We start from the raw sequence: 72,089 nt of genomic DNA, 5'->3' as shown, positions 1-72,089 counted from the left end.
ATAGATTGAGGACCTCAAGAAGAAGGCCTGAATCCTCTGACATAAAGAAAGGGAGTGACTATGGCATGTGCAGCCCTGGGAGGAGGTGCACCAAGGTAAGTTCCTTACATAGCCATCAGGAAGATGTCTACAGATATTTGCAAAGTCATGCTTACATCACTGGTCCCACTATTGCTCTGCCACTCTACAAGGCCCTGTCTCTGCCTAATGCTACAAGTGATCCTCTTGCACACTAACTTCAAGTTTGCCAATTCTCTGTGTAATAGGGAACACTCTCATGAAGCAGCATTTGCAGGGCTGGTGCAACCCAGTGTGCAAGCCGTGCACTTGCACAGGGTGGCACCTGGAGGGGGAGATGGCCTGAGAGCCACCACTGAGTTGAATGAGCTGCTGGTGCTATCACAAGGAGGAGGATCCACAAGGCCCACACAATGAAGAGGAAGGAATTGCAGGGCCAGGCAGTGGTTCCCAAACCACCACGTGATGAAGATGAAGATCTGCAGGGCCATGGCAAAGAAAAGGAGGAGCCTAAATGCCATGTGGTGGTTCACAACCTGCTGCACAGCAAAGAGGAGAGAGTTGCAGGGCCATGCAGCAATTTCCAACCTGCTGTGCAGCGAAGAACAGGAGGGGCCAACCCGTAGGTCCACGTGGCGGTTCACAACCCGCTGCATGGCAAAGATAAGTGAGTTGCAGTGTGCCAGCTATGCGGTTGTTCCCAACGTGCCGTGCAGCAAAGATGAGGAGAAGCTGCAGGGCCACGTGGCCAGATGAGCTGGAGAGCCACGCGACCAAGATGAGGAGCTACAGCCTGCAGGACCACATGGTTCCCAGGTGACCAGAAGGAAAAAAAAAAGACACGAGGCAATTCCCAACCTGCCTCACAGCAGAAGTGGAGGGCCTACTGGGTGAGGCCTTGGTGCAAGCATGTGTGTGTCTGGGCAAGTAAGTATGTGCGTATGTGTCTGAGCAGAAGCAGAGTGTGTGCGGGTATCTGAGCATGTATGCATGTCTGAGCATGTGTGAGTGTGAGGGAGCACTGAGACAGATGCAAGCTCTAGGAATGATGGTTCTAGACAACCAGAAGGGAAAAAAAGCTGCAAGGCAGCTCCCAACCTGCCCCATAACCGAAGTGGAGGGCCAAACCTGCTGGGAGAGGCCTTCGTGTAAGCATGTGTGTATCTGAGCATGTGTGTGTGTATATGTGTATCTGTATGTGTGTGGGAGGTGGTGTCTGAGCATTTGTTTGTGTGGGTGTCTGAGCAGAAGCAGTGTGTAGGTGTCTGTGCATGTGTGTCTGAGAGGAGGCATCTGTGTGTCTGAGCATATGTGTGAAAGAGGAAGCATGTGTGTGTGTGTGAGGGAGCAGAGGGACAGATGCAAACTCTAGGGGTGAGAGAATAAGAGTCTAAATAGTAGTAAGTTTTTTTGAGAAGCAAATTCTTCAGTTTATGTTAAGAAAGGTTGAGGTATTAAAACATAGGGTGTTCTCTTCGTGTGTGTGTGTGTGTGTCTGAACATGTGTGTGTGTTTGTGAGTGTGTGTGTGTCTAAGCATGTATATGTGAGAAAGAGGGGGATTTTGTGTGTGTGTGTGTATGTGTATGATAGAGGAAACGTGTGTGAACATGTATATGTAGAAGGGAGCATATGTGAGTATGTGAGTGAGAGCGAGGGAGCATATGCATGTGAGCATGTGTATGTAAGAGGGAGCATGTGCGCATATAAGGAAGAGAGCATATGTATTGCCCTCTGCTTTTATTGCAGGGGGAAAAGGGGAAAGGGGGAATTAGATTCAGACAGCAACCAATAAGGACATAGGATTTTACAGTCTGGGAAAATAAGCTTGGGGGTAACTTGCTGCTGTGGCGGTTTCTACCCTTAAATAACATACCTGATACTTTGGATGCAACTCCAACATTGTTCTCTGCTTCAACAGCAAGAGGTAACAGGGAATTGGACTCAGACAGCAAACAACAAGGGCCTTGACTTTGACGATTTGGGAAACTAAGTAAGGGGGTGACTTGTATGGCACAGCAGATGCTACCATAAGCTTGCTGGACAGACTGGATGGACCATTTGGTCCTTTTCTGCCAACATTTTCTATGCTTCTGTATTTCTGTGTATGTATGTGTTTGTATAGATAAATATATATGAGAAAGAGAGGAGAACGTTTATGCATCCCTCTCTCACTAATCCACAACACTCTCAGAGTGACTGGAAATCAAAAGCTTCCAGGTATGGAGCGTGTGAATTATTTTATATTTATTAGTTTTAATTTTTGGATGTTGTTTGATGTGTCTGCTGTTTTGAAGTATTTTATTGGTGTTTAAGAAATGCACCTATTTTGCATAGGCCGCTGAACGACCTCCTGCAGTCGATCTCCTGCCGGCGCCATTTTCCATACAGAAAACGATTCGCAGCAGGAAATCGCTCCTTGACCCCCGCTGGACCCCCAGGAACTTTTAGCCAGCTTGGGGGGGCCTCCTGACCCCCACAAGACTTGCCAAAAGTCCAGCGGGGGTCCGGAACGACCTCCTGTGTCGAATCATTTTGGTCTATGGCCGCCGCCATTTTGAGGTGGCCATTTTGCAAAATGGCGCCGGCTGAAGACTACACGGTTTAGTGTGCCGGTTTTCCTGCTCTCCCCCTTCCCCCGATTTAGCTACGGACCGCCGCTACGGAAGTAATTTAAGCTATGGACCGCCGCTACGGACCCCCAGGTAATTTAAGGCATTTGGGGGGGGGGATTTAATTTAAAGGGTCGGGGTGGGTTTTAGGGGGTTTTAGTGTGCCGTGTTTTAGTGTGCCACTGGACCCCCAGGTAAGTTAAGGCATTTGGGGGGGGGGGGGGTTCGGGAGGGTGGGGGATTTAATTTAAAGGGTCGGGGGTGGGTTTTAGGGTGTTTTAGTGTGCCGATTTTCCTGCCCTCCCCCTTCCCCCGATTTACGATTTTTTGACGATAAATCGGGGGAATTGGTATTGTATCGTGGCCCTAACGATTTTTGACGATTTAAAATATATCGGACGATATTTTAAATCGTCAAAAAACGATTCACATCCCTAGTAAATAACCAATTCACATCTACTCATTCAAGACCTCTCATGATCTTTAAGACCTCTATCATATCCCCCCTCAGCCGTCTCTTCTCCAAGCTGAACAGCCCTAACCTCTTCAGGCTTTCCTCATAGGGGAGCTGTTCCATCCTCTTTATCATTTTGGTTGCCCTTCTCTGTACCTTCTCCATCGCAATTATATCTTTTTTGAGATGTGGCGACCAAAATTGTACAGTTTTCAAGGTGCGGTCTCACCATGGAGCAATATAGAGGCATTATGACATTTTCCATTTTATTAACCATTCCTTTCCTAATAATTCCTAATATTCTGTTTGCTTTTTTGACTGCTGCAGCACACTGAGCCGGCGATTTTAAAGTATTATCCACTATGATGACTAGATCTTTTTCCTGGGTGGTAGCTCCTAATATGGAACCTAACATCGTGTAACTACAGCAAGGGTTATTTTTCCCTATATGCAACACCTTGCACTTGTCCACATTAAATTTCATCTGCCATTTGGATGCCCAATCTTCCAGTCTTGCAAGGTCCTCCTGTAATGTATCACAGGCAGACTGTGATACATTACAGGAGGACCTTGCAAGACTGGAAGATTGGGCATCCAAATGGCAGATGAAATTTAATGTGGACAAGTCGTATTCCTTTCCAGATCATTTATATATATATTGAAAAGCACCGGTCAAGTACAGATCCCTGAGGCACTCCACTGTTTACCCTTTTCCACTGAGAAAATTGACCATTTAATCCTACTCTCTGTTTCCTTTCTTTTAACCAGTTTGTAATCCTTGAAAGGACATCGCCTCCTATCCCATTACTTTTTACTTTTCCTAGAAGCTTCTCATGAGGAACTTTGTCAAACACCTTCTGAAAATCCAAATACACTACATCTACTGGTTCACTTTTATCCACATGTTTATTAACCCCTTCAAAAAAAGAAGCAGATTTGTTAGGCAAGACTTTCCTTGTGTAAATCCATGTTGACTGTGTTCCATTAAACCATGCCTTTCTATATGCTCTAAGATTTTGATCTTGAGAATAGTTTCCACTATTTTTCCCGGCACTGAAGTCAGGTTCACTGTCTATAGTTACCTGGATCACCCCTGGAGCCTTTTTAAATATTGGGGTTACATTGGCCACCCTCCAATCTTCAGGTACAATGGATGAATTTAATGATAGGTTACACATTTTAACTAATATATCAGAAATTTAATTTTTTAGTTCCTTCAGTACCCTAGGATGCATACCATCCGGTCCAGTTGATTTTCTACTCTTTAGTTTGTCAATCTGGCCTAATATATCTTCCAGGTTCACAGTGATTTCGTTCAGCTTATCTGACTCATTACCCCTGAAAACCATCTCCGGAACTGGTATCTCCCCAACATTGTCATTAATAAACACGGAAGCAAAGAATTAATTTAGTCTTTTTGCAATGGCCTTATCTTTCCTAAGAGCCCCTTTAACCCCTCGGTGATCTAATGGTCCAACTGATTCCCTCACAGGTTTCTTGCTTCGGATATATTTTAAAAAGTTTTTATTATGTGTTTTTGCCTCTATGGCCAACTTCATTTCAAATTCTCTCTTCACCTGTCTTATCCATGTTTTATACTTAACTTGACAATGCTTATGTTTTATACTATTTTCTTCAGATGGATCCTTCTTCCAATTTTTGAAGGATTTTTTTTTGGCTAAAATATCCTCTTTCACCTCACCTATTAACCATGACAGTAACCATTTTGCCTTCCTTCCACCTTTATGCCCTGGCATCGCACACTGGTGTAGGACGAGGCCCCTTCTTTGAGCATTGGCCTATTCCCTAGACAAGGTCCCAGCCTCAGGCCTGGGCCTAGGACCAATGGATAACTTTTTTTTTTTTCAAAATGAAAGTTGAAAACTAACAAAGCCTCAGAAATACTTGGAGATGCCCCAGGAGCCATGGGAAACAGTATAATAGACCCACGTGTTCAGGGAGGCCATTCCTTTTTTTTTTTCTTATATAAACCCAAAGTTCACAAATATTTGGGGAAGTATTTTTGATGAAGGCTATTTTCAATTTGGTTGTGCAATTCATTTTGAACAAATGCACATCCCTATTGAATACTTTTCATTAGAAGGAGAAAACACACAGACTTCTCCTATCTGCTTTGTCTCTTCCCTACCTGGCTCCACTCTGTCTGGCTTGAACAGTGAAAAGGATGCAGTTATACTTGCCCCGTACATTTTAAAGGATCCGAAAAACAGATGGAAATGTCCATTTTCACTCATTTTGGTGCCCTCTCCATTCATTTAATTTGGAATGAAACAAACTATAAATGTTCTTTATCACTTCTGATTACCCATTCATTCCAAGCAAATGCACATGTATCTGAAAACCCAGTTTGGGGGACAGAATATCTATGGAAATGAATCACAAAGGAACAGCCCTACTCGGAGTAGCTTTCATGGAATCCTGGAACCACAAGCTTAAATGCATGTTATCAGGATCAGACATGCTACACTTAAAATTAGCTAAAAGTTTACTTTGTGCTGGATTAAAGCGTATATTTCACTAATAGATTTTTTTTTAATATATAGGCTAGGCAGACAAATCTTATATTAAAATGATAAGAATTTGTCATTTGTAAGAAGCAAACACACGTAGCAATGCTGAAAGCACCGGCTGGGATTACTTATTGTGTTCCATGATTCCAGCAGGAGACAGAGACTGTCCAAGGTATTAAGAGCATGGGAGAGTTAGATTTGGGATGGGAGGGTGGTGCAAGGGAAGGAGGAAGGCAGAAGAAGGGCCATTCTTGGAAAATTATGTGGAACTAGGGAGTAGGCAGGGCAGGATGAGCTCAGCCCACGACTACTAGAACTATTATTTATTAAAAGCTATTACAGGGGCCTTGGGGGGGGGGGGGGGGAGATGGCCCAGCAGGGCTTTACAGCTTGGGAGAGGGGCTATCAACCAGACAAGTAAGCCAATGCATCACCACTTAACCAGTTATTTTCCTTATGAGGCCAGCTTTAAATCTAACCGGCGATAGGTGGATAACTTTAATTAGGGATAATCAGTGGGATGTTTTTCCCACTGAATATCCAGGGTAAACCAGATAATTTATCCTGATAAGTCCTGAATATCCGGGCTTTTAGCTGGTTGCATTATCCATTCTACATTATTTTGAATATTGGCTTCTTATTAGTTCTATGCATTTTGGGGTAGATTTAAAAAAAAAATATCTGTGCACCTCCATATGCGCATGCACTACCTGGAGCTCGCACATGGATGTGGAATTTTATAACATGCGTGCGCCAGTGCATGCGGGGGGGGGGGGGGAGGGTAGATTTGGCCAATGTACGCCTGGCGACGAGATTGGGTCTCTTCCAGTTCCCTCCCAGTCCACTCCAATTAAAGAGCAGACTGAGAGGGAACTTTCCTACCCCCCTACCTACCCTCCCTCCCTCTTCCCCGACCCCTTTTCATGGCTACCTTTTTTTTTTTCAGAACTTACGCCAGCCCCTGAGCTAGCGTAAGTTGCGCATGCCGGCAGGCTGCCAGAGCGCAATCCCCTGGCACAGCGGCAAATGGCTGCTGTGCTGGCCATCTCCAGCTCCGCCCCTCCCCACCCCTTTTCTGGGTCCCGGCACTTCTGTGCATGAAGGGAGTTACGGGCATGGCCGGGCCCCTTTGAAGATGTGCGTGGCGCGCTCAAGGCCCAGCCGCACGCATAACCCTCGTTTTCCCCGCACGCAGGGGAAATACAATTTAGCCGTTTATATTTAAGCCTTTGAAATAAACCAAATAAACAGCACGTTATATATTTTCATGGAACCTGAAAGCTTGTTAAAATGAATGTTTGTTAATATACCTACCTGTACATGAATCCTTTGAACTTCATCTGTCAGTAGAGAAGAACTGAGCCAGGAAAATTCAATTCTAATTTTAAAAATTTTACATGGATGAATTCTTGTGTATTTAAAACAAATGGGGATGGAATTTTAGGCCAATAATTCTATACTTGAAACATCTGACTAAAACTGATTTTTTGTTTTGTTTTAAAATAATTCTTGCTCTCTTCTCAAAACTGCTAATTTCATTGTCAGCATGCTAGCATCAGTTTTGTGCCCCAAACTTCTAGAAGGATGTGAAAAAAATCTGACAAAGTCCAGAGGAGAACCACTGAAATAATTAGTAACATAACAACCTTTGAAAGAATTTAGCCTGGAAAAGAGAAACCTGAAAGGTGATTTGATCACAGTCTTCAAATATATAAAGTGAGATGTGGGTAAAATGAAGACGACAGGTGTTTGGTTCTCCATATCTAAGGAGGAAAGGATGAGAGGTAACTGACTTAATTCACAGCAGGGGATGATGATTAGGTGAAACATTAGAAAAATCATTTTCTAGCTGCAAGATTAGGCAAGCCCAGGAAAAAGTCGCCCTGCGAGGAGATTCTAAATTTCATTGTAGAATTTTAAGAGCAGTTTATTCATACACACATACATTTGTCCGGGATGATTATAGATAAGGAGGATCCCACCTGAAGTAAGTTATGGGTCATGATCATGAGTTAAAGGTCCTTTTTTTTTTTTTTCTATTTTTCTGTGCTTCTATGAATCCTGAGAATAGCTCCTGCCCTGTGAAGACTCTTATAATTTGGGGTAAGCAAGGGAGGGAGGGAGACATCTGAAGGAGACTGGGGATGGGGAAAAAGGCCCAGTAAGACAGTTTTATTGCCTAGAACCACAATTTTTGCATCAGAAAAAAAGGGAGGGGGGGGGGGGGCATAGGGCTGGCTGCTACAGCCTTTAAAATAAAACAAGAAAATAAATATCATTTCGGTTTTGTTTTGGGTTTTGTTTTTTTTCCGTTTTGTTTTCAAACTGAAATAAAATGGGAAATTTCATTTACATTTCCTGTTTCATTTCAAACAAAAACACATACTTTTTAAAAATAAACTTCCATCACTGTCAGACCATGTTCTGTATGCTTCATCTGCTCAATTTCACATCATGGCAATGTCATGAGAGTGATTTTTCCTATCTAAAATGCTACAGTGCTGGTCACTGAATGAGAACTAGCCAAGTGGTTAGAATAGCTGGCTGAGCACAAGAAAAAGCGACTTGAATTCCTGCTTCTCCCACTGACATTTTTGTGATCTTGGTCAAGTCTTTTCACCCTCCATTGCCCCAAGTAAAAAGAGGGATGGTAACTTTCAAAAGGGTGTGTGGGTGTACCTGTACATACGTATATCGGCACACGGCCAGATATGCAGCAATTTTAGGGGTGTGCATTCGTTTCCTACGTATTGGTAATCCGCAACATATAGGGCCATATTCATTGTATTCGTAGGGAAGCGAAAAGTATCGCGATTCCCCACGAATACAATGATTCTTCGTCGAATTATTTGGCTGTCTAAAGGAGCGAATTTAAACAAACCACCACCCCCCCAAAGACTTACCAAAACTCCCTGGTGGTCCAGCAGGGGGTCTGGGAACCATTTCCTGCACTCACACCCTCGGCTGCCAGTAATCAAAATGGGCATCCATTGCTCCTATCATGTGACAGGGGCTGACTAATGGCACCGGTAGCCCCTGTGACATAGTAAGGTCAAAGGCTATTGGTGCCATTTTGAATACTGGCAGCCGAGGGTATGAGTGCAGGAGATGGCTCCCGGACCCCCTGCTGGACCACCAGGGAGTTTTGGTAAGTCTTGGGGGGGGGTCAGGAGGGTGGGGGGTTGTAGTTAATTCAATTTTAGCCAGGAAACAAATAAGAATTAATGCATGAATGTATCGGGGGCCCCCTTGCTGAATGCAACGTATCTGCCCCCCAACGAATACGAATCCCGAATGCAATGAATGGCGTCCCTCTGCACATCCCTGGCAATTTTATATTCTGTGCACACATCCACACACATGTTATAAAATAGCTCTGGTGCACGAATTTGTGTTCCTAATTTTACAAGTGTGCACGCAAAGCCGCGTAATGTCGGCTTTGAGCCGCGCAAGTGAGGGAATTTTATAACAGGTGCACGTCCATGCAGTAACCAGTTTCACCAGTTCATTCACCAGTTTTGCTCAGGCTGCAGCTGGGTCCTCCAAACCCTCTCTGGTTCTTTAGCCTGCACTCCGCCCAGTTTATCCAGACCTCTCAAACACTTCAGAGATGCCTGGAAATAATTTTATAAAGACTTATTCCTCCTCCATAGCAGAAGTACATTTGTACTCAACTGTACCTGGGAGCAAGCACATTTCTTAGCCCCTTCCTGGAACACCCATGCCCACATTCTGCTCCTTGTCCCCCAGTGTGAGATATTCGTGCATCAGGACTTGTTGCGCAAATCACTTTAAAATTAGGTGATCATGCGCATGTGCTAGATGCATGCCCATCTCCTGTATTGGCGCACACCCAGCTTTTAAAATGAACCTTTTAAAGGATAACTTTCAAACAAATATGAGATGTGTGGTATTATAGCTGTGAGCAGATCTATGTCATTATTTTATAACCCGTGTATATGATATACGTGCATTTTATAAAATACACATATCATTACCCCACAACATATGTTTGTATATAGGTTTATGCATGACTTCATGCACTGCATTGAAAGCATATATATCAATACATTGAATGGGCAAACTTTTCCTACATATTTAAAAATATAAACCTGTCCATTGTACACCTGAAAGTAAATGAGGACATGCATATGTCCTGATTTCCGCGTATAAAGTTGGCCAATTTTAAAACATGTTTGTGTAAGTGAAATTAACCAGTTTACAAATTAATTTACCAGTTCATGCAGACCTTCTTCAGGTCATCAAGACTCTCCTGGTTCTTTAGCCTGCACTCCCCACGGTTCACCCATAACTCCTACCCAGTCGGTGCTACACAATAAACATATTTAATATCACATATCCCAGACAATTAACAGTGAATAGCAGCTTATGCGCCTATGTGATGGCCCTGACCCAGAATGTCCTAGACCCATCATTTATATGTGTGTATATGTGCATGTGAAACTTAAAAAACGTGCATAAAGGTGAATTTTAAAAGCCTGGCATGCACCAAAACCGGGAGATATGCCCCGAAGTTGGATTGGATTTAAAAAGCCATCTGAATACGTGTGTACTTGACACTATCGGGTAAATGTGAAATCGCCAGGGTGCACAAATCCCGGCAGATGCGTGCATGGCTGGGCCTTGTGCGTGCCGAGCGCATTTTAGAAACACACCGGCCACACGCATAGCTTCCGCTAAGCGCGGAAGTGGCAGCAGAGCCAAAGGGGGTGGGCCAGGGGCAGGGTCTGAGTGGGCAGGGGGCAGGGTGGGGGGCCGGCTGGGACAGCACCATTATTCACTGTCCCAGAGCGCAGAACTTACTTCTTCACCGAAGAGGAAGTAAATACTGCAACAAAAAAAAACAGATAGGTAGGGTAGGTTTAGGAGTCGGGGAGGAGAGGGTAAAAGGGAGGCAGAGTAGGTAGGCTGATAGGGAATTTCCTTCCCAGGCTGCTCCTTAATTGGAGCAGCCTGGGAGGGGACTAAGAACTGTCCAATCGCGTTGCCATGTGTATTTTTTTTAAATCACCCCCCTGCACGCGTGAGTCGCGACCCACACACACATGCACGCGCCGATACAAAATCGGGCGTGCATGTGCATGCAGGTATCGTATTTTATTGCATGCATGTGATGACATGCGTATGTTATAAAATCGGCACATCCATGTGCGCACACCGGGAACCGTGTGCATATGGACGCGTGTGCACCTTTTAAAATCTAGCTTTATGTGCACAAATGAAAAGTTCCTAAAAAGGTGCAGGGCATGGTTGTGGTCTGGGTGGGGCATGGGCGATCCTGGATTTCACATTGAAATCTGTGTGTAAATTCTTACACACAAAGGCACATGCCAGGGTCCCATGCAATGGAACTTTACGTCTGCTATGGATGATGTGCAAGTTATAAAATAAAGAGAAATGGTCAGATCAGTGGGGTTTTAAGGGTATGGGCTAACACAGGGGAAGGGAGGCTATTACACTAGGGAGGTAGGGAAGTCCTATTCCTTACCTGGGTGAACTGGGAATGAACTGGAAAATTGGCAATGGCGTCGACATGTGTTTTAAAATTAATCCCCCCACTTACGTGATAAAAGCGGCATTTGCACGTGTCCACGTAAAATTGCATGCACATCTGCATGCACACAGGCTATTTTATAACATGCACGTACATACATATGTTATAAAATGGCCATGTCTGTGGGCATGGTCTGATGAACATGTGCACATATGTGCCCGCATGCCTCTTTAAAAGTTACCATCATATTATTTAGTTTTATAAAATATAAAATAGAAACATAGAATCATTTAACCAAAGTAGATGCCACTTATGTGTGTATAAGCTAATTTTTAAGCATGTAACATATACAAAATTCACCCCTTAGAGAATAACTTTCAAAGAACTCTGTGCGGTGGCATCAACATGCATATATGGCTTAATGGATATCTCTGATAGTATTTATAACTCGTGCATATCAATTACATGCATATTATGCATATTTCCTTCCTGCAAAAGATGTGCGCATATATGTATACTTATGTGCGAATACATGCAATGCATTTTAAGTGTGTACTTTTCCTATCAATTGAAAAATATAATTGCATATATTTTACGCACAAAAAATAAAGTAGGACATGCATGCCTAAAACCCGATTTACGTGTGGAAGCTGATACATTATAAAGCATGCATGCATAATTTAAATGAATCAGCTTACCAATTCCTCCACCAGTTCGCCCAATCCTTCTCCAAGTCATTTAGACTCTCCTGGTTGGTTCTTCAGCCTGAACTCTTCCACAGTTCACCCAGGCTTCCCAACTAGCCAATAATACACAGAAAACAAATTGATAACAGTTACATAAAATACTTAGCCGGTGTAAAATTATATAAGTTGCCAAATGCATGGGTACATTTCTTTTAAAATAGCAACTTAAGCGCATAACTGTTCTCCCTGCCCTGGAATTCCCCAGATCACCCTCGTTTTATGAACATATATATGCGTGTGAAATGTAAAATGCACGCATATTTTCAATGCTTTTAAAATGCTGATTTTACAAGTACAAGATACTTAGAAGCATATATGCTAATTTTTACTTGTGGATCTCTTGCAAAATCTACCCCTTAAGTTGCAAGTCATCTGGGGTGAGGAACTACCCACTATACCTGATTGTAACTCTGCTTCAGTTTGGAAAGGCAAGCAGCTAATTATATCCAAATCATATCAGACTGACAACATTTTATGCAATTCCAAACAAGGTTTGATATAAAAACCTGCAGAAATGGAGTTTTTGTGAGTCTTTTTCTTGAAATAGGGAGGGCCTGTTAGTCACCTTTTTGCAGTTAGGATGCGACTGTTTCATGTGCAAAACTCAGTAAATATTTTCCTGCTAGGAAATTTCTAAGTCCTAAATTTGGGGACTCTTGCCTTAGAAATGTATTTGCAGCCTCTGGGTATCTATTCTGCTTTCCTGAAGGATATTTAGCCCTTTGCCTGAAAAATCCACTCCTAGTCATAGGCTTTAAATTTTGCAAAATAATGATTTATGAATATTAATACTAAGGAAAAGCATAAGGAGATAACACGATATAACTCAGTTACTTGTCCTTTGGAGGCGGGGAATGGGGAGACAAGAGTTTTGATGGATGTGCTTGGACATCATAAGAAAGAATAATATTTGACATCATCATGTTTAGTCATCGTTGGACCTGTACAGTAGGAGGATTCTATTGTACGTCCCTTTAATTTTGAGTGATCTCTTTAGAAGCTGAATCGTTTGCTTTCTTATTATGAAACGGGGACTTCACAGTGTCATTTGTATTCACCTCGGGCAGACACCGAGCCTCTGCTCATTTCATCAAAGAACTATTTATGAGGCTGTAAAAAAGATGAGTTTCTCTGAATAGTCTCCAAATTAAACTTTTTAAAGTTTAATGCTGGCACACAAGAATAATTACAGTTATAAACCATTAAACATTTAGAGGAAATTTATAGGATTGGAGGGGAAAAAAAATTTACAGCTGGGGCCTAATACAATAAATTTCTCTCAGTTGCACGGAAACATTTCTATCTGGGATTTTAAAAAGAAAGTGCTTCATTAGCATCGCCAAAATGCTCAGGCAATACCAGTGGATGATATTTACATAGAAAGAATGATACCTTTGTAAAATTCTGTTAATTTGTCAAGGAAAAAAGTTGGGATTGTTTAGTTTTCTTTCATGTTAGTTTAGAGGTCAATTGTCATAAAGCCATTCACTTGTGTAAATGGCTATTTACCTGAAAATTACTCATGCACTATGTGGGTAAAAGTACTCCTGGGGTGGTAAAAAATGCACATAACTTTTACCTATCAGAAAAAGTAGATGGGATCGGAGCTAAGGCCAGGCAGGGGGAGACAACAGCATGCCAGGTTTTGGATTTTCAAAACTAGGCGCGTTGTTTCTCATGGAAAATTATCCACTGAAAAAGCAGGTGCAGATCTTTGTGAGCGCTTTATTTTTTTTCCCCTAGGCAATTTGAATGGGAAAGTGTGTGCACCCTTTCTCTGAAAATCGATGCAAAATCTGCATGGGGAAAATTCTCGCTGACTTTGCAACAATCCATGTAATTCTCCAAACTGTCCCCAGGGACAGTAACTTTTAAACAGATGCGCAGATGCACGTGCACATGCATAGGTTGGCTCGCGCCGAAGAGCGCAGACATTTTAGAACACATGCGCGTATATGGATGCATGGTAAACAATAGGTTGAACACGCATACATGTGCGCACAATTTTATATGGACGCATGCATGTGTGCGCAAATGCTGCCTCTGCCGGGTAAGTGGAGGAAATTCATAAGCGATGTACACCGAGGCAATTACCAGTTTCCCTATTTGTTCCCAGTTTGCTCAGGTAAAGGATAGAACTCCCTAATAGGGATGTGCATTCGTCAAGACAAATTAGGCAATTTCAACAAAATTGCCTAATTCGTCCTGGTTTGGGGAGCCTGAATCCCGAACGAGTTTTTCCTGAAATTTCAGGAAAAACTCATTCTCGGGTTTAGTGCGTATTAACTTCCCGGTAGTGTGTGCTAACCGAAAGTCGGGTCCCCCTGAATTTAAAAGGCCCAAACCGCAGTAAATACAAAATTTCCTGCAGTGGGCACATGTCTACTCTCTAACTCCTTAGTTAATTACTCCATTTTACCCTGTTAGCACCAACATTTAAAACCCCACTGACCAGCCTATTTTTTTTTTTTTTGTTTCTTAAACACCATCCATAGCAGTAGTAAAGTTACACGGCAGGGGACTGTGGCAAGCGTTTGTGAACTTAAATACTTCCATGCATATTTCATGTTAAAGTCCCAGAACACCCATGTCCTGCCAATGCCAACACAGGCCATGCACATGCCCTGCAAGTTTATGGTTTTAATGCAATATGTTATACTGAGCTTGTTATAATTTTGTAAGAATGTGAACCCTGGGCCGAGGTGAGAGATGTCTCCGCCTACAGGGAGGAGCCCTGTGAGCCTCACAGTCAGTAGGTGTGGTCTCAGTGGTATCAGACACAGCTGTGGAACAGAGTCTTTATTAATAAAGGAGAAAACCACAGCCCACAGAGCAAGAGGTGCAGAAGTACAGTTCAGAATAGAGGGGAATACCCCCATGATGATACCTCCGATAAGAAGATCCGGTAGTGGCCCGCAGAGCGGTGTAAGCCAAGAAGTCTCTCTGTAATGAAACTGTAGCTCAGACGAGTAGCTTCGGTAGTGGCCCACAGAGCAGTCTACGCTGAAGAGATGTCTATGTTGCAGTGAACAGATGGTAGTCTGAGGTGCAGGGATCCCGAGGGAATCCTGTAATGATGGTATAGTAAGGACCTGCAGCGCAGGGTATTCTGGAGTGATTCCTACTGGGGATGAAGCGGTAGTGGCCCGAGGCACGGGGTACACTGAAGAAGATCCCACGAGGAGGTTGGGTATAGATGAAGTTTGTAGCAGAATGGTACTCACAGTAGACAGTTCCAGGAGAGATCCCAGGGAGCAGGATCGAAGACGTCTAAGGCAGCAGGCCCTTCAAGGAGCGTATAGCCAGAGACAAGAAAGGGCCCCCGAGGAGCAGGTACCCTAAGCGTCTCATGCTAATTGTAGAGTCTGCAACCGGAAGTCCAAGAATGGAGCAGAATTCAGCAATGAGGGAACTCCTTGCTAACTCATAGAAGCGTAGGGCCAGTCAGCTTAAGTACGGCAGGTAGATGATGTCATCCAGAGGGGGCAATCCCGAGGTTTCCACCATGACGTGTACAATGGTGGCCGATGCACATGCGCGACTAGGTAACTCCTGATCCAAGATAGCGGTCGGCAGCGCCCACGCTGACCCAGGAACGCCAAGGTGGTCGGCGGTGGTTGGCAGAGGCTGCCAATCTTCCAGGAAATGAGAAGGCAGAGAAGAGAGAGGTGAGCCTTAGTGGTCGCAGCCATCTGCGACCGACGGGTGTAACAGTGCTGTTGTACCATTTGTGGTTTTTCTTTGGTCTTTTCAACCCCTCCCCATGTCATCTAGCAGGGAGATGAAAAAAACAATGCCAATGGAGAGGAAATTATTATCTATCATCTATGTATGAAATCCTGCTGACTTTTCTTGATTCTCCGAGTGGCAGTTCATCTCATGGAGCTAATGCAGCTGCTGCCTTTCCACCTGCATATCTTTGGCTTGCTTGTTGGGACTCCAGCTGACAGTGCCCTACCTTGCAGTGACATCATCCAGTGGGTGTTGAAAAGATTGAAGTCAACATTGGAGGCAATATGCACTGGAGAATGTGTGCACTCCACTGTGTGCATGAAGGAGGGTGACAAAGGGCCTGCTCCTTTGGGCACTACTTTCTGTGCACTGAGTGCCATAGAGAAGAACTGAAGCAGATTGTGTGCAGTTGATGCTCTCCAAGAATTGATGAGGTTTTAAGTGACAGCTCGGACCTGGTGAGTAACAAATTCACAGATGGGTGCAACTCATGCTAATTGGCACATACCATTCATGACAAGTCAAGGCAGACATGGCAAATTAAACCTGCACTGCTTAGGCATGAAATACCAGATTCAGTTATATTTGATTCAGGTGCCAAGAGTACAGACTGGTTTCACGACTGAAGTTAATTAAACCTGGTCAGGAGGACAGGTCCCGAGGCCAGGGCCTTGGCCTAGATTGAAGCCTGGGCCTACGACCAATACAGTGACCTGGTCTGGAGACTGGGTCCCGATGCTGGAGCCTTGGCTCGGACCCAGACTCGACACTGGGATCCAATCTGGAAGCCAGATCCCAATGCCAGGACCTCAGCTTAGGCCAGGGCCCAGGCCCAAGCCAGATACCACATCCCAGTCTGGGCCATGACCCAGCATCTGGGTCATGACACCGGGGCCTCAATCCAGACCCAGGCCCAATGCCATAACCCAACCTATAAGCTGGGCCTTGACATCTGGGCCATGCATTAGGGTCAGGCCCAGGCCTTAGAGCCCAGGCTTGGGAGCTCCTCTTCTTCCTCTTATTTATTTGTCGCTTGAAAACCAAATTATGCCATCTGCTGGGGTCATGCCGGAGTTAATTAACTCTGGCGCATTCACTTCAACAGAAGGTAACATTTTGATGTTCAGCATGCATCAGGACTCAGCCTCTGAGTCAGGTCCCAGAATCGGACCTTGACCTTGGCTGAGGCCCCAGTGTTGGTACCTGGTCTCTGGACAAGGTCACAGCATTGGGCCTGGGTTCAGGCCCTTGTCTAGGCCAAGGCCCTGGTATCAAACCTGAGTCTTGACCACAATGCTGAATCCCTGGAGCAAGTAAGTTTTTTATATTTTTGGGGTCTCGGTGAAGGCCCCATCATTAGGCCAGGGCCTTGGCCAAGATCCCAGCATCATGTTTGAGCCTAGGCCGTGGTTTGTGCATCAGGCCACAGCCTATACCTAGGCAAGTCCCTGGCCTATCACCTAGACCCAGGCCCCAGTGTTGTGCTCTGGCCTATGCTGAGGTCCTTGCTTTGGGTCTTGGACTATTCCATAGACAAGGACCTAGCTTCAGGTCTGTTCCTAGGCCCGACAGACAAATTTTGTTTTCAAAACAAAACATGAAAACCAACAAAATTTCCTCAGATTTTCAATCCTGAACCAAGCTTTGATAATGAAATAAAACAAAATAGGAAATTTCACCTAATTTCCTATTTTGTTTCTCCTGAATTCCCAACCATAGAGCCTTACTCCTCACAAATTCTCCTAGGGTAGTGAGTTTGTTGACTGTTCTACCTGCTTGAGTCTATACTTTCTCTTTTAGAGTTTTCATATTAGGTCACATTTCCTTGGATCAAATTTAATTGGATTGCAGATCAAAAACCATACATCATGAATCTAATCATTGGTAAGAAAAATCAATTTTTCTGGTGATCAAATCTACAATGAAGTGAAAAATATTAGGAGTGCTGAATGGTCTAAACAATAGACTCAATCTTTCTTTCTTCCCTAAATTAGATGGTCAGTTTACGAGTGTGGTATGGGTTCACATCAAACTTCTAACATATTCCTCGCCACTTTCACATCAGCATCTTTTACCTTGAACATCCACTTACATGCCACTGCCTTGCACCATGATGGCAAGCGTGTAAACATTCAGGTAATGTTCATGAGAAATAAATCTCTCTCTGCTTGCACAGCTTCTTCTCACTTTGCAGATTCATGTCTGGACAGGATCTCAATATTCTCCCATGTTTAGTTTTAGGTTCTCTTGAAATTTGGACACTTTTTGAGTGTCTGTGAGCTAGTATGCCCTATTTGTTATCCTATTAGACTGTTGAACATAAGAACATGCCATCCTGGGTCAGACTCAGGGTCCATCAAGCCCAGCATCCTGTCTCCAACAGTGGTCAATCCAGGCCATAAAAACCTGGCAAGTTCCCAAAAACTAAGTCTATCCCATGTTACTGTTGCTAGTAATAGCAGTGGCTATTTTCTCCTCTAATAACTTATCCAATCCTTTTTTAAACCCAGCTACACTAACTGCACTAACCACCTCCCCTGGCAACAAATTCCAGAGTTTAATTGTGCACTGAGTGAAAAAGAACTTTCTCCAATCAGTTTCAAATGTGCCCCATGCTAACTTCATGGAGTGCCTCCTAGTCCTTCTATTATCCAAAAGAGTAAATAACTGATTCACATTTATCCATTTTAGACCTCTCATGATTTTAAATACCTCTATCATATCTCCCCTCAGCCATCTCTTCTCCAAGCTGAAAAGTCCTAACCTCTTTAGTCTTTCCGCATAGGGTAGCTGTTCCATCCCCTTTATCATTTTGGTCGCCCTTCTCTGTACTGTCTCCATGGCAACTATATATTTTTTTAGATGCAGCGACCAGAATTGTTCACAGTATTCTAGGTGCGATCTCACCATGGGGCAAGACAGAGGCATTATGACATTTTCCATTTTATTCACCATTGCCTTTCTAATAATTCCCAACATTCTGTTTGCTTTTTTGACTGCCGCAGCACACTTAGCCGATGATTTAAATGTGTTATCCGTATCCACTATGATGCCTAGATCTCTTTCTTGGGTGGTAGCTCGTAATATGAGATCTTTTAGACTTCACCCCCACAGTGTATTCAAGATTTCCTCTGCCTTTACTTCAGCCGGTTGCTACTTAATGTCATCTGGATACATGTTGACATCAGTATTTATTGAGAACCATCTATTACAGGGCTTGTAAGAGACATGATTTTTGATGATGATGCCTAATCAAAGTGCACAATATGATTTGTTGTGGGAATAGCATCCTATATCTCTGGATGTGTATTCTGTGTCTGAGAAGAATGCACTCTGTGCCATATCTGTTATCTTTGAGCTCTCCTGATTCGGAATATAAGTGTAGGCCTTTAGGTGACTAAGAGGAGATTTTCTGCTGTCTCCTTTCATGTGACATCACCTCATATGTCCTTATTGGCAGCAAGTTCTTCAGATAATGTGGAGTTATCAGTGCCAGGAAGGTTGGTATCCTGTTATAGACTCCTCATAATTCCTCACCAGTGTGTGATCCTTCCTTTTGTCTCTCCATTCTGTACAGTACTCCTGTTGATTGAGTTGTGCTGACTCACTCTATCTGTGTATTCTTCCACTGTTCTTACAGATGGTTGCATTGCTTCTCTTTGTGTTTCAGGAGATAGGTCATTGGGTACCTAATGTAATCTCCAATGAAATTCAGGAACAATATATTTCTGGAAGGTTATTGTCTACACTAGACCATGCAGATAGGATGGTGCCTGTAATAATGAAGGCCCACAGAAATCCTGAATTGCTGTTTGGTTTAATAATTGCTTGAAGGTTGCAAAGTGACAGCTACAACTTACTAAGCATCAATGGTAAAAGACTAAGGATCCATATTCAGCAGCATTTTGCCAGATAATTCACAAGTTATCCAGCTAAATGCCAACTTTTCAATATTCTACCCCCACTTATCTGGCTAAAATTTAGCAAGATAGCTCATTACCCAGCCAAAACGTAACCAAATAAAATAGGGACATTCTGGGATGGAGTTAATTTAGCCAATTAACTTATCTAGCTAACTCTAGTCATGCCATAGAGTAGCCTTAAAAACAGCCACATAAACTTATCTGGCTATTTTTAAGATAACTAGCTACATTCAGTAGAGCTACTGCACCGTTGAATATCCCTCCAAAGTTAGCTGAATAAGTTTAGCTAGCTAACTTTTCAATTCATCCAGTGATGACTGAATACTACCCCATACGTCTTCTATTGATAAAGCTATATATATATATATATATATATATACACACACACACACATCACAGTTAGATGATTATTGACAACTGATGGATGATATGAAGAGTTTTTCTCCACCATGAATCAGGGCCCTGGAAATTCTCCCAGAGATCTGTTCCAAATTGTAAAACAACTGACATGTGTTTTTGCGAGTATGAGTAGAAATGAGGATAGTCAGCTGTCTGACCTATGTGAACAATTTGTGAGATATAGTGCTAAAATAAAAGTTACCAAGATGCGAGCTCACCTTTTGACTGATTGCAATACTTTATGAGATGCCTCCCCCTCTGGTAGTGAGAGATGGAAATGTTTCACTGAGGCATTTTGTGCTGCAGTAATCAAACTAATGTCCTCTGTGAATAGTTCATCCTTTCCACTGAACCTTTGTTTGACTGATGAATTGAAAGTGATCCGCAAGGAAATTGGGGAAGCAGTAACTAGACTGATCAATTTGTGTTTGACTGAACATTGTTTACCAGAGCATTTGAAACATGAACGTATAAAGCCTTTATTGAAAAAAAAAACAAAAAACCTTACATTCATCTACTACTACCCCATATTATATTGTTTTAGCTAAATTGTTTCAGGGGACTGTTTTGAAGCAATTAAATGAGTTTTTGAAAGTTCATGAGCGATTGGAGCAGTCCCAGTTCAGTTTCTGTGTTAGACACAATACAGAAAAATTGCTAATATCTAGCCTTAAAAAGTTCCATAGAGGCTTTGACAATGGACTGAAATTTCTGCTAGTTCTTTTAGAAATTTTGGTGGCGTTCCATAACAAAATTTGTATTGAATGTCACCATGATATACTTTTAGGTGAATTAGGAATTCATGACATTGTAGTAGAATAGTTTAGGTCTTATCTCAAAGGGCACACTCAATGAGTAATGATGGCCAGGTCCTCTTCATAATTTCCTTTTGAGACTGGAGTCCCACGGGGATCTGCTTTGCAAGCTATGTATTTCAACATCTATCCAAAGCCAATCTGTAGATTATTAGCTGGTTTGGGTCTTGAGTACAAACTCTATGCAAATGCTATAAAGTTTTCATTGCTAGTGTTCTCCACAATTGATGCCCCCTTGAAACAAGTTGCAGATGTCAATAAGGTCAGTGGCTGCATATGAATAAATTGGCATTGAACATTAATAAAACAGAAATTATGATACACTCAGGGTTTCATGTGTGGATTTTTTTTTCTTCTTCCAGATGGAAGAGTAGAAGATTATTATTTCTACCCATCTTAGAAATTTGGATGTCATTATTAACAGTATATTATCATTGTGTTCCCAGGTTAACAATAGCATTCAAAATTAATCTATAAATTATGATTATTATGTAAATTAAGAACATTTCTACAAACAAGGAATTTTGATCTGTGATACAGCCACATGTGGACTCTGGCCTTGATTACTGAGTCTCTGTATACATTGGGCTTCCTACCTCATCAGTAAAACTTTTACAATTGGTCCAAAATGTAGCAGCATGAATATTAGTCAGTGCTCCATATCATGAACATATTACTCTCATTTATGCAGCCTTGCATTGGTTCCTGATAATATGGCATGTTAAATTTAAGATCTTATTGTTAATCTTTAAGGTGTTGCTTAATGAAGTTCCATTATGCATTAGTGCTGCATTGAAGATTTACTTACCATTTCGCCTGTTAAGATCTCAAGGGAGAAACTTGCTCGAAATGTCACCAATCCGTCAAATGCGAGTATGTGAAACGTGAGAGAAAATGTTTGCAGTTGCCGGTCCAGTAATTTGGAATTCATTACCTGATGAGCTATGGTCTGAAACATGTATTAAAACATTTAGAAAGAAAGTTAAATGATTTCTGTTTACACAAGCATTTGAGGTTAAGAGGAATTTTGTCTTCTTGACAACTGCTTATTTATTAGCCCTGGAATGATGAGGCCTGATGAATGCTTTAATCTTTGTTTTAATGTGATTTTGTATATTCATTTGTAACCCACCTAGGATTAAAGATACTGCAGGTGAGAAATATTTCAAATAAATACATGCAGAGAGCCTGCCTAAAGGTTCTTTACCAGAGAGTATATTGTGTCAAATAAACAGGGGGAAAACAGAGTTAGGAAAGAAGAGAGGGCTTAGCTCCCCCTTAAAGAGGCCTGACGATAGTGTGCGCCCATCCTATATAAACCATAGCCACCATTTTGTGTTGTAGAAATCTGAGTTGACACTACTAGGGGTAGCATATATCTAGCTGCTCTCTGTATTGTGTATTTTGTTGAGAAAGGGGTCTCTGTGGGTGAGAACTGCGCAAGAAATGGAGACAGACTTCCTTTACTCATTTAAGTGCCATGTTTTTGCACCCTTCCCACCTCAATTCATTGGGTTCCTTCACTGAGTATGGAGTGTCCCTTAGGATTTTGCCGAGTACCCAAGATCCAGGGGTTCAAAGATATTTTCCCATTTTTGGTTTGCATCAAGAGGAAGGGCACCTTTCACTGAGAAAAGACCATAGGGTTATCCGTATCCTCCAGGAGAGATGACACAAGAGTCATCCAAGGAGAGAAGGAGTAAAATGAGAGAGAAGGAGACTCTGTGGACCCATTCTGCAGTTCACTCACATCTCAAAGAGATAATGAGAGATGAGGGGTAAACCGGTAATCTTCAGATACCACCAGCAGAATGGATGAGAGGAGTGAAGAACTACAGAAGAGGTAGGAGAAGTGAGACTTTTCCCATGAAAGACAGCTAAATTGACTAAAGATATTCCCTAACAAATGGTAGGAAGTTGCTCTTACCATCTGATTAGACAGAAAAATACCTATATGTAATAATTGACATCTAATGCACATCTGAAGAAATGGAAGTAAACATAAGGGTCACAAATTTATTTCAAGAGCATATTGGATCTTATTCTGAGAACCATAAAAGCTTTAAAGAACTTTTCCATCAACTACATAATTCAACTGTTACGGTGGAAACCATAACAGTCTCCATTATTATTATTGCTGCTGTCTACAATTTAGTGATCATCAGTGCAGTATACAAATAACTTTTACATGGGATTTGACATAAAGCAATGCATAGGATTTTGAAGAATGATCTTCCTTCCACCCAGGGAATCTTGGAGACTTGAATAGTGATAACATTATGGGAAGACTAGGACATTTTAAATTGTGTTTGAGGTGTGCTTGCTGGGACCCTATCCAGGACTTGTCAGCCCAGGGCTTACTTAAGCACAAGTATTATATTTTACAATTATGTAATTTATTGTACACCACATTGATTGTATATTGAAAGGTGGTATTTCAAATTAACTAATTAACTAACATGCTGTCATATACTCAATAGTCTGTCTTAATGTTCCACTCTATCTAAATAACCAACTGATGTCCTATGTTCCATAAGGACAGGTATTGATAAGCAATTAAAGACCATTTTACATTTTACATATTCATATCCTATCAATCAGAGTGATTTTAACACTCTAAAATAATTTATTGCAAAACCAGAAAAGTACATGTGCATAGGGAGGGTAATTTCAAAGGGATTTCTGTGGGAAAAGTTATAGCCATCCTTTAGAAAGTTGCATGTTTGCTATATAAAATTACATGCATACACATCATATGCATGTATTGTAACATGCATAAGGAACAGTTTGATCTTGTGTGTATACTTTTTTACTTTAAAAAGTACATACATTCTATTATCAAAACAAGGTTTTATGATTGTAAATCACTTTGAAATTCAAGCCCAAATGTTTAGGTGATTTGGTGTCAAAGGACTGGCACTTCAGTGGTTGCTGTCCTTTTTGTCTGAAAGAAATAAGAAAGTTAAGGTCAAAGGGTCCCTTTTTAATACATAACCTTAGGTGGTGGCATTCCACAGAGGTCCTCACTCTCACCTTTCCATTTCAATGTTTACATGTAGCCAAATGGTCAGATTATAAGACAATTTGGACTTAATTATATGTTCGATGTAGATGACTTGCAAATTCTAGACCCACTGGGATTGGATCACAGCACCTCTATTACCATTCAGGTGAATTTTCAAAAGGATTTGCACGTGTAAATGGACCTACTCTCGTAGCAATCTTCAAAAACCATTTATTCATGTAAAATGCATTTTCGCAAGAAAATCCTATGGACAAGTCAGTGGCATATACTGTAGCAATTTTCAAAAGCCCAGATACTCGAGTAAAGTGCATTTACTTGAGTAAAACCCAGTTTTATGCATGTAAATGATTTTTAAAATCAGGCCCTTACTGAATTCTTGTTTATTGGCATTTTCCACCTGGACATTGTCTATTTAATTGAACCTGAATCCTGATAAAACAGAAGCCCTCTCCATTAATGTCAAAGATTGAACTCCCCGACTAAGTGGGACCAATTGTACAGAGCGATTGATAAATATAAGTCAACAGTTACTTTTCTACAAGAGACTCAGATTTTAAAATCAAGGGAATTTATTTAATCTGGAATCCAAATTCATGGAAAATTTGTTTTCCTTTGGCAACAGTAAGAAATGTGGAGTTGGAATGTTATTGTCTGAAGGTTTCACCATCACAGTCTCCAGAGTCCACAGGGATGAGGTATGGAGATTTAAAGTGTTAAACTGGAAGTGATTTGGTCAATTCTGCGCATTTGGTCAATTACTGCACATTGTAAATAAGTTACCTCTGTAAATTTTTTACGCTACTATCCTTATCTCCTTCCTCCCCCAGTTCTACAACCTTGTTTTATTGTAACTTTTGCTTCCTTCGCACTTGTTAAAAGAACAGTTTTTGCACCCCCTGTTATATGTAAACCGGCATGATATGATCTTATCATGAATGCCGGTATAGAAAAACCTTAAATAAATAAATAAATAAATAAATAAATAAATAAAAATTCACTGCCCTGGCTTTGATTTATGTTCTAAATGTTAATCAATTGACTTTTCTCTCCAGTTTCTAATTGCTGTCTTCTTTCTCAGAAGGTTAAATTCTCATAGGAGGGAATTTCAATTTGACTCTAGCGCCTGAAGTAGATAGATCTGAAAGGGGAGGCGTGGCCAACAGAGAAGATTCGGAAAACCTATAGGATTTTACTATAACAAATGGAATCTGCTTCTAATTGATCTATGGGGATCTGTTCACCCACTTGATAGAGCTTTAACTTTTGTCTCCATTCCACATCACATTCTAGAATAGACTCTATGGGGTGAATTGCTCGTGTTAAAAGACCCACAGACACAAGTATCTGGGCCAGGCGTAAGCAAAGCATATTATAAAAGATGCAAATTAGATGCATATATATGCTTACATGAGTAAAAGAAAAAAGAGATGGAATTGGGATTGTTGGGGGTGCTCTGGGGCTGGCCCAAAAGTTACACGTGTAAATCCATACTTTAAATCAGTGGCTGCAGCATGCAGCAGCTTGTTAGCCATATATTTACTGCTGATCCTAATGAGGTGTAAGTCTGCAGTAATCTTCTTTTAGGACTAAATGACAGGGCGAGGGGTCTGGGTCAGCTGGGTGGAGGGGGGGGGGGTGTGCAGGCTGAGGAGAGGGGTCTGCATGACCTTGAAATGGAGTGGGAAAACTGGAGGACTATTTGCTAAAACTGTGAATGTCCTTCACGTAAGCATGTTTTAAAATCCAATTACCTGCATGTCTTGAAGTCGACAGCGCCCTAAAGAAGATGCACAACTACTTTTGCTCAAGTAACTGCTTAAAATTAGGAGCACACATATGCGCAGTAGCCGTATTTTAAATCACGTGCGCGCATTGCACGCACCATTTAAAATTCCAGCGTTTCTGCAGTCGCACGCCCCTATGAGCACGCATGGGCACCTAAGAGCTCATTTTAAAGTTACCGTCTATATAGGGAAGTAGGAGCTTGCTTTACCACTTAGTGAAGACAGAGATCAGAGCCATTGCATGGTCAGATCACACTGCTATATCAGTGTCTTGTTTGGGGCCTGGCAGCTATCAATAAGATGATTCTTTGATGGTTTTCTCCAAAAGACGAGAAGGCCACTACTTATTTTGAGGTGTGCTTGAAAGAATACTTTTTCTTGAACAAGAACTATGGCCTATACAAAACTTAGAGTGGAATGTTGGAAAAACATTAGAGTCGATGTGATCATGTTCATTCAAGAATAATAGACAGAAAACTAGAAATGTTGAGGTGGTCAGGATTAAAGGAGAAAATAAACCTTAAAGGCAAATTTCTAAAGCATTATGTGCAATAATTAGTATATACGCATGTAAGTAGCCACTATGCACATAAGACCTGATTTTCAAAAGTATTTACACAATTAAAAATGGCTTTTATACATGTAACTGCATTTTACCCTTGTAAATGGGCCTTTGATAATTGCTACAATATATGCCATTGAATTATCCATAAGATTTACCCGCATAAGTGCTGTTTACACGGGTTAATGACTTTTGAAAATTGCAACAACAGTAGTTACATTTACATGTGTACAGCCTTTTGAAAATGATTCCCATATTCAAATTTTTAAAAAGTTGCAAATACGAGTGTATATTCACTTTCACATAGAAACATGATGGTAAAAAATGACCATATGGACCATCTGGTCTGCCCATCCACCCAATTAATTTAGCTTTAGAATTCCAATCACTCTCTTAGAGATCCTCTGCATTTATCCCATACACTCTTGAATTTAGATACTGTTTTTGTTTCCATCACCTCTACTGGAAGCTCATTCCATACATCCATCACCCTCGCTGTAAAGAAATATTTCATAAGATGACTTTTGAGTCTACCCCTTTCATCCTCATCCAATAACCCCTTTATTCTAGATCCTATTTTCCATTGAAAGAGACTAGCCTCCTGTGCATGGAAACAATTGAGATATTTAAATATCTATATAATTTCTCCCCATCTCACCCTTTTTCTATTGTGTACATGTTTAGATCTTTAAGTCTATCCCCATATGCTGTAGAATGAAGACCACTTTCCATTTTAGTAGCTAACCTCTAGACCAGCTCCATCCTGTTTATATCCTTTTGAAGCTCTCCTGAATTTTTTTAATTTATTTTATTTAAACATTTCTTTTATACCACACACTCCATTGATCATAGCATTTTACAGTTAAAACATTCATAAAAACATCACATTTAAAACAATACAATTCCACACATAACAACAAAATACAATTCTGTAGAACCTAGACATTTTTTTGTGTTCTGCAAACTCTCAGGGTCATTTTTCAAATTGTATTAGGGCATAATCACGTTAGGGCGTTATCACACGCTTTACGGCCTTATCGTTCGCAATAACGCCGTAACGCAAGCGATAAATAGCACACTGCACATTGTGTATGCAAAAGAGAAATTTGTATTCAAGTGGGAGGAGTTTGGGTGGGGTTAATGGAAATTGGGATCTGCTATCACTGCTTGCAATACAGTATAGCACATTATCGTGGGATCTGCGCACGATTCCTTCATACTTAGCCAATCAAGCCTCTTTGACAATTTTGAGGCCGTCATATATGGTGATGCTTGGCTCGTAGGTAAGACACACGTTTCTTTCTGTATTCCATCTTTGCCTATATGTTTGTGGCTAATAGCACCCAAATGGGTGGTGGCTGCAGAGGAGGAAAGGATCGGTGGCATGTTAAGTAGCTTGTGCATTGGCCTGGCCATAGCTTTTTATCCCCATGCTTCAGAGCGTGGCAAGCTTTGACATCACGTAAAGCTCACTGAGTGACATCACGTAAAGCTCACTGAGTGAGCAGGCACTATGTACTTAGAACATCTTCATAAGCCAAATGGCCCCATTCCTGTCCTCCCCTCTGGTGCTATTTTAATGTCACAGGTGATTCACAACCTTCAACTGTCCACACTGCTGGCACAGCATCATCACGTGTGGTCCATTACAGAGGTGTGAGGAAGATTGTCACAGACTTTTCTGTATAGGCTCACACACCTATACTACAGTGTCCTGTACATGTTGGTGGCCTGCCATATTTCTTGTGTGTGGGTTCTCAATTGATTTTCTAGGCAAGACAGACTGCACATCAGCCACGGACATTTGTATTCACACCATGAGGTACAACTTTTGCATGTAACACAGGTGTAGCATCTCTTATATATCTCCTCAAGTTTAACAGGCTGCTGCACACCAGTAACCATGGCTGGGTTGTGAGGGCATGCCATGCAATAGTTCCAATGCACACATGTGATGTAGTAGTTGTAGACAGTTGTCCTCTTTAATGCTACAGCTAGCCTGCACATATACTGGCTTACAACAATGTGATAGGCACGTAGGCTACACAAATCACCCTTAAAGGTTCAGCAAAGGTACAATCTACCTTATACATTTTTACTGAATGCTCTGGTTTGCCACTCACATACACAAGTGCCAATATTCTGATTGATGCCTTTAATCTGTCATTGTCACAGGTTACTCTGGGTACAGCTGCAGGACTTGGCTTCTCACCACCATTGCCATTCCCAATAAGCTGGCAGAGAGGAGGTACAATGAGGCCTTATGTGCTACCCGATGTGTCTTCAAACACACCTTTGGACTTCTCAAAAGTTGCTTTCATTGTTTGGACAAGATGAGTGGGGCTTTATTGTATGTTCCACCCAAAATAGCAAAGCTAGAGCTTCTCTGCTGTATATTCCATAATCTTGCACTACAATATGGAATACCAATGGAGATACATCCAGATCTTCCCCCAGATCCACCACGTCACCCTGCACGATGCCAGGAAAACACGCTGAGGGGCAGCCAGCTTCGGAAAAATCTTATAGAATGCTACTTTGCTTGATAGTCCTCACATACCATTTCCCTTTCCAGGGGAGGTAGTTGGGAAGCGTGTTCGCTGTTCCTCTCCACACTACTATCTTTCTTTCTCACACTGTTTTCATGTGTAGTTCACTGTGTAACAGAAAACACATATGCCTACTCATCATTTGTCTTGACAATGCAGCAGTACACTGTACTGGAAAAACTGTGGTTCAGATAAAGATTACATCAAAGACATGTTGCTGCCACCATGTGTTCTGCCTGATAGTGACACTAAAAGAGGCACGTATTGCGCGACACTCTGTAGGCTAGGAAGCATAGTATGCCTTCCCAGCTCTCCCCAGCGGACCCCATCCTACCACTCACAAGTGTGTAACATAGACCCTCCCACCCTAGCTCCCACCCCAGCTCATCCTGGAAACAACTCAGAACCTTAAGAACGCACATGTGAAAGCTACATGTACACAGTTAAAGGTTTCAGTGACCAAATTTGCTGGTTAGAGTCTTATTCCAAAGTGCATAAATGTGTGTATGTGAGGTGCTACTCCTGTATAGGGTGTGCTTACTGTCACGTGGCCATGGCCAGACAGAGGTGACACCACAGCCTTGGCACTTAAAGAGACACTGCAGATTAGGAATTGCAACTGCATCCACATTGACAGCATATGTAAATCCAGTCCTGGTCTTACTGCCATGCATGCATGTATCAATAGTCTTAGTTAGGCTTGTCACACCTATAGGCTAATCACAGGAAATGCCTGCATGTTGTGGCTTCTAAGCCAGCACAGGGTTTACCAGTCACAAAAATTGTACTTAGCAAGAGTAATGCACACATCACAGTGCTGTAGTTGCATCCCTTCCATTAAAGCCTTGCTGAAAGCGCCAGTACTACATGGTGCCATGGACACTATGTGCACAGCTCCTTACAAGCTGGCTTTCCTCTTGGTGTTTGCATGCACCCCAACACACTTGCACCTGACTATACCTAGTGATGCCATTTAGAAATAATAAAGTGACAAAGGTGAGGGCATTGTCCGTCGTGATGTCATGTAGGTTGTGTTAGCTTCTTGGGGAGACTATTGCAGGATGCATGTCATGCTCAGTGATGGTAGGATTAGGGATCAGATAGTGTCCTGCCTTCACTTGTGTTTCACAATGATCTATAACGTCACTGTCATAGTAAATTTTCTAAGCAATGTTACAACATCCACATCTATCAGGAACAAAAGTTTATGTTATACAGGGCTACGGTAAGTTGTGTTTGAACCTCTTGCCTTCAACTTTTCCTCCACATGTAGCCTTACTCAGAATGGAAGCTGTCCTGAATAGGCAAGGCCATTGTGTTTTATGCATCAATGACATTCATGTGGTGCAGATGTATGCACATATGTATGAACAGTTAACATATGCTGAGTATTGGCCTTTTACCTATACCTACTAGCTCTTACAGTGCAGCAGCAAAATCTGAGCACCGGGAAAGCACACAGGGTGAGCGGCCCCACCCCAAATTGTTTGCAGAGATTTCCATTGCCAAAATCACTGCACACATTTCCATGCTTTCATGGTTGCATGCCCTTGCTGATGCACCTACATGTCATCACTCCTGGGGAATCTGGAAGAGCTGTCATCCTCTAGGCTGAGCATCATGTGTTGTAAGTCACTTCGACTGCTTGTTCTGAGCATGCTAGGTCTGTGTATTGCATTATGGGTAGAGAAAATCTTGTAAGCTGAAGAGATAATGAGCTACTAGCTGAAATCATAGTAAAGGGCATATAGTGCTGAATGTATAGCCCTACTGCTCCCTGAGCTGTCATGTCATTGCCATGCTGGCTGATGGCCTTTCTGTGTTGCAGTCTTGCCAGACCCTTGCCACTATCTCACACTATGTTGATGCAATGTATGCCTCAGATGTCATTTGTTTAGGTGCCCAACTCTTATGTCGGCCCAGGAAGGATTCTGACTAACTCATTAGCACTTAGGACATCACGTAAATCATTTTAGCCACACCCACAGAATGGGAGAAAAGCCTTATTCAATCGGGCCTTTCATGAGAAGCAGCCACAAAGCTCAATGTAGTTTGATGACAAACATTTTGTTATGAGTGAACTCCTCTGGATGGAGGAGCTAGCAATCTGTTATGGTTATACTCCTATGAAGGGGAGGAGTTAGCAAGCTGGTTGTGAATGACACCTCAAGAGGGAGGAGTTAGCAATCTGTTATGAATCTCCGTACGGAGTTAGCAATCTGTTATAATCTATTCCTGAAGAAGGAGAAGTTAGTAAACTGATATGCTCAGCTCCTGTAGAGGGAGTAGTAACAAACTGTAATGAATCTGTTACTGAAGAATCCTAGTGGGGAAGGAGTAGCCATCTGCTACCAGTGGAGTGCTTGGAGAGGACACTCAGCTGTAGAGGAATGTAGATAGGTGAATCCTTGGGCCAATGGCAGATGACTGCGCCCCCAGTAGGATATCCTGAGAGGGACCACCAGCTAGGCTTGAGTATGGAGACAGACACAGATAATTCTTTTATTAGACAGGTTAGTAGAACCACCAGAGGTGGTAGTAGTGAGCTGACATGCCCAGCAGGGCTGAAGTCCCTCAGGTACTGGAACAGCGATCCCAGGGTTGCTGAGCTGTAGAGAAACTATAGATAGTGAGTAGACAGGGTATGCTGTGTTCATAGCCAGAACTGGATGACAGATCTCACATAAGGTCTTTAGAAAGCTCAGTAGCTGGAAAGAGTTAGGCCCTCGAGGAGCGAGTACCTGGTTCCAGGGAAAGCTCTGAGAGAGCAATGGTAACTCACAATTGTCTGTATCTGTGATAGCTTCCAGGCAGTAGAGAATCTTCAAAGTGTTCAGGAACATGGGCCCTCGAGGAGCGAGTACCAGTTCCTATCGGCAATCTGAAATAGAGAAAAGAGAGCGAGGCCTTCGAGGAGCAGGTATCCCTGGTAAGTCCGAGGAGGCAGAGTAGCTTGGACGAATCCTTGCTAACTCAATACATTAGCAAATACTGAAACCTTTTATAGTGGAAGTGGATGACGTCAGTTCAGGGGGACGCCCCTGAGGTTCGCACCCTTGCTGGTACATTATTTGGAGTGCACGTGCGCGCCCTATGTCATCAGGAACATTGCAGATCCACAGCCGCTCCGGGGACACCGGAGGAAGACGGCAAGAAGATGCCATGGCAGCAAAACATCCATCAGGCCCGGAGGGAGTTGCCACAGTGGTAAGGAGGGAGGAGTGAGGGCATCGAGCAGCAACGGATGCAACAGTACCCCCTTCAAAGGGCGATCTCCTCTTCGGGTACCAGGCTTATGTTTCAAAGGATAAGCGAGGTGAAACTGATGAAGCATCTCTTTGTCCAAGATATTGGTCTGAGGCTCCCAAGAGTTTTCTTCGGGGCCGAAACCTTCCCATTTCAAAAGGTATTCAAAATTCTTGCCTCATTTACGAAGATCCAAAACCTCTTCGACCTTATATTCCAAGTCGTCTTCTGTATTGATGATGGTAGGTTCATGAGATTTGGAAGAATCTTTCAGTGTGTTATTGATGGTATCAGCAGCAATGGGTAGAGCTGCTGTGGATGTCACTGAGGAATTCAGTGGAAGTGGTGATGTTGAAGAATGTCCAAAATCCACTTCTAAGGATGACTCTCCAGTAGATGATGCTGGATGAGGGATGGTAGCATCACCAGCGGATACAGACTGGCTGGTTGCCAGAGATATCTTCTTCGGATCAATTATGTGATGTGGTTCATCAGGCACATCTTCTGAATGAAATGAGCATGACAGTGCATCTGCTCTGGTGTTTCAATCTCCCGGTTGGTACTTAAGCACAAAATCAAAACGGTTGAAGAATAGAGACCACCTGGCCTGTCTGTAATTCAAACATTGTGCATAGCGGAGATATTCAAGCTTTTTGTGATCCGTGAAGACAGTTATTTGGTGTTGAGTGCCACTCCTCAAATGCAAGCTTTATAGCTAGGAGCTCCTTATCACTGATTCCATAGTTATGTTAACAGTGAAAGCTACAAATGGAGGTGTTCACACACACTTTTATTCCTGACACCAAAAAGAGGGCAGAATATCTAGTCTTGTGAGAGGATGACTAATGTCCAATTTCTGCCACATATGTTGTACATGTACATAAGATTCAGTGTTGGCCATGAAGCAACTCTGCATGACACATACAGGACCATGTAAGCAGGAGTTAGCTAACAGTATGGTGTGTGAAGAAGGCTACAAGAGGCAATGATGAAGGTTCCAGTTATGAGCTTCTTTTTAACCCCTGGCTGTCTTCCTTACCAGCATACAGTTAGGTTTCTGTGGTATGGCCTAGGGCACATGGTCTTGCCTGCTAGATAAGTGACAAGTAGAAATGTGCTAGTGCATTCTAGCATGCAAGGTCATGTGGAGAGAAAACCTTTAACCATGTCAACCGTTAACACAAAAAGCACACAATGAAAGGAGACAAGGAAGTTTGTTTCTGAAAAAGTGACTACTTTATTAACAAACACATATAAACACTGTTAAAAATAAAGTTAATGTTTTAGCTAATTACATTATGCAAGGACAAGATAGGAAATAGCACAAAACATCATATATTTCATGACCTGCACATTCTGTGTACACCTGTATAAAAATATATTGAAATGGCATCTTGACATATACAGACTTAGTATCTTATCCTTAATGCACAATCATGATTACAACTAAAAACATAGAAAGTGGAACTGGTACTCCAATAACTACAGTACTGCTGTAATGTTAGAAGTTACAGCAGCACTACAATGTGGTGTAAACCCAAATGCCCCAGACAGTCCATGTTGAAAGAGTGTACTAAAGGGGACAGCCTCAGGGGCAAGGCAGCAGTGTTCAAGTAAAGGTCCCAGACAGTCCATGTTGAAAGTGTGTACTCAAGGGGACAGCCTAAGGAGCAAGGCATCAAAGTTCAGCATGAAGGCCCCAGACAGTCCATGTTGAAAGAGTGCACTCAAGGGGAATGCCTCAGGGGCAAGGCAGCAAAGTTCAGTATAAAGGCAGCAGGATCAAGACCAAACACTTCAGCATGAAGGCAGCAGGTCCAGAACTGGAGAGTGTAGCATGGACACAGCAGGGGAAGCAGAAAACCCATCAGCAGAATGGTTGCAGCAGGAGGCCCTGCAAAAGACCCAGCAGTTTGAGTGCAGCAGGAGGCCTAGCAGAAGAACCAGCAGCATGGAGGCAGCAGAAGGCCCAGCAGAACACCCATAAAAATGGAAGCAGCAGGAAGGCCAGCAGAAGACCCAGCAGCATGGACATTGCAGAAGGCCCAGGAGGAAAGCCAGCAGCATGGAGGTAGCAGTTGCAGGAGCTGAGATGAGACTTCAGCATCACTGAGTAGGAAATGAGACATGATGACAAGAGGCAGCAGGTGGACATTGTATGGAGAGGAATTAAAGGAGACTAGAATATGTGCAGATCATTGAGAAGGCCTTCTTAGTTAGTGTGCTGAATGAACATAGTTGAGAGTACACCATCCATTCTGTGTGCTGGCACAGCAACTCTGTTGTGAGGCCCGGCCCATCTGTCTTCTTCCATCAAGATGGCATAGAAAATCTGTTGTGAGGCTCAGCCCAGCTGTCTTCTTCCATCTAGATGGCACAGCAACTCTGTTGTGAGGCCCGGCCAGGCTTCTCCTACAAATTTTCTTCTTGGGGCTTGTACGCCAGGTACTTCTGTATATCATGACCCCGGCCATGTCGTGCCTTGCCACTTGGGGAGGCATTGTTTTGGGTGGCCTACCCTTCAGGCATGTCCCCTGAAGGGGACTGCTGCAGGATATTGACTCCACAGAGGCAATGGAGGACTCTGACGGCTGCTCTGGCATCCTTTGGAGAATTTGTGTGAGCAATTTTGTCATGTTGCTCATGGTAGCAACCAGGGTATTGATATTTTGTGTGTTTGCTACTGTATCCTGTTGCAGGATCTGGTTCTGGCAGTTTACAGACCTCCTCAAGGCCTGTAGCTCTGCAAATATGTGCTCATCTCAGCAACATGCATTGGTGCTGCATATTCTGGTGTTGGTGCTGCTGGTTCCAGTGTCAGTAACTATTGCTGCAAGATGGGCATTAGTGGGCTTGTAGGCTCCTCCTGCTGATGGCATGTGGCGGTACCTGGCGTAGTGGTGTGCTGGCTCATGGATGATATGTGTCTGTTGGCTCCCACTCCTGGCTCCCTTCCTGCATTAAATCCTCAAGGATCAGGGACACATCAAGTGTGCTTAGTGTGGCCAGGGGGGTCCAGCATGAACAATGTGTGGTGACGCTGTGGCTGCTGCTGTTCCTCCTCTTTCTCTTCACTGATTTGGGTATTACCATTCCACAAGCCCTTCCTTATGGATGTGGGTAATGCACAACTGGTCCCTGGGGCATCCTGGCTAGTCCCTGAGACTTCCCAGCTGGGCCCTGGGGCTTTCTGGCTGGGACCGACAGCTTGGAGGGCAAGAGCTGTGGAAACAAAACAGAAGACATTAGTACATATCCCAGCAAGTATCCATTTTTTATTTGGCACCAGAGGTGCACTTTGCTTCTTTGCGTGAGTGAGCATCTTATGCCAAATGATGCGTATACCCGTTGCTGCCTGCCCATTTATGGTGAGGTTAACTTATGGCTGCAGCTCATGTGGTGTCTAGATGCTCAGCCATGACCTCGAAAACTTCCAGTCCCAGCCTTTGATGAGTCACTGCTCCATCTCTGTGACAGTGATCGGACAGGGGGCCCCATTTCTGTTCAGCCATTGATACTTTGCTTGGGATGCCACCTTTGCCTTGAGCTGGGCCTTGATGTTGCGGTATCAATATACAACCTGCTCCCTGCTTCTTGACACTTCGCTGCATTAGCTGATGGACTGAGCAATGTTGCACCATAATTGGCCCTTGGCTGCCTTGGAGGTCTTTGTTGCCCAGTTGCCAAATAACATCTGATAATTTTGCAGGACCCCTGTGATGACCAGCTCATTCTCCTGCATGCTAAATTTTATGCCCCTGAGATGCTGCCATGGTGCTGACTGCCTGCCTGAAGGGGGTACCACTTCCTCTTCTGGAGAGGTGTCCTCCATTTCTTCACTCTCAGCCCCAATCTCCTCTCCTCTACCTACCTCCCTCCCTCCTGACCCTGGCCTACCAACTCCCTTCCCTCTGCCTTCTCTGTCTATCCCTATGCTGCCCTACTCCTCCCTCCAAACTCGTCTGCCTAGCCCTTTCCTCCTCATGCTCCCTCCTATCCCTTCCCTCTTGCCTCTCTATACTCCTGCCCATGTCCCTAATCCTACTCCCACCCCTCCTTCCCCTGCCACTCCTCCCCTCATTCTTTCACTCCTTCTCCTGCCTCCTCCCCCTCCTATCCTCACACCTTTTCTCTCCTCTCTCCCCTGTCATGCTCCATCCTCTCCTCAGCGCACACACACACACACACACACCTACTCACCACCTCCACTCCTCCTGCTCACCAACTCCACTTCACCACCTCCACTTCTCTTCACCACCTCCACTCCTCACCACCACCTTCACTCCTTACTGCCTCCACACAAAAATACAGACAGACAAACTGGACTAACAAACACTTTCACTCCAACAAAGATGACAAAAGACAAAGGGAAAGGGAAACAGAGGACAACAGCAAACAAGACAACACACTCAGTAATCACTCTAAATAACCTCCAATTGGTACCAACAATACCTATCTATCTCCTCTCTCCAAACTCCTGGCACACACTCAAAGAGGCACATGCAGGAAGCCTGTATTTATACAGGGAAAAAATAATGCACCCCACAATTATGCAACGTGTTATGCGATGATGCAACACAGTGTGCGAAACCGCAATGTAGCATGCATTAAAATAGCTATGCGATACAGCAAACTATCACATGTTGTTGTTGCATAGGAGGTGGTCCCTTGGGCCAAGGTGGGGTTGATGCAACCCATAGGTGAGGACCTATGGGTCCCCACTGTCAGCAGGTGGAGTGAGCTGAAGATAGAGGCCACTGGAGCTTCACCTATACCACCCCTCGTTCCCCGTGGGTTGAGCCTTTGGGTGCCAGGGCCAGCAGGACTTTGGTGGGCCTCGAGGTTGGTTAGCAAGAGATGTTGGTTCAGCCCAGAGACAGCAGATGATAGGTGGTGTAGTCCTACCCTGGACTGGGTACGGTACTGGAACTCGGGCGCCAATGGAACGGAGATTAGCTGTGGGCACTCAAGTAAAGGTAGGCTGAAGCCTAATAAGTCCACATCCAGGGAGTAGGCTAGGAGAGGCATCAATGACAGGCTCAGATCAGGGCTGGTGGCAAAGCAGAGGTTGTGGCAAGCAATGCTGAGTTCTGATCATGGAGAAGTCAATAGCTTTAGTCAATCAAGGCAATGATCTGATCACGGAGAAGTCAATAGCGTTAGACAATCAAGGCAATGGTCTGATCATGGAGAAGTCAATAGCGTTAGACAATCAAGGCAATGGTCTGATCATGGAGAAGTCAATAGCGTAGTCAGGCGCAGCAGAAGTCTGGGCCTGGAGATAGGCAGTAGCATAGTCAAGCAAAGCAAAGTCGATATTCTTATAGTCAGTCGAAAACATAAACAGGGCAGGAACGAAGAAGACAGGAACTAGGAACAACGGAGGTCAGGAACGAAGAGTAGAGAGGATTCTCTAGTAGCAACGAGTACTCAAGTAGCGAGGAGACCTGTTGCAAAGGCAATGCTATGGAGCGAGGCCTGAGCTTAAATACACTGAAGAGTTTGACGTCATCATCCGTGGCCATGGCCAGGCTACCACCGCGGGCCCTTCATAAGGATCAGTGATGCATGCATGCACTCCTAAAGAGGGGCGCGGCGCGAGTAGTGGCATCTCTCTGCAGACCATGCAGAGAGGCACGATGAGCAATGGCATCTTGAGCTGCAGCACTGGGAGCCAAGGCAGAGCCGGAGGCACCGGGGGCGACCCGAGGTCGGAGCCGGTTGCCAACCGCCACCAACGAGGAGGAACCAGTAGCTGGAGTCTGTGTAAGAAGGTGAGGAAGTTGTGCCACATGTCTGCCACAGACGGAACATGTAACAGTTGTGGTATCTCAAAAATTCCCCTAACCACGCACTATTTTTATTGCAGGCGCTATATTTTCTATATTTATAGCAAAATGATAAATCTAGGTCTAAGTTTGTAACCCTATTCTGCACTTAGGAAACCATTAAAAGCCTGCTTGAAAAGACATGTTTTTAAATATTTTCTAAATTCTTTCAAGTCAGACATGAGTCACAGCTTGTCAGGTAATGTATTCTACAAAATGGGACTTGTTACAATTGCTTTGTCCTTGACCTCCCTTAGGAGTGCCTACTGGATTGATGACACACCCAGTAGACCTGAATTTGCAGAGGGTAGGTTTCATTGCGAGGAGTATACATGAATTGTACACAGTGCTCTAAATGAAGTCTCATTAGGAATATATATAATGGCAATATCACCTCCCTTTTTCTGCTGACCATTCCTCTCACGATAAAACTAAAACCAGCAAAGGAAGCAGTGAAACAGGTATAAAAAATGATTGAGTATCTAGGGAAAACCAAATTCCTATCTCTTAGTGAAAGAATCACACCCCTTCTGCAAGAAGGAATCACAGCTCTGAAAATTGAGAGAATGATTGTGTCTCTGAGGTTAGGTAAAACTCCTTAGGAAGATGGATTATCCTCAAATTACTATAAAACTTTCTCACATATCCTTTATAATTTAGAATTTATAAAGGATAATCTTTTCTACAATCCATATTAGCCTGGATATTAGTTATTTTAATGGAATATAAGAACCCTGATATTGTGATTCATACAGACCCATCTCTCTTCTGAACTGTGACATTAAAATCCCAGCGAAAGTTTCAGCTTGTAGAATTATTCATAACCTTGGAAAAGATGACTTTTGAACACATTTGCTTAAGTGAATGCCCAGTTTGTTTAAGGAATCTTTGCGTAGGTCAGGTTTAATGGACATGGATCAAGACAATTTATCTTGGGCAAAGGAATGTGATAAGGGTGCTTCTTACCACCATTTCTATTTATGCTCTCATTGGAGTCACTGCCGAACACTGTTAGGGCCAATCTGAACATAAAGGAATTTACTGGAAAGGGGAATAAGGAACACAAAATTGTGTTGTTTTGTGAACAATGTTCTCCTCTGTGCAAACTCCTATACATCTCTTACTTAAAATAACCAAGGGGATCTCTATCTTTAGGAGTCTACCTGGATACAAAATCAATTTAGGAAATGCATTATCTGGTTAACTGAAGGACAGATATTTGTCTGGACAGCGTTACCTGGGTAAAGTTAATCACCACCTCTTTTTATCCAGGTAAATTTTGTTTGGTCAATGATTTACCCAGACATAATTTAATCAGTGGGGGATGGGGAGGTGAAGAGGGATGTGATGTGAAATGTTGATATTTGTCTAACTCCCAAAAGTAGCCAGACAAACCCTTTAAATGTAAAACCCTTTGAATCTGTTCCTCAATCATTTCTCAGATTAGCATAATTCTGTAGGACCGTGTACCTACAACACTATGTGGAAGTCAAAAGACACTTATTATCCTGTAAAATAGCACAAATATCTTAAGAAACACGATTCACACTTAGAATTCCATATATTATATACCACTGCTACATATAATCATTTCTCTGACACAATCTACTTCACATATGCATACACTTTCATTTGCATTTCATTATTCCATCTTTCCTTGCTTACAGATCACAACTAAAAATGATTACAAAAAAAAAAAAAAAAAATTAACATCGCTCAGAAATATATCATAGATATATACAAACTCATTCGAGCAGGCTTTGGGGACAGTGTGGAGTGTGGGTTGGGCCCCTCCCTTCATTATATATCCTATATCTGCTGTTGCTGGAGTGAAGAAGGACTGCTTGGCATATTCTGCTGGTCCTGCTCTTGGTGCAGTTAGCTCTGCAGTTGCAAAGGCAGTGTGCATTAGTTTGACTACAAAAGAAGAAAACAACAAAACAAGTAGCAGATAATAAGATATATATATGTGTATGTGTGTGTGTGTGCGCAAACTATTGCAAATGTTTCAAAAGAATACTTGAATACAATAAAAATAGAAATAAATAAAATTAAATTAAATAATTGACACAAAACATTTAAATCTAAAGTCCAGACAGCCATATTTTAGCATTAATGCCAAATATAGGTGAAATGTGAAATAAAAATGAACATAAATCCTATTGGGGTAATTTTATAATAGCTCACCTAAATTACAGGGTCATTTATCTCGCGCATGATAATGCCCCAACGCACACGATAAATAACGCTTCTCAAATACAAATGCAAATTCCACATTGAGTATTTCAGTGGGAGGAGTCTGGGCAGAGTTAATGGAATTGAGGGTCATTAGCATCTGATGTGATACAGCAACGCATGATTTAGCCTCTACTAGCTGCATTGTACAAATCAACTCCTCTTGTTATACTTTTCACCCATTATAATGACTACAAATATTTAGTGATGTCATTATTACTATGAATACCTCAGAATGTTTCTGTTACAACATCTTCCCAAACCTCACCTCACCTTCCAAAACCCACCCTGATTCAAAGTGCCCCTCTATAGTGGTACATATATATCAGGGATGTGTATTCGTTTATGACAAAATAGGAAATATAGACGATATTTCCTATTTTGTCGTGGTTAGGGGGGCTGACTAAATCGGAGCGGCCTCGGAGGGAACTTTCCTTCCGTGTCACCCTCCCTTCCCCTACCTAACCCACCCCCCTGCCCTACCTAATTCTCCCCCCCCCTACCTTTGTTGGGCAATTTGCACCTGCTTGAAGCAGGCATAACTTGTGCGCGCCGCCTCGCATCCCCCGGCACAGGCCGCAGTGCCGGGGGACTCGGGACCGCCCTCCTGGCCTGCCCCCGAACTGTCATCACGCCCCCAGACCCGCCCTGGACCTCCCCCTGACCATGGACACGCCCCGGACACGCCCCTTCCCGCCCCTTTTACGAAGCCCCGGGACTTACACGCGTCCCGGGGATTTGCGCGTGCTGGCGGCCTATGCAAAATAGGCGCGCCGGCGAGTGAGTGCCGTCAATGAGGGCAGTTTTCAAAGGGAATTCTGCAAAGTAGGGTTTTACCCTCAGAAATGGCATTTTAGAGATGTTCATGACCAATACATGGATAAAGTTACATGCATACATACTCTGAGCCTAGCTTTTAGAATAGTCTGTGGTATACCATTTGGGCATGTAAGAGCACCAAAATTAAGTGATTATGTCAGAGTTCCTCAAGGATCTGTACTTTGAATGGTGCTTTTTAATATATTTATAAATGATCTGGAAAGGGGAACAATGAGAGAGGTGATCAGATTTGCAGAAGGCACAAAATTATTGGAAGTAGTTAAATCACAAGTGGATTGTAATAAATTGTAGGAGGACCTTGTGAGACTGGAAGATTGGGCATTCAAATGGCAGAGGAAATTTAATGTGGACACGTGCAAGATGATGCATATAGGTAAAAATAACCAATGCTTTAATTACATGATATTAGGTTCCATATTAGGAGTTCCATCCCAGGAAAAAGATCTAGGTGTCATAGTGAATAATACATTAAAATCATTGTTTCATTCTGCAGCAGTGGTCAATAAAGCAAACAGAATGTTAGAAGTTGAAGGGAATGGTGAATATAAAGGAGACTGCAATATCAATGTTATCATTCATCTGGGGACCAATGATCTTTCTAGAAATGGTATCATTGAAGTACAAGAAGATTTCCAAAATCTAGGGAATAGGATAATAGAAACATGTTGAAAAAATGTATAACCTGTTCATGGAAAGGGAAAGGAAAGGCTATGCCAGATGGATAATTTCGATTCCTGACTCAAAACCTGGTATAAGGAAAGTGGTTTTGGAAACATTGGAGGGAGGGGTCCTGTATGGAGCAATAAAAGGTTAAATGGTAAGGATGGCCTACATTTGTTGGTGGCAGGAAAGAGGATGCTATGTGAAAAATTCAGATCATACATTATCAGGTATTTAAACTAGGGAGCAGGGGTGGCAGGAGTTGGCCAGTGAAATTGATATGTCAGCCCCAAGCAGTATAGGAAGTGAGAAGAGAAGGTACTAAAATCAATCAGTTCAAAAAAACAGAAAAGGTGACTAGGAAGAGCAGCTGGAAAGCTAGGACCACAAATGTTCATAGTCTGAGGAATAAAATCCCAGACCTGTAGGCCTTAATAGTGGAGACAATCTTGGACATTGCTGCTGTTATGGAGACGTGGCTCACTGAGTCTCATGATTGGGATATGGCCATCCCTGGCTAGAACTTGTTAAGGAAGGACAGAGAGGACAGAAAAGGGGGAAAGAGTAACTCATTATGTGAAAAGCAACTGAATTGTAAGAGATATGGAGTAAACAAATAAGCATTATGGACCCTCCTACAGAACGAAGACGGTGCATTTATTTTTAATGGTGTGAGCTACAGGCTTCCAACTCAATGGCGCCGGCAGGAAATCGCTCCCAGACCCCCGCTGGACCCCCAGGAACTTTTGGCCAGCTTGGGGGGGCCTCCTGACCCCCACAAGACTTGCCAAAAGTCCAGCGGGGGTCTGGAACGACCTCCTGCAGTCGAATCGTGTTGGTCTATGGCCGCCGCCATTTTGCGGCGGCCATTTTGCAAAATGGCGCCGGCTGAAGACAACACGATTCAATAGCAGGAGCCCGTTTCGGACCGCCGCTCTACCCAGGGTAATTTAAGGCATTTGGGGGGGGGGGTTCGGGAGGGTGGGGGATTTAATTTAAAGGGTCGGGGGTGGGTTTTAGGGGGTTTTAGTGTGCCGGTTTTCCTGCCCTCCCCCTTCCCCTGATCTACGATTTTTTGACGATAAATCAGGGGAATTGGTATTGTATCGTGGCCCTAACGGTTTTTGACGATTTAAAATATATCGGACGATATTTTAAATCGTCAAAAAACGATTCACATCCCTAATAACCAGTAAGAAAAAGGATGTGATAATCCCCCTTTACAGCTCCTTGGTAAGGCCTAACCTGGAGTACTGTGTTCAGTTCTTGAGACCATATCTCAAAAAGGATAGAGACAGAATGGAGGCAGTCCAGAGAAAGGTGACTAAAATGGTGTGAGGTCATTGCTTTTACCTTTTTCGCAATGTAAAAAGCTCAACCCATTTTGGTCACCTTTCTCTGGACTGCCTCCATTCTGTCTCTGGCAAATAAAATGAAGGATGTCATAATGCCTCTGTATCACTAAATAGTTAGATTTCATCTTGAATACTCTGTGACATTCTGGTTGCTGCATCTCAAAAAAGATATAGTTGTACTGGAGAACGTACATAGAAGGGCAACCAAAATGATAAAGAGCATGGGATGGCTCCTCTATGAGGAAAGGCTAAAGAGGTTAGGGCTGTTCAGCATGGAGAAGAGACAACTGAGGGGGGATATGATAGAGGTCTAAAAAATCCTGAAAGGACTTGAATGGGTAAATATGAAACAATTATTTACTCTTTCGAATAATACATGGACTAGGAGGCACTTCATGAAGTTAGCAAGTAGCACATTTAAAACAAATCAGAGAAAATTATTTTTTACTCAATGTACAATTAAGCATTGGAGTTTGTTGTCAGAGGATGTGGTTAAGGCAGCTAGTGTATCTGGGTTTAAAAAGGATTTGAATAAGTTCCTGGAGATGAAGTCCTTAAACTGCTATTAATCAATAGGAAATAGCCACTGTTTGTTGCCAGCATTAGTAGCATGGGATTTATTTAATGTTTTTGGTACTTGCCAGGTACTTGTGACTTGGATTGGCCACTGTTAGAGACAGGATATTGGGCTTGATGGACCCTTTGTCTGACCCAATATGGCATATCTTATGTTCTTATGTTCATCAAATTATTTATGAAGTGAAGCTAAAAGACCTAAATAATTATACCCTGGAAGAGAGGAGATGCAGGGGAGATATGATACAGGCCTTCAGATATCTGAAAAGTTTTAATGATGCACAAACTTTGAACCTTTTCTGTTGGAAAAGAAACAGTAGAATTAGGTGTCACAAAATGAATCTTCAGGGGAGATGACTCAGAACCAATGTCAGGAAATATTTCCTCATGAAGAGGGTGCTAGATGCCAATGCTCTTCTGGAGGAGGTGATGAAGACCAAAAGAGTCAAAGAATTCAAAGGGGCGTGGAGTAAACACTGTGGATCCCTAAAGACTGAAGAACCAACATGAATAAAAGGGTGCATGGGAGTAACCTACTCAGTGCAACAGTTAATACCCTTTAGCAGAAACACAGGGATTACTGTCCTCAACCAATAAGCCTTGATACTTTTGATGCAAATGCAACATCATACTCTGCTTTCATGGAGGGTGTTGCAGTCCCGGGCCGTGCCCCGGTCCCCTCCACTTACCTCGGGGGCGGCCTGGGCCGTTTTGGGACATCTTCAGGCCTCCAGGCCCTCCAGTGCGTCTCTCCCTCCTTGGGAGAGACGCCGACGGCTCGACGCGGCTGGCCCTGCCCCCTGACGTGCGCGCGCGGGGAGGAGCTCCCCTTAAAGGGGCCAGGGCAGGAAAATCCTATCTGCACCTGTGGATGATGTCAGACGCCTTCAGGGTATATGTACCCTGCATCTATTTCACTCCAGTGCCTTGCAACAAGGTTCCTGGAGTTGGTGTGTGCTTGCTGTGGTCTTGGTTGCCTTCGTCCTGCTTCTGCCTTCCCTCCGCTGTTGATTCTTCTGGCTCTGACCCCTAGACTGGCTTTGGATCGCTCTCTGGCATTGACCCCTGGACTGGCTTTGGATCGCTCTCTGGCTCCGACCCTGGACTGGCTGTGGACTGCTCTCTGGATACCGATCCCTGGACTGGCTGCGGACCACCCTTGGACTCAAACTCCTGGACTGACTTCTGGATTTCCTACGACCTGCTGGAGGCGCCAGCCATCCGGAACCACGACCTGCAGGAGGCGCTTGCTTCCGGACCACCCACATCATCAGGAAGGCGCCTAAGTCCCAGCGGCCGTGTCCCTACGGGCCCCTCCTGGGGGGACTTCGGCTTCCAGGGTGAATCTCCTAAAGTCCCAGTGGCTGGACTCCTAAGGGCTCCTCCCGGGGGAGTACCAGTCTCCAGGGCGAAGAGTCTTCTTCCTCTTCGGTCCAACACCGGCCATCCGTCCAGTGAGGATCTAGTCCTTGGTCGCAAAGGACTTCACAGTAGACCAGAGCGTCAGCCAGCACCGAGCTTCCGAACCGCCTCCTGGTTGGGACATTCGCTGTGGACCTTTACAGCACTCCATCTTCTGTTCCAACCAGCCCAAGGGTCCACGAACATAACAGAGGGTGGGATAAAAAAGGGGAATTTGATTCAGACAACAAACAATATGTGTCCCAACCTTTACGGTCTGGGATACTGGTATGCACATATAAAGGAAAACGCACAGGACTGCTTCTACAGCCAAGTCCAAAAGCAAGCAAGTCAAGCAGTATTTGCCTCAATTTTCAAGAAAGCTCCTCACCCAGTAAAATTGTTGCCAGCAGTCATTTTTTATGGGTTTGGCAATTGCTTGGTTTTTGATTATAAATATTACTATCCTCATCATAAGGCTTGTGGTAACTGCATGAACTATCTTTAAGAGAAACTTGGGGGTTACCTGCAGGGCACCGCAGATATCACCATAAGAAGCTTGCTGAGCAGAAGGACCATTTGGTCTTTTTCTTCCATTATTACTATGTTTCTATGTTACTATATATTAGGGATGTGAATCATTTTTTGACGATTTAAAACAATCGTCAGATATATTTTAAATCGTCAAAAATCGTTAAGAGTCGCGATACAATAGAAATTCCCCCGATTTATCGTGAAAAATCGTAAATCGGGGGAGGGAGAGGGCGGGGAAAACCGGCACACCAAAAAACCCCCTAAACCCACCCCGACCCTATAAAACGAATCCCTTACCTTCCCCCACCATCCCGAACCCCCCCAAAACTTTTTACGAGTACCTGGTGGTCCAGTGGCGGCGCGGGGACCGATCTCCCACTCTCGGTCCATCGGCGCCATTTTGGCTGCCACTCAAAAATGGCGCCGATGGCCCAATTAAAAAAAAACCCACCCGACCCTTTAAAAACGACCCCTTAGCTTCCCTCACCCTCCCGATCCTCCAAAAACATACCTGGTGGTCTAGTGGTGGTCCCGAGAGTGATCTCCCGTTCCCAGGACGTCAGCTGCCACTCATAAAGATGGCGCCGATGGCCCTTTGCAAACCATATGACAGGGTATCCGTGCCATTGGCCGGCCCCTGTCACTTGGTAGGAGCACTGGCTGGCTGGCGCCAATAATCCTTGGGGGTCCAGCGAGGGTCCGGGAGCGATTTCGTTGTCGGCTGCCAGTAATCAAAATGGTGCCGATAGCCTTTGCCCATACTATGTCACAGAGGCTTTCGGCGCCATTGGTCAGCTCCAGTCACATGACAGGAGCACAAGATGGTGCCGATGGCCATGTGACAGGGGCTGACCAATGGAGCCGGTAGCCCCTGTGACATGGTAGTTCAGGCTATTCGGCACCATTTTGAGCAAGCCTGGCAATAGCGCACAACTTGGGCACAAAGGATCAAATGGCACCCGGGACCTCGCTGGACCACTAGGTATGTTCGTAAGTCTTGGGGAGGGATCGGGATTGGGGGGGGGGGGAGTGTTGTATTATAGTTAATTTAAATGTTTGGGGTGGTTTGGGGCGGTTTTTAATTTAAAAAAAAAAAGTGCCCCTCTCCCCATGCAAACCCGAAAAACGAAATTTCCCCGAAATTCGGGGAAAATTTTTTTCGGGTTTCGGGGACTCCGAAACCACAACGAATTAGGAAATTTTGTGTAATTTCCTAATTCGTGCGATAAACGAACCACATCTCTAGCAATTATGGCTGCTATTATTGTGAGTGATAAAATGAGGGCTTTTCTCACATATACCTACACAGCCTGGCTGGGCCCAAAAAAAATAGCCTTTTCTTACCTATCCTGTCCTCCTAAATTTTCTATGGTGGGAGAAGTGTAGTAGTTGTAGGATTCTGGTGGTTCACTAGCCTACTTATGTGATGGAAGTGGGATTTGCACGCACATGTGCGCATACATTTCAAATAGTGTGCACATGTACACATTTTCAGCCTTTCTGATACCATGTGCACACGTATGTGCGCCTATGTAATAATGGCAGTCGCTTCTGCTAACGTGAATAATATTGGTGAATTTCTGAACAGTTTAAATTTACCCCATCTGCAAGAAGCTCAAATAAACAAGCTTGCAGCCCCCATTTCTCTTCTGGAGATACAGGAAACCATTAGGGAGTTTCTAGGAGGGAAAAGTTCATGGGCCCTGACAGAATTCACATGGAGTTTTTAAAAGAAATTTCTGCAGGAAGTTTCTCCCTTTCTTCTCCCTCTTTTTCATGGGGTTGGGGGGATGGGATTGGTTCTAGGCAACATGGCGGATGCCTCAATTTCACTTATTTATAAAAATGGGAAAGATGCCCAAGAATGTGGTTCATACTTGCCCATCTCCTTGTTAAATTCAGATAATAAAATATTGGCAAAAGTGCTACAAATGCATCTAGATTCAGAGTTGCTAATTCTGATTCACGGAGATCAAACTATTTTTGTGAGGGGAAGGATCTGCATGGCTAATACTAGAATACTTTGAAATATACTTCATATGGCTAAGAGAGGGTAGGTAAACCAGCCCTGGTAATTCCATTAGACACTGAAAAGGCCTTTAATAGACTAGGGTGGTCCTTTTTTCAGTTTTCACACATTCTGACCTGCCTGACATGCTTCTCAATTGGATATGAGCTACTTCTGATAAATGGCACTCTATCACCATTTATTAAAATAGCCCAGGGTACTATCAGGGCTGTCTTTGTCACCCTTGCTTTTCAATCTAGCCATTGAACCCCTGGCAGCAGCTATTCAATATCATCCCAATGGCATCAGACTAGGGGGAGGGACCAGAAGATCTCGCTCTATGTAGACAATGTGTTCATATACATGACATCTCCCTTTACTGGTCCTGACCAGTTATTTTAAAACTTCTTGTAACTTATGGTGCCTTCTCGGGTTATCAAAAAAAGTCAGACAAGTCTGAAATCTATCCTATAGATTCTAGATCTCCTATACCCAAATATTTCTCAGCATTTTGGGAGGTTAAAGAAGTTTTAACTAAGTAAGCTTATATTTCCCCATGGATTTTCAAAGCTTATATTCTAAGAATCATAGTGGACTGAATGGAAGGCTCAGGCCTGGGGGATTTGCCTATTATGTGGGTGAGTAGAATCAGTATGTTAAAAATGAGTGTACTAGCAAAATTGCTTTACCTCTTCCAGCATGTTCCATTTTCTGTACCATTGCAAATGTTCTCTGACTTTCACATCTGGATGGGCAAATCATTAGAAATTATAAACTGACTAGGATTAAATTAAGTCAGTTGTGTCTGGGATAGCAGCAAGGGTGGGGGGGGGGGGGGAGGGTGGCCTTGCCCAATCTCCATATTTATTATTGGACCACCAGACTAGTCTGTCTTCAAGCTTGGATATGTGGATCAAGTGCCCTCTGGTTATCACTGGAACAGGAACAGCAAATAGAGTGAATTTGGTTGTTCTTCCTTTTTGATCTCCCACTTTACTGCAGTGTTGCAGGGAATACAGAAATAGTCCAATATTGGTGTATACGCTGCAAGTCTGGTGTTCGGTCATTGGATTTCTTGGATTAGAGGAGGAAGGCTTATCACCAATTACCCCAATATAGAGTAATCCAGTTCTGTCCAGCTGTATCTTTACTCTTGTTTTCAAAGACTGGAAAGAAAGAGATTTAGTTACCCAAGCTCACTTATGGGGGGATGTATGTGTTCAGAATTTTAATCACTTGTGCAAGTCTTTGACCTGAGCCCAGAGTCCCATGACCAGTAATGCAGTTGAACACCGCTTGAATGTGGCATGACCTCTTAGACCTCTAAATGGCATAGAATATTTCATCAATGACTTTGATTCACAGATCCATGGTATTGCGTTAGTATATGATGGTATCCTGGAAGGTAAATTTGGGAAGGACACGTCACCTGCTCTCATTGGTGCTTGGAATACAGACTTACCGTATATACTCGTATATAAGTCATTCACTTGTATAAGTCGATAGGCAATTTTGAGATCAAAATCAATTGAAATGCATTGGCCCTAGTATATCTCAAAGTTTAAAACTAGCAATCTATCAGGAAGATAATAATTCATGAAAAGCCATGTTCGTACTGAAAAATTTGACGTAATGTGCTAACTTTAAAACAGGTCAGCGGTATGACCAGTTTTGGCCGCATAAGTTAAGTGGCTAACTTAACTTATGTGGCAGTTGGTGCACATGTATGTGCATACCAAAGAAACATTATAGTATACGCAGAAATTATGCGTGGAAAGTATACACGGATAGTATGGGGCGGATTTTAAGAGCCCTGCTCGCCTAAATCCGCCCAAATCCGGACCCGCCCCCAGATCCGGACCCGCCCCCAGATCGCGTCCCGGCGCGCTAGCGGCCCGCTGGCGCGCGGGGATTTACTTCTCCCTCCGGGAGGCGTAAATCCCCCAACAAAGGTAAGGGGGGGTTTAGACAGGGCCGGGCGGGTGGGTTAGGTAGGGGAAGGGAGGGGAAGGTGAGGGTAGGGCAAAAGAAAGTTCCCTCCGAGGCCGCTCCGATTTCGGAGCGGCCTCGGAGGGAACGGGGGTAGGCTGCGCGGCTCGGCGTGCGCCGGCTATATGAAATCGATAGCCTTGCGCGCGCCGATCCTGGATTTCAGCGGCTACGCGCGTATCTACTGAAATCCAGCGTACTTTTGTTGGCGCCTGGAGCGCCAACAAAAGTACGCCTATTCGCGGTTTTTGAAAATCTACCCCTATGCGTGTAGAAGTCAACCCAGCTTTTTTGGGTCAATTTTCCAGCATAAATTTCTTGACTTATACACAAGTATATACCGTAGATATTGGGCTATACTGTAAAGAGTGGACAAGTATTTGGAAATCTGCTCATCACCTTTCCATTGGTGCAAGGAGGGTTGCTCTGATGATTTGATTGCTGCATTGAACATACAGAACCACAATATTTTATTTCAAATGTTTTCCTGAATCTATTAATACTTGTTGGAGGGCTATGCAGAAGTAGGTACCTTTATACATATGTGGTGGCATTGTCAAAGTGTCTGTTACTTTTGGTCCCATCTAACCCAGGAAACTGCAGATATACTAGGCTTATCTGTTTTTGTTCGGCCATGATTGGGACTGTTAGATAGCTAAGAGATCTCTCTGGTACCAGTTAAGCACAGAATACTGGTTAGACAGCTGATGAAAGCAGCCAGATTCACTTTCACAACTTTATGGAACACTATTGGTGAAACTAAGTACGCGAGATAGCAGATATTGAAAAGTTGCGTATGATTTAAAAAAACATAAACTTTAAATATGAGCAGATTTGGGGTCCTTATATAGAGTTCTATACACTTGCACTCTTCATATCTTGCTCATAAAAGTTTAAGTCTGTATTGCTGTGATTTAAACTTTATCTCTTGTATTTTGTTGATCTATACTGAAATAGTTGTATGCTGTAAAAAGTTGTTAAAGAATTACAACAGAGTAACAGGGATTAATGGAGTTTGTTACTTGTGTCAGCCTCAGATTGGAGATAAGTGATATTTTACTTGCATAAAAGATCTTTAAAAAATGTGATAGACAGGACAGATGATTATATGTAAAGCATGTTTATATGCTGGTAGTGCTTAATATGATGGTCCTTTATGCCAAATTTCATTATATATAAGTACAGTGGTTGTTTGTTTCTTCACAAGTGTTTTTTTGTGGCAATTCATTTGATTATCCAAGTATGTTCAATAGATCTCCCTCCATTCCAGCCCTCCTTCCTCCCCGATGTGCTGACATAATTGCTGCTGCTGCTGAGTCACTGTGATTGGGTGAGTGCCAGATCCTTGCACCATCGCAGTTTAATTTTAAAAGGAGAAATGGTGTTGGGGCCGTAGGGAAGCCCCAACACCACGATAAGGAAGGCCAGGCCAGACCCGCTGACATCACTGATAATATCTGAAATCTGGGGGGGGGAGCTAATTTCATTAAAAAATAGAGCAAATAAATAAAATTTAGTAGGAAACAAAGGTGGTGGGCAGGTAAGAGAATCCTGGCCACCTAACTGCCACCAACTCCCCTACGCTGGAACCACTGTTAAAATATTTAATTTGCTACATTGTAAGCCCTACATGTTAGGCAGTTTAAAGCCCATTAAAATTCCTACAAACCAGAGAATTTTCCCAGCGCCAGTCAGCAAGAGTCCTGCTAACACTGACACAGCTGTAGAAAAAAGATTGCAGTAATTGATTTTGAAAAACAATATTAAAGGCTTTTTTAAGAGCTTTGTAACATTTTAAAGGTTCAAAATGACATTAAAAAAACAAACAGTAGAAATAAATATTTTTAACAATAGTAAAAATACTTCTAAAGTTAGTAGCAAGAACACATTTTTTTAACACAATGGTAGATTCCATCCACCGGTAAAAATTAGAGGACTGGATAAGCATTAGGCCATGTCCCGGGGAAGCAAGCGCCAGCAGTAGGCCAGTGTACCGAAGTTACTTCGGCGCTGAAGGAGCAGTAAGATAAAAAACAAACAAAAAAAAAAAATTTGAGTAGCTAAGTAGGAGTTAGGGGTCGGGGAGGAGAGGGCTAAAGAAAGGAAGGGTAGGTAGGGCTATAGGAAAGTTCCCTCCAAGTCTGATCCTTAATTAGAGCAGACTGGCAGAAAAATGGGCAAAGGCCTGATCACTTCGCTGCGCATACTTTACAAAATTCCCCCTCTTGCGCATACAAGAGGCCACCTGACGGCACATGCGTGCATGGATATTAAAATCCGGCACGCATGTGCAGGTGGGAATCATATTTTTGAACATGTGCGTGCCAACGCATGCATGTTATAAAATAGCTGCGTCCATGTGCACGCTCCGGGAGCTGCCTGCAGATGGACGCCCGCATGGGCCTTTGAAAATCGACCCATATGTGTGTGCACACACCAACACCATTAACTACAGATAAAAAGTAAGGAAGGGACGTGAAAGAAAAGTAAAAGAACTAGGAAAAAAAAATAAACAAAACATACACAGGGAGACAGACAAAGAAGATAAAGTAAAAAATGTAAAGAAGCACATTCTTACTCAGGAAACATTCTGAGGTCCATGTTTGTTCAATTCTTGTAACCTAGGGAGACACAAGAATAACAGAAAGAATCAATTCTTTGAGTCACATAATGGAGACAAACATATTAGCTGAAATAAAAGTTTTCCTAAGACAGCTAATATTTATCTGACTGTGAGACTGAGTAGAAGCTTGAAACTCTGAAGCATTTTACTCTAAGTTCTGGTAGTGATAAGGCCTAGAAGAATAAAAGAAGAGTGAAATACAGAGGGGTTTTTTTTGTTTACTTATATATTGTATTAGATAAAAAAATGTGTTTATAACCAAAGTATTTGGTTTAGAGCAAATGATCTATTTTATGTGAAATCATTTATCTGTTAAATGTGCTTTGGCACATTAAATTTTTAAAAAACTTGCACCTTTCTGGTGATTCCATCTAATTTACTTCATTTTAAAACTCCCTTTCTTCTCTACCCCTGAGAGGGTCTTTGGGTGTGTGTAGTCCTCTTACGCCTGGTAAGGTGCCCTGAAAAGAAGGAGAGTATTTCTCTATACTGTCCCTTTTTGTGAATACCCAGCGACACCAAATTTAAAACATCTGGAGACAGTATAATTGTTAACTCAGCTACCGAAAGTCACAAAAGAGAGGGAGCATTAGAACCTCACCAGCAGAATTGAGTTAAAAACTCTCCAACATGGAGAGCCCTCAAGATGGCCACCTGAGCAGCAGGGATGTGCATTCGTTTGCAACATATTGGCAATCCACAACGTATTGGGCCATATTTGTTGTATTCGTTGCATCACAAAACGTATCGCGATTCTCACGAATACAGCAAATCTTCACCAAATTATTCGGCCGTCTAAAGGAGAGAATTTAAACAAAACCCCCACCCTCCTGACCCCCCCAAGACTTGCCAAAACTCCCTGGTGGTCCAGCAGGGGTCCGGGAGCCATCTACTCACTCATGCCGTCGGCTGTCGGTATTCAAAATGACACCGATAGCCTTTGCCCTTACTATGTCACAGGGGCTACCGGTGCCATTGGTCGGCCTCTGTCACATGGTAGGAGCAATGGATGGTGATTGCTCCTTTTAGATTGGTCCACTGCTGATCCACATCTCTCTCGTTCTCCCATCCGTTTAGTTCTTCCTCTAGGTACTTCCCCATTTCCTCAAAGTCCTTGTTTTTGAACTGTAAAACTCGGGTATTTGTGCTTCTTTTCCATATTCTTTTAGTGATCTTAAACCATACCGTTTGATGATCACTGGTGCTGAGGTGGGTGCCCACCTGGACATCAGATACATTATCTCTATTAGTGAGCACTAAGTCGAGTATAGTTCCTTCTCTCGTGGGTTCCATTACCATTTGTTTGAACAAAGTTACTTGCATGGCATCCACTATCGCTCTACTATTTTTAGATTCTGCAGATGGGATTTTCCAGTCTACATCTGGCATATTAAAGTCACCAACAATCACCACTTCTCCCTTCTTACCTATCTTATGGATGTCTTCAACCAAATCTCTGTCCAGTTCTTCCTTTTGGTTTGGAGGCCTGTAAACCACTCCAATATAAATGGATGCTCAGTCATCTTTTTTTAGGTCGACCCATAGTGCTTCTTCCTTGCCCCAACTTCATTGCATCTCAGATGCTTGGATATTGTTTCTGACATAAAGAGCCACACCTCCCCCTTTTCTATCCACTCTGTCCTTCCTTAACAAGTTATAGCCTGGTATTGCTGTATCCCAATCATGAGATTCTGTGAACCTTGTCTCTGTGATAGCAACAATGTCCAATTTTGCCTCCATCATTAGGGCCTGCAGATCTGGGATTTTATTTCCCAAACTATGAGCATTTGTGGTCATAGCTTTCCAGGTTCTCTCTTTAAGGTTATTGCTTTTCCTGGATGCCTTATGAGACTTTAGTTGAGATTTGTTATTCACTTCACTCTTTCCTTTTGCAGTTGTGCCACTGATGACAGAGTTATCCATCTCAATTAGCTTTTTCTTTTGGTTATGGATCTTGAAATTCTGCATGCATTGGGTTTTTTCTCTCTTTTCTGGTAACACTTCAATGTTTTTCTCAAGAACTTCTTCAGTTTTTAATATAGAGAAGACTTTTTGCTCATTTTGCATTTGGTACAGTGTGTGTCTCCTCATCACAGGTCTAATTCTACCAGAGCCCACTGTAATCCTGGTTTTTAATGAATTTGTGTGCAGAGGCTGCAGGGACATTGTGTGGTAGGGGGGGGGGGGGCATTTTTTTGCCATCTCAAAATTCTTCTGCCTGAGGCAGCCGCTTTACCCTCCCTCATTGGGGGGAGCACTTTTTGGGACCAAATGACTTTCTGAAATAACATTATGATCAGGAAACCAAAAGATAAATTCACAGCTATCCATAAGACTTTTGATGTTAAAATTATCAAAAACTTCAGAACAGACTTACAAGTACTCTAGATTTGGGGTTTTTAATTCACTACTAAAAATAACTCTAATGCCACTCTATGAAATTCACCCATCAATCCCAACCTCTACCTCCCAACCTTTTCCCTTCATGCTTATCTTATAATGTATTCCATGATTCACTTATATTCTCTGGCAAGTTCAACATTTACTATGATCTTCTCATTTTTGGGGCCAATGTAATAAAACCCACGGCATTAATAAAAGCAGTTCCCACAGCCTGCAGTAAGCTAATAACATGCAAGTAGACCAGGAATAAAAATAAACGTGTTAAACAGGAAAAAAAAAAAATGTGCTTTTTTTTTTTGACTCATGGTCCATTTGTATACCAATACAACTGAAGAAAAAGAAAAAAACCCTGACCCCTTCCCTCCTGCTTGGCACAAACGTAGTATGGCATGATGTGGCATGGTGTGTAGTGTGCCCAGGCATGGGCTGATCTGAGTCGGTCTAGAAAGTCCTCCCTCCCTCTCTGCTCTCCAAGCATGACAAACCCCCCTCCCTGCAACCTTAAAACAATCCAAGTGGAGCCAAGCAAGGCAGGGTCAGGTCCAGGCTGGATTCTGGTTCTGAGTCAAGGTCCAACCCATTAGGGCCTCCTTACCCTGCCAGCCCCCTCCCTCTCAGCTTAAAAAAAATATATAAATCTGGCCCAGTAGAGCTCCCATCCCCCCCCACCCCCCGACCCAGAACTCCAGCCAGAGAGGACCTTACCTCCTTCAGCAGGGGTAATCCTTCACTGGTAGCAGATTGGCCCCCCTTCCACTGTCACATTTCATGCAAGGACCAATTCTCTTTCAGAATTCTGAAAAGATAGCCTTCTGAAAGGGGATTGCTCCTCTCAAGAAGTGAATACATTAATATTAACTGCCTGATCTGATACACTCGAGTGGGGTTTGATCATCCTCCTCATTACTATAGGGGTTTAACTCCTGCCTCTAAGCATGAGTTAAATGTCCTGAGATAAAAGGAAGCATGCTAGGCAACCTCAGCATTAGAATGCCTCTATGAACTGCAGGTTAATAGTTAACAATCTAATAATATCTAATCTTGCTGGAGATGGTTTAGCGTGAGTTTTTTCTGTCATTAAAGCCTTTGTTGCAAATCAGGGTTAGGTTAGAACCAAAAATCACGCACTGTAAAACAAAGAGTTAAAACCCATGGTTGTGTCAGTGTAGCTTATTACATCAGCCTTTCTGTTGGGATAGGAGAATAGAAGTCTTAACTGCAGAAGGCTAGTCAAGGAATGTATGAAGTTAGAATAATAAAGAGGTTTTACCTTGTTTGTTTACTGGAATTTATTTCTGTGCATTCAAGTGGACTAATATGGCTACTATACTACTTTATGAAAGATAGAAAACATTGTTGCCATGAGGTCCAGAACTGAAAATGCAGAGAACATATCTAGGTTTACGGTGTTTTACAGTATAAACATTCCCCCAGTACTCAACCTTGCCAGTGTTGAGGATACAAGTTTAAAGGGCCTTAAAAAAAGGAATTTAATCCATGGGCTTAAATAAGTGCCTATACAGAACATATGATTTCATCTTATTCTCACAACCACATTGGGAATCATTGGTTTCCTGGCTAGACAAATCATGGCTATAAGCAGATGGCATTCAAATTGGAATTGATCATATATGTGTTTGGTAAATCAATAAGGGTGACATTCAGTAGAAGAGAACCGGAAGGGTAATTGCCAGGTTCTTATGGCCTGGATTGGCCATTGTTGGAAACAGGATGCTGGGCTTGATGGACCCTTGGTCTGACCCAGTATGGCATTTTCTTATGTTCTTATGTAAGGCTCATCTGCATACTTTTCCCAGTATTCCCTGGGAAAGGACTCCAGAGGTCACAGCAAGCAATCAGGTTTCGAACTCCACAGCCCCAGCTTTCAGAGGCCCCACACTCTTTGTAGTAGAAGAGGACCAGAAGGCTCATCTGCATACTGCTCCCAGCAACCCCTGGGAGAGGACTCCAGAGGTCACAGCAAGCGATCCAGGTTTCGAATTCCACAGCACCAGCTTCCAGTGGCCCCGCACCCTTTGCAGTAGAAGAAGGCCGGAAGCCTAGTGGCACATGAATCTCAAACCTCTCAATCCTTTGAAGGAAGATCAAAGTAATGGTGGTTAAAAAGGATTGGTAAGTATAATTTTGGAAATTCTTGGACTTAAAAACATTTGGAGAGAGGTTTAATAGTGGGATATAGTCTTTAGTATGTTTCTGAAATAATAAGCAAGCCAGAGGGTGATAATTCTAGTGGTTTTCTTTCCCTCCCACCCACCCCTAACTCAATCCTTGATTATTAGGCAAGAGACATTTTCTCAGTAAAAATCTATCTGGCTCTTTTCTAATTCACACTATTGCACCAGCACTTATTGAGAGTTTAATCATACCCTTGTATGTCACTAGCAGATTAATTAGTGAATACGCCTATACATTTAAAGTTCTCTAATTCCTACTCCCTTAGCAACCTAAACTTAACTAGGATCTCAACAAAATTAAGATGAAGGCAGCAGTCCAGCAGCAAGAGGGTGGCTTTCCAGTCTTTTGCATTGAGTGTCACATATATGATTTTGTACTTGCTGGTGAGAGATCGTATGTGCTCCTGATTCTCAAAGAATAAGTCCAATCTCTGGAGGCTAGAGTGGCAGACCTGGAAGAGCTGAGATGGACAGAGAGATACATTGATGAGACCTTCGGGGACATAGTAGCCAAGTCCCAAATACAGTCTGGCAGCCCCGGTGCTGCCATGGATCAGAAAGGTCTACCAGTTGGAGAGCATTGTCCTGGTACATCAGGAAGTAATCCTATAGCAAGGACATACTCTCCAGGTGATGCATTGTCCTCTCACAGTGAGATCAAGTCTCCCAGGGCTACTGCCCAGGAGGAAAGGGTTAGGTTGGCCATCATATTTGGTGATTTGATTATTAGAAATATAGATAGTTGGGTGGCTGGTGGACATGAGACTGCCTGGTAACTTGCCTGCCTGGTGCAAAGGTGGCGGACAGCATATGTCACCTAGAAGGGAGGAGCAGGAATAGCCTAGTGGTTAGAGTAGTGGGCTACAAAAACCAGGAGACCATGGATCAAGTCCCACTGTCACTTCTTGTGACCTTGAGAAAGTCACTTTACCCTCCTTTGCCTCAGGTACAAAACTTAGATTGTAAGCCCTCTGGGGATAGGGAAATACCTACAGTACCTGAATGTAAACTGATGTGATTTCTCAGATTGAATGTTGGTATATAATAAATAAATATAGAAGTGCTGGGGAGAGGCCAACTGTGTGGTACATATGGGCACCAACACATAGGAAAATGTGGGAGGGAGGTTCTGAAAGACAAATTTAGCATTTTAGGTAGAAAGCTGAAATCCAGAAACTCTAGGGTGGCATTCTCTGAAATGGTCCTTGTTCCACGTGCAGGTCCCCAGAGGCGGGCAGAGCTCCTGAGTCTCAATACATGGATGAGATGATGGTACAGGGAAGAGGAATTCAGTTTTGTAAGGAACTGGACAACATTTTGGAGAAGGGGGAATCTTTTCTGAAAGGATGGGCTCCACCTTAACTAGAATGGAACCAGGCAGCTGACACTAACTTTCAAAAAGGAGATAGAGCAGCTTTTAAACTAGAACAAGAGGGAAAGCTGACAGTCACTCAGCAGTGCATAGTTTGGAGGAATGTATCTTTGAAGGATACTAATGAAACAGGAGAGTTAGGGCATCCCAACAAGATTAAATACTCAGTAGAAGCTATATGGATAGAAATTCCATGTGTGTTGGGTAAGAGTATAGTGATGGGAGTATATTATTGTCCACCTAGCCAAAATGATCTGCAGATGATGAAATGCTAAGAGAATCAGGGAAGCTAAACAATTTGGCAGTGCAGTAATAATTAGAGATGTGAATCGTGTCCTTGATCGTCTTAACGATCGATTTCGGCTGGGAGGGGGAGGGAATCGTATTGTTGCTGTTTGGGGGGGTAAAATATCGTGAAAAATCGTGAAAAATCGTAAAAAAACGTAAAATCGCAAAACCGGCACATTAAAACCCCCTAAAACCCACCCCCGACCCTTTAAATTAAATTCCCCACCCTCCCGAACCCCCCCCAAATGACTTAAATAACCTGCGGGTCCAGCGGCGGTCCGGAACGGCAGCGGTCCGGAACGGGCTCCTGCTACTGAATCTTGTTGTCTTCAGCCGGCGCCATTTTTCCAAAATGGCGCCGAAAAATGGCGGCGGCCATAGACGAACACGATTGGACGGCAGGAGGTCCTTCCGGACCCCCGCTGGACTTTTGGCAAGTCTTGTGGGGGTCAGGAGGCCCCCCCCCAAGCTGGCCAAAAGTTCCTGGAGGTCCAGCGGGGGTCAGGGAGCGCTTTCCCGCCGCGAATCGTTTTCGTACGGAAAATGGCGCCGGCCATACGCATATGGCCGGCGCCATTTTCCGTACGGAAAATGGCGCCGGCAGGAGATCGACTGCAGGAGGTCGTTCAGCGAGGCGCCGGAACCCTCGCTGAACGACCTCCTGCAGTCGATCTCCTGCCGGCGCCATTTTCCGTACGAAAATGATTTGCGGTGGGAAATCGCTCCCTGACCCCCGCTGGACCTCCAGGAACTTTTGGCCAGCTTGGGGGGGGCCTCCTGACCCCCACAAGACTTGCCAAAAGTCCAGCGGGGGTCCGGAAGGACCTCCTGCCGTCCAATCGTGTTCGTCTATGGCCGCCGCCATTTTTCTGCGCCATTTTGGAAAATGGCGCCGGCCGAAGACAACAAGATTCAGTAGCAGGAGCCCGTTCCGGACCGCTGCCGTTCCGGACCGCCACTGGACCCGCAGGTTATTTAAGTCATTTGGGGGGGGGTTCGGGAGGGTGGGGGATTTAATTTAAAGGGTCGGGGGTGGGTTTTAGGGGGTTTTAGTGTGCCGGCTCACGATTCTAACGATTTATAACGATAAATCATTAGAATCTCTATTGTATTGTGTTCCATAACGGTTTAAGACGATATTAAAATTATCGGACGATAATTTTAATCGTCCTAAAACGATTCACATCCCTAGTAATAATGGGAGATTTCAATTACCAGCAGACAATGGTGCAAGAACACACTTTAACAATCCACCTTGTTTTTGAATTCAAGTGCTATTTAATGAATATCTCTCACTCAATGTGGTCGGCAACTCCACAGACTTTACGGGATGTTTTATATAGGTCCCCCATAGGGGACCTATATAAAACTCAGAATTCATATAGGGACCTATATAAAACATCCCGTAATGTCTGTGGAGTTGCCGACCACATTGAGTGAGAGATATTAATTAAATAGCACTTGAATTCAAAAACAAGGTGGATTGTTAAAGTGTGTTCTTGCACCACTGTCTGCTGATACTTGCTTATGTGCAAGGTTTGCTTCTGGTTTTGGAAGATTTCAATTACCCTAATATTGACTGGGTAAATGTAACATCAGGACATGCTAGAGACATTTATTTTTATTTATTTGTTGGTTTTTATATACCGTTGTTTGGAGCAAGCCTTCACAACGATTTACAGAAATAACAACTGCTTATATAAAACATAGCAAAACTGATTACATTATAACAAAAAAATTAGGAGGGACAGAGATTGGAGAACCTTCACAACGGTTTATAGAAATAAAATCTGTTTACATAAAAAAATACATATAATTCCTGGATAGAATAAACAACTGCTTCATGGAGCAATTGGCTCAGGAACCAACAAGAGAGGGAGCTATTTTAGATTTAATTCTTAGTGGAATTCAGGATTTGGTGAGAGAGGTTACGGTGGTGGGGCCACTTGGCAATAGTGATCATAACTTGATCAAATTGAACTAATGTCTGGAAGGGGGGCAATATGTAAATCTACGTATTGCCAGAGGATGTGGTTACAGCAGTTAGTGTAACTGTGTTTAAAAAAGGTTTGGATAAGTTCCTAGAGGAAAAATCCATAAACTGCTATTAATCACCAAGGAATAGTAGCTTGGGATCTTTTTATTGATTGGATACTTGCCAGGTTCTTATGGCCTGGATTGGCCACTGTTGGAAACAGGATGCTGGGCTTGCTGGACCCTTGGTCTGACCCAGTATGGCATTTTCTTATGTTCTTATGTACTCACAGAAGGGGAAGAAGTGGGATACAAAGTGCAAGTGTGAGGGAAAGTGTTGGTCAGAAGAGGAGGGGGAGAAAGGGAGTCAATGAGGGGTAGAAGAGGAAGGGAAGGAGAGGAGAACAAAATGAGGGCTACAAAAGGAAGGAGGGGGAGAGTAGAGATGGGGGAAAATGGTATAATCACACTCACCCCTCAAAAACCCAGTCACATCACTCAGTCCCTGCATCCCACAAATCCCCAACACAACAGGCTCCCCCATACAACCACCTGATTCTGCACACACGCACACAACAAACAAACAAAAAAAACAAACACACAAACACACACACACACCCTTCCTCTGTGAGGGGGGAATAGTGTGAGGGGGGAATAGTGCCCCCACCCATATATACAGACCTCTCACACATTCACCCCTCACACACACCCCACCTACACAACTACTGCCCATGCACAGGCAAATGCATGCATTCAAGGGAGGGAGAGGAGGCCGGTACAATGTGGTGAATGGAAGGGAGTGGAAGACAAAGTGCACACACATACACCACTTAAGAACATAAGAACATGCCTATACTGGGTCAGACCAAGGGTCCATGAAGCCCATCATCTTGTTTCCAACAGTGGCCAATCCAGGACATAAGAACTTGGCAAGTACCCAAAACTAAGTAATTCCCACGCTACTGATGCTAGTAATAACAGTGGCTATTTTCAAAGTCAACTTAATTAATAGCAGGTAATGGACTTCTCCTCCAAGAACTTATCCAATCCTTTTTTAAACACAGCTATACTAACTGCACTAACCACATCCTCTAGCAACAAATTCCAGAGTTTAATTGTGCGTTGAGTGAAAAAGAACTTTCTCTGATTAGTTTTAAATGTGCTACTTGCTAACTTCATGGAGTGCCCCCTAGTCTTTCTATTATTCGAAAGAGTAAATAACCGATTCACATCTACCTGTTCTAGACCTCTCATGATTTTAAATACCTCTATCATATCCCCCCTCAGCCGTCTCTTCTCCAAGCTGAAAAGTCCTGACCTCTTTAGTCTTTCCTCATAGGGGAGCTGTTCCATTCCCCTTATCCCACCTACACCACCACCACCACCACCACCTTTCTCTTCCACACAAACACAGAAACAGGGGTGAGGAAAGGGGATCAAAATGGAGGGTAAGAGATAGAAAAAGTGTCCCCCTGACACTATCCTTTCCCCTCTCACACATCATCTATATCACTTCCACTACACACACACATATTTGGTAGAGGAGGAGAGGGCTACACAATGGAGAGTTGAGGTGGGGGGAAGAATGTGCACATACCACATCATAGACCACTACTTTCCCTCCAGGCACTACCCACCACCACCTGTACACACTTCTGCCATTTCCCAACTCCATTCCCCCCCCCCCCCCCACCTGACACAAAGAGGTGAGGAGAAGGGTAAAATGACTAACCTATATGGGCACTCACTGGGGAGGGAGAAATCTAAAGTAGAACAGGGAGGGGCAGAAAGAGGAAAGGCAGAGACTGGGACCATAAGGAGAGTGTAAAAGGCTTTGTGCATACACATAGCTTTCTTCCCAACACCCTCACTGGGGCATGCACATACACACACACACAATCATGGGTGAGGAGTTGGGGACATAATAGAGAGTGCAAGGGGGAAAAAGAGCTCACAGCCAGACATACAACACCCCCCCCCCCCCCCCCCCACTCACTCACACACACACACACACACACACACACACACACACACACACACACACACACACACACACATCACTTACACCCAGTCTCCATATCCCTTCTACACACATTCTCTCATCAGCGGGCTTGGTAAGCAAAGCGAATAGGGGAATAATCCCAAGATTTAGATAAAATGTGTGACATATTTAGACTCCCTGTGGGACTCCATAAATAATGGTACAAAATTTAAAGGGGGTATTACCCAAACTGCTGGATCATGCAAATAGGTCAGAAAGCACCAGACATTATTGTAAGGAGCATGCAATGTATAATACATTTTCCAGAGTCAGTCCCAGAATGCATGCAGTTCCTGGAAAAGCTGTGAACTTTGGGAGAAACTGAAGGTACATTTTCACTGACAAAACAATAAAGAAAGTGCCACCTTGTTCACTTATTTCCTGCCATGTTCTCCCTTATCACAAACCAAAATGTGAGCAGAGCCAATGATTCAAATCTCACCTTTGGATAGTGTATGACGAGAGGCTAGATTTTACAAACAAAATGTGCATTTACTAAAATGTTAAACTGAACTCATAATAAATTGATGCCAAACAGACCCTGAAATAATCCCAAATGAGCTGATCCAATAATATGACTGAAAGGCAGCCAATTAATTTAATAGCAGGCACAATCTCAGCAGCAACTTTCTGGTAACAGAAGGATCAACTCCTAATTACTAAGGATTGAAGGTGCAAAATAATATAGTGTCAGCAAAAGTTAAAGTCTACTCTGAATGATAAATTACACTTTTGTTTCTGCAAAACTGGCAGACAAGCTCCAGGAAAGAAATTCAAATACAAAGAATGATATGAAACTGATATAGATTCAGGAAACTTTCAATGGCATAAGAAGCTGTGCATGCATTGGCAAAGTAACACATAAAACTACCTGCATATCCACAGAGTTGACAGGTACTTTTTATTCATGGACTCTGCACTCATTTTCAAAGCAAAAGTATGTGCAGCTTTCACTCTGAAAATTGCCTAAGGAAAATTACCCACAGACATTTACACCAGCTAATGTGTGCAGGTATGTTTGAATTGTCTAAATTACGCACATAATTATAAATCCTGATCCTAAGAATGCCTACCTGCCCACCCCCCCTGCAGGTAAACATACACACTGAATGTGCATATTTTTACTGTACCCGTCGGTAAGACTGTTGTTCCAAAGCATCTCAGGAAGAAAGTGCTTTTTTGGGCACACGATTCCAAGCTGACCGGCCATCCTGCTCAACGTCGAACCCTGCTCAAGATACAGGAACTATATTGGTGGCCTACCATCAAGAAGGATACCTACTCCTATGTGGCATCCTGCACCAATTGTGCTAAGAACAAACTTACTTCGGGACAACCTTGGGGTCAGATGCAACCTCTGCCAGTTCCAGGTTGTCCCTGGTCGCATATCACTACTGACTTTGTAGTCGATCTACCCACATCCAGAGGAATGAACACCATCTGGGTGACAGTGGATCGATTTAGCAAGATGGCACAATTTGTGGTGTTTCCGGCATACCCTCTGCATTGGAGCTCGCTAAGCTTTTCATACAACACATATTCCGTCTCCATGCTCTACCTTTACATATCATATCCGACCGTGGATCTCAGTTCACGGCACAATTCTGGAAGGCCTTGTGTAAATTATTTGACATCACTCTTGACTATACTTCAGCCTAGCATCCACAATTGAATGGTCAGACGGAACGGATGAATCGGACGATGAAGCAGTTTATTCGAGCCTATGTCACGTCCCGACAGAACAAGGGCCAAATTGCTTCCATGGGCTGAATTTGCAATCAACTCTCATCTAGCTACATCTACTGGAAAGTCATCTTTTGAAGTGGTTTTTGGACGTTCTCCAATAACGCCACCTCCACTGAAGCTCTCAGTGACGTCTCCAGCCGCTAAATCTACTGCTGATGACATCTATAAACTATGGGTTCAGACTAAGGATATGCTAATCAAAGCGAGTGATCGTGCTAAGAAATACTACGATGCATACCATGCGCAAGCTCCAGTCTTCAAGGCAGAGGACAAGGTCTGGTTGTCAATTATGCACCTCAGACTCAAACTACTAGGGATGTGAATCGTGTCCTCGATCATCTTAACGATCGATTTCGGCTGGGAGGGGGAGGGAATCGTATTGTTGCCGTTTGGGGGGGTAAAATATCGTGAAAAATTGTTAAAAATCGTTAAAAATCGAAAAATCGAAAAACCGGCACATTAAAACCCCCTAAAACCCACCCCCGACCCTTTAAATTAAATCCCCCACCCTCCCGAACCCCCCCCCACATAACTTAAATAACCTGCGGGTCCAGCGGCGGTCCGGAACGGCAGCGGTCCGGAACGGGCTCCTGCTCCTGAATCTTGTCGTCTTCAGCCGGCGCCATTTTCCAAAATGGCGCCGAAAAATGGCGGCGGCCATAGACGAAAAAGATTGGACGGCAGGAGGTCCTTCCGGACCCCCGCTGGACTTTTGGCAAGTCTCGTGGGGGTCAGGAGGCCCCCCACAAGCTGGCCAAAAGTTCCTGGAGGTCCAGCGGGGGTCAGGGAGCGATTTCCCGCCGCGAATCGTTTTCGTACAGAAAATGGCGCCGGCAGGAGATCGACTGCAGGAGGTCGTTCAGCGAGGCGCCGGAACCCTCGCTGAACGACCTCCTGCAGTCGATCTCCTGCCGGCGCCATTTTCCATACGAAAACGATTCGCGGCGGGAAATCGCTCCCTGACCCCCGCTGGACCTCCAGGAACTTTTGGCCAGCTTGTGGGGGGCCTCCTGACCCCCACGAGACTTGCCAAAAGTCCAGCGGGGGTCCGGAAGGACCTCCTGCCGTCCAATCTTTTTCGTCTATGGCCGCCGCCATTTTTCGGCGCCATTTTGGAAAATGGCGCCGGCTGAAGACGACAAGATTCAGGAGCAGGAGCCCGTTCCGGACCGCTGCCGTTCCGGACCGCCGCTGGACCCGCAGGTTATTTAAGTTATTGGGGGGGGGGGTTCGGGAGGGTGGGGGATTTAATTTAAAGGGTCGGGGGTGGGTTTTAGGGGGTTTTAGTGTGCCGGCTCACGATTCGAACGATTTATAACGATAAATCGTTAGAATCTGTATTGTATTGTGTTCCATAACGGTTTAAGACGATATTAAAATTATCGGACGATAATTTTAATCGTCCTAAAACGATTCACATCCCTACAAACTACCCTCCTCTCGGTTTGCTCCTCGCTATGTGGGACCATTTACAGTCCTTCAGCGTATTGGCAACGTCACCTATTGTCTGAAGTTACTTTGAAATGTTTGTATGCTAATGCCAGAAGTCTAAGAAGTAAGATGGGAGAATTAGAATGTATAGCAGTGAATGATGACATAGACTTAATTGGCATCTCAGAGACTTGGTGGAAAGAGGATAACCAATGGGACAGTGCTATACCGGGGTACAAATTATATCGCAATGACAGAGAGGAGCACTTGGGAGGAGGTGTGGCGCTTTATGTCCGGGATGGCATAGAGTCCAACAGGATAAACATCCTGGGGTAGATTTTTAAAAACTGCGCGATCGCGTACTTTTGTTTGCGCAGCAGGCGCAAACAACAGTACGCTGGATTTTATAAGATACGCGCGTAGCCATGCATATCCTCTAAAATCCTGGATCAGCGCGTGCAAGGCTGCCGATTTTGGTAGCCAGCGCGCGCCAAGCCGCGCAGCCTGCCTCCGTTCCCTCCGAGGCCGCTCCGAAATTGGAGCGGCCTCGGAGGGATCTCTCTTTCGCCCTCCCCTCACCTTCCCCTCCCCTTCCTCCCTAACCCACCCCCTGGCCCTATCTAAACCCCCCCCTACCTTTATCCATGGATTTACGCCTCCCAGAGGGAGACGTAAATCCACGCGCGCCAGCGGGCTGCTGGCGCGCTGAGACCCGACCCGGGGGCAGTTCCGGAGGGCACGGCCATGCCCCCGGAATGCCCCAGCCTGAAACCATGCCCCAGGGCCCGCCCGCAAAATGCCACGGCCCGCCCCCCAAAACGCCGCGTCGTTCGGCCCCACCCCCGACACACCCCCGACACACCCCCTTCCAAAAACCCCGGGACCTACGAGCGTCCCGGGGCTCTGCGCGCGCCGGCGGCCTATGCAAAATAGGCACGCCGGCGCACAGGGCTTTTAAAATCCGCCCGCCTGCGTGAGACTAAATACAAAATTGAATCTTTATGGGTAGAAATCCCTTGTGTGTCGAGGAAGACTATAGTGATAGGGGTATACTACCGTCCACCTGGTCAAGATGGTGAGACTGACAGTAAAATGCTAAGAGAAATTAGGGAAGCTAACCAAATTGGTAGTGCAGTAATAATGGGAGACTTCAATTACCCCAATATTGACTGGGTAAATGTATCATCGGGTAAGCTAGAGAGATAATGTTCCTGGATGGAATAAATGATAGCTTTATGGAGCAATTGGTTCAGGAACCGACAAGAGAGGGAGCAATTTTAGATCTAATTCTCAGTGGAGCACAGGACTTGGTGAAAGAGGTAACGGTAGTGGGGCCGCTTGGCAATAGTGATCATAATATGATCAAATTTGATTTAATGACTGGAGGAACAGTGTGCAAATCCAAGGCTCTCGTGCTAATCTTTCAAAAGGGAAACTTTGATAAAATGAGAAAAATTGTTAGAAAAAAAACTGAAAGGAGCAGCTACAAAAGTAAAAAATGTCCAAGAGGCATCATCATTGTTAAAAATACCATACTAGAAGCACAGTCCAGATGTATTCCACACATTAAGAAAGGTGGAAAGAAGGCAAAACGATTACCGGCATGGTTAAAAGGGAAGGTAAAAGAAGCTATTTTAGCCAAAAGATCTTCATTCAAAAATTGGAAGAAGGATCCAACAGAAGAAAATAGGATAAAGCATAAACGTTGGCAAGTTAAATGTAAGACATTGATAAGACAGGCTAAGAGAGAATTTGAAAAGAAGTTAGCTGTAGAGGCAAAAACTCACAGTAAAAACTTTTTAAAATATATCCGAAGCAGAAAGCCTGTGAGGGAGTCAGTTGGACCGTTAGATGATCGAGGGGTTAAAGGGGCACTTAGAGAAGATAAGGCCATCGCGGAAAGATTAAATGATTTCTTTGCTTCGGTGTTTACTGAAGAGGATGTTGGGGAGATACCCGTAATGGAGAAGGTTTTCATGGGTAATGATTCAGATGGACTGAATCAAATCACGGTGAACCTAGAAGATGTGGTAGGCCTGATTGACAAACTGAAGTGTAGTAAATCACCCGGACCGGATGGTATACACCCCAGAGTTCTGAAGGAACTAAAAAATGAAATTTCAGACCTATTAGTAAAAATTTGTAACCTATCATTAAAATCATCCATTGTACCTGAAGACTGGAGGATAGCAAATTTAACCCTAATATTTAAAAAGGGCTCCAGGGGCGATCCGGAAAACTACAGACCGGTTAGCTTGACTTCAGTGCCAGGAAAAATAGTGGAAAGTGTTCTAAACATCAAAATCACAGAACATATAGAAAGACATGGTTTAATGGAACAAAGTCAGCATGGCTTTACCCAGGGCAAGTCTTGCCTCACAAATCTGCTTCACTTTTTTGAAGGAGTTAATAAACATGTGGATAAGGTGAACTGGTAGATATAGTATACTTGGATTTTCAGAAGGCGTTTGACAAAGTTCCTCATGAGAGGCTTCTAGGAAAAGTAAAAAGTCATGGGATAGGTGGCAATGTCCTTTCGTGAATTGCAAACTGGCTAAAAGACAGGAAACAGAGAGTAGGATTAAATGGACAATTTTCTCAGTGGAAGGGACTGGACAGTGGAGTGCCTCAGGGATCTGTATTGGGACCCTTACTTTTCAATATATTTATAAATGATCTGGAAAGAAATACGACGAGTGAGATAATCAAATTTGCAGATGACACAAAATTGTTCAGAGTAGTTAAATCACAAGCAGATTGTGATAAATTGCAGGAAGACCTTGTGAGACTGGAAAATTGGGCATCCAAATGACAGATGAAATTTAATGTGGATAAGTGCAAGGTGATGCATATAGGGAAAAATAACCCATGCTATAGTTACACAAACAGAATGTTGGGAATTATTAGAAAGGGAATGGTGAATAAAACGGAAAATGTTATAATGCCTCTGTATCGCTCCATGGTGAGACTGCACCTTGAATACTGTGTACAATTCTGGTCGCCGCATCTCAAAAACGATATAATTGCGATGGAGAAGGTACAGAGAAGGGCTACCAAAATGATAAGGGGAATGGAACAACTCCCCTATGAATAAAGACTAAAGAGGTTAGGACTTTTCAGCTTGGAGAAGAGACGACTGAGGGGGGATATGATAGAGGTGTTTAAAATCATGAGAGGTCTAGAACGGGTAGATGTGAATCGGTTATTTACTCTTTCGGATAGTAGAAAGACTAGGGGGCACTCCATGTAGTTAGCATGGGGCACATTTAATTCTAATCGGAGAAAGTTCATTTTTACTCAACGCACAATTAAACTCTGGAATTTGTTGCCAGAGGATGTGGTTAGTGCAGTTAGTATAGCTGTGTTTAAAAAAGGATTGGATAAGTTCTTGGAGGAGAAGTCCATTACCTGCTATTAATTAAGTTGACTTAGAAAATAGCCACTGCTATTACTAGCAACGGTAACATGGAATAGACTTAGTTTTTGGGTACTTGCCAGGTTCTTATGGCCTGGATTGGCCACTGTTGGAAACAGGATGCTGGGCTTGATGGACCCTTGGTCTGACCTAGTATGGCATGTTCTTATGTTAATATGTTTAATTTTTTTAATTTAATATAATTTTAATTTTGATTGTATATTGCTGGATTTTTAATTGTAATTTTTCTTTTATGTTAGATTTACTTTATGTTATTTGAAGTTTATGATTGTTTTAAATGTTGTACCATCACTTGGATGACATCTTTTACAAGTGGATTATACAATTTTAATAAATGAAATGAAAATTATGGAGGGTTAGAAGCTGGACAGAAGAAACAGGTGTCTTCAGGTAGGTTTGTTTGTAATTAACAGTGGAAAAAATATAAGAGAAATGAAAGATTCAGTGAGAGATGCCCTGTGGTTGGGGCTCAAAGACGATAGGAATCCAGATAGAGAGGTGCAGGAAAATAGCACAGTATTTCCATCAGAGCATGAAAGGGGGAGGGCAGCTTCTTCTTGACAAGCAGGAAGAATTTGGGATGTCGCATAAATGTCTGATTAAAAATGTTGGCACCCACTGGAATTCTACCTATATGATGTTGCAGAGGCTAGTGGAGCTGCAGACACTCTTTCATGATCTGTCTCTGGAAAGAAAGATAGGTGTGGATTGCCCTCTGTGGCATCATGATTGGGTAGCGATGAGCCAGCTGAATCAAATCCTAAAGCCCTTCAAGAATGTCATGGAGGATCTGAGTTCCGGAAATGCCACCATGGCTGAATACTCTTTTAATTTTTAACATTCTGGAGGTAAACTTTGATGGTTTCCATGAGCAAGTGGGAATAGATGCAGGGGTGTTACAGTCTGTGGACTCCTTGCAGCAGTAGGTGCAAGTGAGACTGAAATTTCTGAAAGAAAAGAAGATATACATGGATGCAGCAATTTGTGATCCACAGGTGAAATTGAATCACACTCTCCTGTCCCAATATCTCACATACATGAAGAAGAAACTGGTAGAAAGTGCGTGAACTGTTCAGTAAAGAGTATTCAGCCAGAGAGTAGTGGAGGTGGAAGCGACACCCTACAAGTTAGCACTTTCTTCTTCATCTCAATACACCAAAACCATGTTGCTCCCAAATGACCATTTCTGCTGACACAGGCCATACCTAAAGAAATTGGCAAGAGAGACCCTCATCCTACAACAGCAAAGAAGACCTCATCAGAAACTTTTGTGACATGCTATCTAGCAAGGACCATTGAGTAGACTGACACAGATGTGCTGACATATTGGGCACACGTCCATAGTCATGTCTGACTTGGCCAAGGTGTCTCAGCATTATCTTTTCTTTTCATGAACCAAAGTGCCTAGTGAATGTGTCTTCTTTATGACAAGGGACATCATGAGCCCTCATTGTTCAAGGCTGGTGACAGAGATGATTGAAAATCTAACCTTTTTTGAAATCAATCTGCCTTTGCTGGGCTTTCCAGAATTTCCTTGGAAGTGACAAGATGAATAAAAGCACCTTGGAGGTTGCTGCTACCAATTTGGGGATATTGCTACCACCCTGATTTACCACCTTAGGGGTATTGCTACTACGCCTATCTGACATGACCCAGATGTACCACCCCGGGGGTCTTTTTCAGTTTTAATGAACTGAACCAATGATTGTGACCTATAAAACAAATCAACAAACCAAAACACATTTTTTGACTCTGTTCATACCTACCATCTATCTATCTATAATATTTTTAAAACAAATTATAATACCTTTACTTTGAAACTCCCACATAGAGCTTTTGTACCTTTATTGCTCTGCCTAGACCTTCCATGACTGGGATAATGAGATTCATGCACAGTCAAGTGAGGCTGATCATATATTGAACTATTTAGAGCCTGAGCCAGTGTATTAAAGCTTGCATGAATTTTTGATATACCTAGAGCTTTTGAAACATATTTTTTAAATTTGGGATATGATTTTTTATTTTCATTTTCTGAAATCTGTATTTTGCTGCTATATATTATTCTAAGTTCTGAATTCAGTGAATTTAGCACTCTTTTCTCAGACTCCTTTGTTAATTGAAGGAAATATGGAAGATTGCAAAAGGAATACCAAGTAGACAAATGTATTTTTAATTGAATGTTACCATCTAGATTGTTAACTGATTATTTCTATTTGACAATTACTGGTCTAAGGTGAAAGAAATTAGATTTCATGGACAAAATTAGATAGTGAGATAATGTTACAAAATAGCATTCAGGGCTGAAGTCTGCTTATACAAAGCTCACATGGACTTCAGCCAGAATTTTCACAGCAGGCTTACACATGTAAGTCCACTTTAATAATTACTGGGTATACAAGAAAGGCTGTGTGAGATAGCTCAGTTATGAGAGCCTTAGACTGAAGATTTAAAGGTTCCTGGTTTAATCCCAGGTTTTGGCATCCCTTTTACAACCTTTCTATGCCTTCATGTAGGGGATCTCTGAAGGAGTGATGAGAATTGTAAAGCTAAATTAGTTGGGCAGAAAGGCAGACTAAGCAGGCCATAGAACAGCCTGTTTTGCTGTCATTTCTATATTTCTGTAAACATTTATACCCACATGAGATCAGATGTAAATGTTCACAGGTACAATTATACCCATAATTCAGATTTTAGAAAGTATATGTGTAAATGGTTTCATCACCCTAACTCTGTCTCGAGAATGCCTCTTTCAAGTACACATAAAGGCGCACGTAAGGTTAGTTCCATCTACAACCCATGGGGTAATTTTCAAAAAAAGCCAATACATTTATTTTTCTTTCTTTCTTTGTTTTATTTCAAAATTTTTATATACTGCCTATACAAATATGTTTGAACTAAGCAGTTTACAATAAAATCAAGTTACATAAATAAACATAAAAATATAAAAGATGAGAAGCGGTTTCAAAGATATATTGGGATATCATAGTAATATGAATTAAATAGTATAGATAAGTATAAATGTTGTGAGCGGCCTCAAAGGCCTTGCATTCTGTTGAGAACGGCCTTGAAAGGCCTTGCATTCTGTTATACTTCGGTGGTTTAGTGTGCCCATGGGCCTCAGCCTGACCCAGACCTTCCGGACCGAGCCAAGGGTTGACGGTGGCCCCGCATGGCTGACGGTCTACCCTCCGCCAGGCCGGCAAGCTCCCATGGCCAAACATCCGAGGATGTTGGAAGTTGAATG

Source organism: Rhinatrema bivittatum, chromosome 1, assembly GCF_901001135.1.
Source record: "Rhinatrema bivittatum chromosome 1, aRhiBiv1.1, whole genome shotgun sequence".
In the NCBI taxonomy this organism is placed as follows: Eukaryota; Metazoa; Chordata; class Amphibia; order Gymnophiona; family Rhinatrematidae; genus Rhinatrema; species Rhinatrema bivittatum.
Note: the sequence above shows the minus strand (reverse complement) of the source record.